This window comes from Strix aluco, chromosome 7 (genome assembly GCF_031877795.1).
Source record: "Strix aluco isolate bStrAlu1 chromosome 7, bStrAlu1.hap1, whole genome shotgun sequence".
In the NCBI taxonomy this organism is placed as follows: Eukaryota; Metazoa; Chordata; class Aves; order Strigiformes; family Strigidae; genus Strix; species Strix aluco.
The window spans coordinates 22,943,784-23,015,358 of NC_133937.1; the positions used below are offsets into that span (position 1 = coordinate 22,943,784).

Consider the following 71,575-nt stretch of genomic DNA (forward strand, 5'->3'; position numbering starts at 1 on the left):
CCCCAGTGGAAAACTCATCACTGAATTGAGGCAAGGCAGGTTGCTGGAGGGAACATAACAGAGGACTCAACCTGCTGTTCTTGCCCTGAGGAGATAAGGGGAAGGGATCAGACCCATCCATGTCTCCTCTCACCTGTAGCTAACAGAAGACAGCCAAGAATTGATTCAGTGAGTCTTTCTAATTCATTTTGGGTCACGTCAAAGACGTTTGCTGAAGCCACAGCAGGACTTCAGATTAACTTCTTTGCCCTGAAGAACAACTAACAGCAGTCGTGTTCTCAGTTAGAGCTGAGAGGCAGCTTAAAAAGTTAGCAGCCTGTCAGCTCCAAAGTGGTGCCTCACTGTAACTGTGCTATTAGACTTACCATATGCTAAGATGTCAGATGCAAAAACAAGGTTTGCATGTCAGTGGGTCTACTGCAAACAAGCTCCAATTCAGCAGCTCAAATGCACAACCATGAACATATCTTTAAAGGGAAAGGCTCTAGATCAAATTCAGAAGCAGTTTAAAAATAGGAGGGTGTCAGTTTCATATAGATAAATATGGGAGAGTGATATAAGGTGGTAAAAGGCACATAGCAAAGGAAAAGATCATACAAATAAATCTCTGCAGGTCACTGTGGCCTTGCTTTGAATTCCTTCTGAATTTAGCCTGGAATGTCAATGCCTATATCAAGTCATTGTTTGAACACACCACAGCACAACCTGCCCAAGCTAAGCTGCAAACACAAAAACCAGTTCCCCTATCTCTATCACATTTTTCCTTGTTAATCCCTTGATGATTTAAAGCCTTTCGACAGCTGATGGAAAAATTACTAGTTAGTAAGCTGTTTAGAGATCCTTGAATTGAAAGGCAGAATGTGAAATGAACACCAGTCGACATACCAAGAAATTATGGAAGGCCTTTCTCTTCTCTGTGATCAGTCCCTGGAAAAGATGTACTGTTTGTCTTTTTACATTCATAGGTTTTCCTATAAGAGAAGCAATGTAATTTTTCCTATTAAGCCGCCACAAAGTGCAGATAATTGTCACACAATGGTGAAAATATTCTTCCCCACCCCAAAATTCTGAGACCTTTTAAAATATTTTCACAGTTTTTTGTTGTTTGGAATTTTTTTAACATTTATGCTAATGTTTCCAACCATTAATTTTAAGTGCTCCAGTGTTTTGCAAAAGGTTAAGGTACAAAATAGCCTGTGTGCAGAATTACAAAGTAATTTCTTAACCATATTTTTAAAGCAGCTGTTACCAAAATGAAAGCACCGTTTTAGCCTGAAAAATCAAGGTCTTTCACTGATTGTAAATTTCTGGCTTGAAACATTTTGATACATAATGCACATCGTGTTTGTGTTGGTTTCTCTTCACTCAACTTTTTAAAGCCCTGAATGGTGGGCAGAAGGCAGGGTTTCCAAATGGCACTGACTGTGTTCCAAGATGTATCAGAGTACTTGGCATCAGAAGTAAAAAAAGCAGCAGAATTTGCCAGTACTCACAATAACCACATATCTAGCTGCTTTACACAACTCCTCCCAATATAGATACAGAGGTGCTATATCAAGCTTTTACACAATATAAGTTTGGAAGCTCTGTCTGGGTAGTATGAAGTCAGCTAAGCCTTCACATTTGTGCTGGGATCAACTGGAGCAAAAGCAGGGGTTTAAAAGAGGACACTGGCAGTTTGCCCAAGAAAAAATAACTGCCAATAAATCCTCTGTCTAAAGTATTTGGACAAGGTATAACTTAGAAATTAAAAAAATCAGTAACTGGGCAATTTCAAAGTACAGGCATAGACAATCTTGGATTCCTTGTTTCTTTGTAAAGAAAAAAATATATTTCTGAGTAGTTCAGTAACTAAAAGTCACATCTGGTTCCTTAGGCTTCTCTTTCCTAAAGGATGATTTTCAGTGTCGTCCCCAGATGACTTCTGTCCATACACACAGATCTCTAGCTTGAGTAACAGTATGAGCTTGGCCTGTGTAGGAGCATAGCTTGGAGTTCATGCATTTCTGATGCTCAGAGCAGTAATAATAGCAAGGTTATGACTACTCCATTCTGCCAATAGAACTATTTGGGTGGTTCTAATATCACTTTGCAGCACGTCTGCTTTTACTTAACTCCTTTTTCATTCTTGAGTTAGTTCTTTTACCATATCTACAGTGACCTCTTCTACCATCTCTACAGGTGAATTCCCTCCATAAAAAAGACAAAACAGCTCTACAAAACAGCTTTGAAAGAGTCCACGCAGCAGTGCCGTACTCTCTGTTCATGTTCCATCCATCCTGCTGCCTCAAAAGCTGCTTGCAGCCTGCAGCCTTGGTGGCCTCAGGTGCTGGAGTCTCAGCACTGTGAGGGACCAGCTCACACCATCTCCTAGCCTGCACTTCTAAGTCCGCATCTGACTGACAAGATTGTTGCTTCAGAGAGTGGTCTCAGGGCAGCCATTAATGCATACTTTAGGTTTAGCCAGTATGGTTTCCCATAGCTTTTTTTAGCAATGTTAAGTAGTATGAATACTTGTTTAATTACTTACTATACTGAAGCATAATGTCTCCAATCTCATATAAGAACTGGTTCTTCTCTTCAGGGGCTTATTAAATATTCCTTTTCAGAATGTTATGAGCTCAGCATCAAAGTATTATAAATCTGTCCATAGATAAATAAAACAGTACTGAGGAATGGTAGCTAAGAGACTCTATAGTAAGATTTATTTATTTCTCTATCCCTTCTGCCAGTGCAGAACTTCAGGCCTCCCCCAGCAGAAATGCGTGGCCCAGAAGCAAAGCCTTCCATTTCCTTTTCTATCCTAAAGGGACTGGTAGTTGACCAGCTTATTTAGCAAAGCATTTAGGTATGTTACGGAACTTCCCATATGCAGGTGTCTCTATGTAAGTCAACATGACTACTCAAAACATTATAATACTTTGCTAGCCAGAGCTAGGCTACCTGGGGGAAAAAAAAATCTCTTAGTCAAGATGGGATACATCTACAGGACTCCATGAGATCTGAACTAAAAGCAAAGCAATTCTCCCCCAGAAGCTGGTCTTGCTGTGCTGTTAGATGCAATGGACAGTTTCTGCTTCATACTCTCTGTAAGGTGAATCCAACTTTCCAGAGCTGTCCTCTCTGTGTTACCTGAGCAGATGCCAAATAAGAATAGCTCAGAAAAAGTATGATTTTATTTGGTTCCAAGTTCATTTTGCTAAAAGCTATTTTGGCTAAATTGGAAGATTCCTAAGACCTCCTGATGTTTCCTTACTATAATTGTTCTGTCTCAGAAAAAATGCTAGTAGCACGAGGGCAGGCATGTATCATTTGTTCTGATAAGAAAAGTCTGCACTTTGGTCAGCAAGATATTTGTTACAGCAAATGGGCTGCTTTTGGATCACTCGATCTAGATACAGAATGGGAAACTGATATTCCTAATGAAATTATTAGATACTGTTAAAGTGCCTGAATAGAGAAGTCCCTGAGCCATTTGTGTGCTTGCCTGCATATGCTGTCATAAGATCTACAGTGCTCTGCACCAATCTGAATACATACTAGGGACTTTGCTGGTTGCATCAAACTAACTCAAATGATAAAAATGATTTGTTTGCCTACAATTAAATGTCCCTAGTAACTAGCATGCATTCCAGATATTTTTTTCAAGGAATATAATTTATTTTGGAGCAAATACAAATGAGGCCAACTTCTGTCCAGTGCTTATCTGTTCCATAGGATTTCTGTTTACAAGCTAAGAGGGCCACAAAGTCGGCTGGGTGCTATGTCCTCATCTATACTGCAGGGGTTATTCTGGTCCACACTTAAGAGTTCCCCATTGTCCTGGTTTCAACTGGGATAGAGTTAATTTTCTTCCTAGTAGCTGGTACAGTGCTGTGTTTTGGATTTAGTATGAGAATAATGTTGATAGCAACAACTAAAACATCAGTGTGTTAAGTAGTGCTTATCCTAAGTCAAGGATTTTTTTCACTTCCCCATGCTCTGCCAGCAAGCAGGTGCACAAGATGCTGGGAGGGACCATAGCCAGGACAGCAGACCCAAACTAGCTGACAGGATATTCCATACTGTAGGATGTCATGCTCAATATATAAACTGTGGGGGAGTTGGCTGGGAGGGGCTGATTGCAGCTCAGGGACTGGCTGGGCATCGGTCAGCAGGTGGTGAGCAATTGCACTGTGCATCACTTGTCTTTCTTGGGTTTTATTTCTCTCTTTGTTATCTTCCTTTTCATTACTTTTTTTTTTTTGCCTAATTCTTAAACTGTTCTTATCTCAACCGGCAAGTTTTACCTTTTTTTATTTTCCTCCCAATCCCACCAGGGCAGGGAGGAGTGAGCAACCAGCTGCGTGGTGCTTAGTTGCCGGCTGGGGTTAAACCACGACACCATACATGGACATATCAAGAAAGACAGTAGTATCTCTGCTGCATGAGTTGTCCAGACAATAAAGAAAGGATTGTCAGTGAAATGATTTCTGAAGAACAGATACTGACCTATTGGGAGAAAGGTATTCCACTGTTACATGCCCATGGGGCATTTATTTTGTGTGCAGTGATAGCATTTCAGATGTCTTTAGGGTTTTAAGATCTTAATCGTGCCCCCTACCTCCCCACCAATCTAACCTTTGATTCAGCTTTTCTGTTTCCAGTTTGGAAATTGTTCAGGTTATGAGGTAGGTCTGCAAAGTGAAATGGGCTCCCACTGGGCATGTACCGTTGAAGGGAGCTAGGAGAGTCCTTCAGCTAAGTACTTTGAGATCCCAGCTTGAAGACCAAAGGGCCTGACCAGATGAGGCAAAAAAGTGAAAAGGAGAGGGAGAAGGATGACCGCTCACTCTCCTGGAGGGACTCCAGAGTGATAGAACCCAAGATATATTTAGTTTTAACCCCAAGTAACCTTGCTGTTGAAATGACATCCTGTGTAACTTCATCTTAACAGCAATTGTTAGTGTTTATGTAACTCTATAAAGTAAAAATGGCCTATTTTTTAATTTTATAGAAATGTATTCAGTCACCTCTAAAATACAAAAAGGATAACTTTTACAAATATTTCCCAGATAGGTAAAAGAAACCCCATGACATAGGATTATCCTATACACTCAAAAATGTTGCCATCTAAAAAGGAATTTATCAGGTGTTAGGCACTGGCTGTACTGGCCAAGTACACAGCGGGTACATGCTATGCAAAATAATCACAGTCACAGGTGAAATACAAGCACTCCTATTTACTATTTTTAGGCAGCTGGATTATATCACTGTGTAACCATGATCTTCAGAGTGACCATAAGGCAACATTTCAACAATCAACATATGTTCAATACAAAAAGAAAACCAGTAATTTCCTGGAATGAATGGGAAAATGATTTTCCATGGATCCATAAAGACATAACTTACTGTTAAAAGGCTTTCCATAACATATGCAGAAGAAACATCTCAGTTGCTTATAAAGAATTACAAGAAGAAGTGGATCACAGAAATAATCCTAAACTGCTTGGATAAAGCACTGAAAAATTTTCCCTCTCTCACTAGAAAATGCAAGAAAATGCAGAAAAAGGTTTTGTATATACATAAATGAAGGGTACATTGCTATTTGTTTACATCACTCAGCTGTGATAGAAAGCAACAATACTCGATTTGCTAATATTTTCCCATCCTTTAAATAGTATCGGCAACAAACAAAGCCTACCAATATACTAACTCTTCTTTCAATTAAGAAATCAATTCAAAAATTGCTTTACACATGGTTTTTGTGTGTGTGGCACTGATGCCCAAGACATTTTACTTTTAAAATTGTCTTTAATGGATCACAAAACTTTTTTTCTCCAAGAATATCCCTCATAAAATGTGCTCTACCCTTCTTGAGACATTATTACTCGTTACAGTGAATTATAAGATGTTTGAGAAATCATCCCAAAGAAGTTTTTATTTGTCATGTGCTGGTTTAGCTCCATGGTAAGTTATGCTTAGCAGGACATATAACTGTGTTCACTTCTCAAAATCCTCCAAAATCCTCCTTTTTTAAAAAAAATATTATTTATTTTCATTGATTTTTTACCAACAATTTGTGACCATTAGAGTGTGATTCCAATAACCTTGTTTCTTACTTTCTGTCACTCAGTTAAAAATCTGCATAAATATATACTTCACAGTAAGTCTTAGGATTTTAATGGTTTCATATCTGATTTTAATACCACTGTAAGGACATTCCTTCTTTTCGTCACAATTCCTCTTCCGAATCAGTGCCATGGACTCCTTTTCAGTAGGAGCCTTCCGTTAGAAATATTGAAAGTAATTGGATTTGATCATTATTACTTCACGGTGAAACTATAATTACTTCTTGAACCAAGTAACTGTGTTGCTTAGGGTTAAGTCAAGAATAGCCTCTTCTCTTTTTTTTTTTTTTTTCCCCTCCCAGACTGTGGAACTGCCAGTTCCAAGAAGTCATCACTGGAATTGTTGAGAAATTGCCTCTCAACGATCTGTCCTGAAATAACATCTTCCCAATCTATGTGTAAGTAGTTGGAGTAGTACACTACCACTTGTTAAAAAAACATTACATTAAGCTGCTTCTATGCCTTCCATCACACTGCATACTCTGTATGGTACTTACATTACATACTATAGGCAACCAATGTAGGTATCCAAATTAAAAGTATATGCTTTTTATGCCATCAATGGAAAGAGGTAAAGTTCTTCAGAGGACAATTAAGATTGTATCAGAGAAACCTGCCTGCTTTGTTAATTACTCAGTGGACCTGGATGCTTCTATTAAATATGCCCAGGATAGATTGTGAAGATGCCTGAACCTCCCCAAAGCCTTTTTTTTTTTTTTTTTAAATTGGGACAGGAAACTAGTATTGAAATTTATTAAAATAATGTCACTTGAACTGCAATTTAAATGCATGGAGAGTCTCTCACTAGTTCTTGCTCCTCTGAAATTTTCTCCAAGAGAATTACTATTTCCTATCTCCGTCAGTTCTAGACCGATTATAACCTAAGTAGGCCACTATTTTTTTCTTTCAGTCAGCTTCAGAAAAGTTGAATATGTCATGGTTAGACAGGCATTCTAGCTTGCCTTTTCTTTCTTTTAGCTTTTTCATATTATTGTACCTATTTGAGATACAAATGAATCTGTTTTGCTGGTATCCCTAGTCAATGCCAATCTTTGGCCCTACTGCTCCTCTGCTGCTTGTGGCTTTCTTCCTGATGAGAAATAACAATTTCCCAGGTCTCTGCCATGTTCCCATCCTGGCAGCCCATGTAATTCTGCTTTGCATGTGTGGAGTCTATGCTTTTAAAAAAGCTCCCTGTCCTCCAGAGGTGTTCCAGGCACTACAGAAAAACAAAAAAAAAAGCTCCTTTTAAGCCCTCTAGACTTGTTTCTGTCTAGCAGTCACTTACAGCGGAAATGGAACAATTTTAAAGAAATCACAAGGGTCCTGGACTAAAGGCTTTTTTTCTGTGTAATCTCGTTTCCATGAACTCTCATACACTTATCTGTGCTTCTGGTGTCAGGATCACAAGCTTGTCCCTACCACTAAAAAGAATCTTCTCTGAATGTATCATGTGAACTGTCATCTCCACAGCTGGTCACCAAGCTGCTGAACAGTTATCTTGGTTGCTGCATACAAGGATACAGTATTTTGATAAATAAATCGTCTACCATTACAGCTTGTCAACAACTCACAGTGTATCCCCATCTCCTAGAGGGACCACTTGGCTTTGTGTTTGCTCCTCTCTGCAATGCTCAGTCTCTCAGTGTTTCACTATCTCCAAGTCTCCTTTCATTTATTTATTTTTTTTTAAATCCCTTTATTATTCCAGAACAACATTTTATATTTACTCCACTTTACCCCCATCTGCTGGTAAAACAAAGCTGGCACATATAATATGGCACTAACTACAGATTAGTGACTGGCAGGGAAAAGGAACTAGCTCCTGCTTGTTTACGTTAAGTACCCAAAGTATTTGAAAGATGGGATGAGAAGGGGAAGGGGAAAGGAGAAATTAAGTTCTTTTAAAGATCCAGTTGTACACATATTCACTGTTGTACAACCTGTACTGCTTTGATTTTGCAGTGAGCTCTTATTTCTTAAATTGATCAGCCTCTCTTTTCATTTAGAAAAAGTAGCTTGCACTGAGAAAGTTTCTGTTTATGTTTTTAAAAATTTAGTAACTAAACAATGGACCATTTTGGTTTCTCTCCAACATTAACTCTTTTCTTTATAGGCATGTTTTATTATTTCCTGATGTACAGCATTAATTATTGTTGGTTGGGGTTTTTTTCCCAAGTCTTATCTGGAAATACTTCAAAGGGGATAAATTTTAAATCATTCTCCTTCTGGAATAAGCTACATTTCTGAACACTTGAAATGTCCTATTAATTCTAGCATTTTACTTTGCTTCCAAGAGCAAGACCAACCACTGCAGGGACCAACTAGAAAGAGCTGAGAAATCTTCACAAAATGAACAACTAACAGCTGAAAATCCTAAATCTGATGGACTGCCTTGTAGATTGGCATGGACGATGTCTCTGCCCATAAGCAAACTTTAATCTCCTAAGCAGAAAGGAAAAGGGCTTATTTTTAAGGTTGCCTTAGTCTGTCCATACCCAACAGTCCCTCTTTTTATCTTTTTTTTTTCTTCTTTTTTCTTCTTTTCTGCCCTCTAGCGACCAACCAAGTATGTTTCTAAATAAACTGTTTAAACACACTTCAAATACACTTTCATGTATCTATCTCATGCCACTAACATAAATGTGCTTCCAAGGTAGAGGCTATTGATATATTACAAATTACACTAAAAAAAAATATCAGTCAAATGTTTCCAAGCTGTTTATGGCTGAGCCTCTTGGGTGATGCTAATAACAGGTGGCTTATAACCCCTCTGCTAACTCTAGAAAAATCCCTACCACATATTGGGTAGGATTTGGCATCTATTTCAACTGTGGTTTTCTAACCATACTATTGTACAGAAGACTGAAGGAAAACACTGGATTTTACAGATTATTTTCTCATGAAAGAAATAAATGTATAAATAAAATTAAAAGTACATTTATTTTATGTGATGTGAATCTCAGAAGTCAGTGTGAAGGCTATTTATACACCAGTCCTAAAATATGCTGAGAGTCTTTGACTCACTGAATTCAAGGCTAGTTGAATCCTGCTCTTACAGTACAGTATTTTTTAAAATTGTTTTCCATTCACAGAGACCTGCCATAATTTTAGACTCAAGCTACAAGGAAGCCATACTGGAAAAGGAAGTCAGGCTATAGGTAATTTAGAATAATAGTATGTTTTTGGTATAATGATGTGGAAAGAATGAGGAGGTTTTTTATATTAGATCATGCTCTTTATAATCCTGTTCTTTTTCTAACTCAGTTAATTTTTTTCCCATTAGCATTTGATAATTGCTTTTTCCAAGGAAAGAAACATAGACAGAGTTTACAGTGAACTAGTGAGAAATTGTTCTAGTTTTAAACTTCTTTAGAAGACCTGGGGAGCAGGATGTGTTTGTACTTACACAGGTATTTATTCGACAGACTTTTAGATACCCAGTCCCTTCTTCAGTTTTGAAATGGAAACAGCTTAAGTTAATGCATTTGCTACTTCTCCTGGTAGGCCTGAAGAAGGGTTTATGAACTCAAAAGCTTGTGTATTTTTTCCAGCTATGCTAATGGGATTAATAAAAGATACAAATGGCAGCACTGCAGGTTTTCTTTTCAGTCTGTAGAACCAGCACGTAGAAAGGGCGGTTTTCATTATGCACGCTTTGGAGAAGTTGGGAAGGTCTGAGATGGCTGCAGGCCTATGGGACACATTTGATGACAGTTTATCCTGGAACATTATGGTCACCTGCAAAGAAGGGGATGAACTACATATCTGTCACAAAGCTGAGGGAGGGACTCCAGTCATAGCCTGACTTTTCCCTGCCTGCCAAGCACAGCTTGTAATTTAAGCTGTGATGGGGAGAAAAGCTAGTGGGAGTGTTGTGACAGGATGAGGGGCAATGGTTTTAAACTGAAAGAGGGAAGATTTAGATTAAATGTAAGGAAGAAATTCTTTACTGTGAGTGTGGTGACACTGGAACAGATTACCCAGAGAGGTTGTGGATGTCCCCTCCCTGGCAGTGTTCAAGGCCAGGTTGGACGGTGCTTGGAGCAACCTGGTCTAGTGGAAGGTGTCCCTGCCCAGGGCAGGGGTGTTGGAACTGGATGATATTTAAGGTCCCTTCCAACCCAAACCATTCTCTGATTCTATGATTACAGAAAATACACCACCAAGGCATCACCTGTTTGTCAAAGCACATGGCTTCTGTCCCTGTGCTGGCTGCATTCTTCTGTCACACTTCTACTGTGTCTATGTATTAATTAGTAAATTAAACCGTGTGAGGACATAGACACAGGCATTGGATCTTGACCTGTTACTGTAGCATAGTTTTGGCCTGGTACAGCTAGTAGTCTCCTCTAAAAAACTCCTGGGCACAGTTTAGGTATTAGTATGGACCAAGGGCAGCGAACTTGGATGTAACTGCATTGCAGAGACAAGGATGTTTAACAGAATGGGAGTGAGTAAACTGTACAAATTAGCAGCCGGATCTCTTTCCTGGTTCTCAGGCCATTTAATTTACTAGTATAACAACAGTCTGCAAGTTCAATTGAGCTTGGAGGCACCTTTCCAGCCTTTGGAACAGGAAGCTACTGACCCTATTCAACTACCTTTTCCAAAGTGTTTTATTATGGCATGACTGGAAAAATAAATTTCAAAATTGCTCTTCTAGAATGCTCTTCTAGTTAAGTCCATCTAGGCTCAAGCTTCCCCATCAAGCTTGTTAGGCTTAGAAGAGGGAAGGAGATGCTCTCTGTTCTCTTCCAAAGCCTTGAACTGGCAAAGTCAACTAATGGTATTTTCTAATACCCGTTTTCTGAAATTAAAACTGTGTAACTTGTATTAAGTTCCATTTCATAGTTATTATGCAACCACTTAACTTCCTTTTGAGTAACATATTTTATGTAACTGTGTAAGGATAATAAAGTTATTAGCACCAAAATGCAGTCTTACAAATTTTACAGGGAAAAAAAATCCCTCAATAGTTGTCACTTCCTCCTCTATATTTAATTCTGTGATTCTGTAATTACTGTAAGCAGCAAAGGAACACTTCTATTCTTCTGGGACGAACTGCTAGTGCTGTCTTTTAGTTTTTGTGCTACAAATCTTCCCTTAGAAAGAAGTGGACAACAAGTAAAAGACAGACTATGTGATAGATATCTTTTATCTTGCTTCCTCCCCAACTTTTTTTTTAAAACTGTTTCATGTTAACATGAATGCAGTTTCGCATCTTTTCTGCAGCAGTAAGGGCCTCCGGCGGGGGGGGGGGGGGGGGGGGGGGGGGGGGGCGGAGAAAAGAGCACTTTGAGACAAGAGTTTCGCTAAGTAGAAATGTCCGCTAGACCGGGAGCCCCCCTCGGTTCGAGCACCCCCACCCCTGCCGCGGCCCATTCCCACTTCGAGGCCCCAGCGATAAGCGGCCGCCCCGGCAGCGCCTCCCAGAGCGCAAGGGAAACACCGGCTGCTGAGGTAAGGGCCGAGCAGCGGCGTACGACCCTCAGCCCCCCGACTACGCTCGCAGCGGCCCGGAGGCCGCGGCACAGCCACGGGAGCTCGGCAGCGGCGGCCCGAAGCCCGCAGCACCGCCCACAGCACGCCCGAGGCAGCGCGCGCCGCCTCGCCGCACATGCTCGCTGCCACCTCCCACGCGTGCGCGCCTCGCGCGTGCCCAGCCTGGCGGCCCGCGCCTGCGCAGTGCGTCCGGCAACCGCGCTGCTGCCGCGGCCGCTCCGCCCGGATCCCTCCGCCGCGATGCGCCGGGCCCAGCGCCCCGCCCAGCGGCGCGTGTCGAGCGCTGCCGCCGCGGAGGGCCGCGGCCTGTGAGCGGGGCGGCGGGGGCTGCTCGGCCGCCTCCGGTGGGCCCGGCATGGCGGGGCGGCGGTGCGCGGGCGGGGCGGCCGCCTTGGCTGAGGCGCCGGGCTGCGGCGTGGCGGCGGAGCCGGCTCGGGAGCTCTTCGAGGCCTGCAGGAACGGGGACGTGGAGCGGGTCAAGCGGCTGGTGCGGCCCGAGAACGTGAACAGCCGGGACACGGCGGGCAGGAAGTCCAGCCCGCTGCACTTCGCCGCAGGTACCGGCCTGAGGCCGCCGCTACCGCCCCTGTGGGGAACGGGGAGTCCGGGGGGCAGCCCCGCCGGGCGCCAGGCCCGCTGCTGGGCCGCGCACCTCCGCCTCCCGCTGTGCGCGGGGCCTGGGCAGGGCCGGGCCCGGCCGGGCCGCGGAGGAGCACCCGGAACTCTGCTTCCCCGGGGACCTGGGAGCAGCGCGGGGGTCGGAGTGCTTCGCTGCCCCCCCCCCCCGTGCATCCGGCGCCCGGCCCGTGGCTGTGGCCGTCTGTAGGTGCAACGCCCGCTCTCGCGTGGCTGATTAACCACGCGGTGGTGGTTGCCGAGTGGTACAGGTGGCGTCTTGTTTCTTCTCATTTTTAAAAAAGAGTCAGCTGGCGTTGAGGACATCTGGACTGGGGTTTAGGCTGTTCGTGTTGTGGCATGTGAGCTCTGGCAGGTGACATGTCCCCGGTACTGTTTCCATTGATTTCAGCAGGCCTGCTCATTTTTAGAGCTTCACCCGTGAAGGGTATCTGTCAGATAACACCCTTTCTAAGCTTTTCGCATTCTTATCTTTAACAGATAGACTTTGTTAATTCGGGTTTTAGAGACACAAACAACTGACATCACAGAACAACTGCTATTGCTGGCAACAGGCCAGAAGATTGTATCCCACCTTTTCAGACAAAGACCTGACTGTGACTGTTGTTTTCATTTTGCTTGTTTTGATTTGATTACAGTGTTAGATGTAGGACCCTAAGGCTGGCAGGCTGCAAGAGACAGCAGCTTCTTTTCAGCTGAACAATACGGATGGTAATAAAGATGTTTGTTTCTTGACTGAATTGTTCTGGAAGAGGTTTCTACTTAAGGTGTCCTTTCCTCATGTTCTAAGGTCTAAGAATTTCTTGAAAGCCTCTTCAGGACAGCTGCATTTCACGGATTTAAAGATCAACAAGAGAGCTCAGGAGACAACTTAAAATACGCTGTCAGAGGAAAACAATTTTCCAGCTATCTTTTTATATGCAGCAGTCCTGCCTGATCACTAATAAACTCTGCACTTCTAAACAAATTAGTATGTTTTACGGCATTTGGGAGAAGTGAGGTGTTTTCTCTTTTTTGTTGGTTTTTTAGGAGTTCATCATGCAATACAGTGATGTCGTTTATCTCTCTGGACAGAAGTGATCTGTCTTGACTTTAAAAAACAGAATTCCTGATGTATAGAAAACTTTTTCTTTAAAAAATGCATAGCAATAAGTTCATGTAGTTGTTAGACTTCTGATGTTAAACAGGTGAGTGTGTAAATGGGAGAGGCCGTTGCCACGCTTATGTCTGCTTCAGACTTGATACAGAGAAATTAATTGCTCCTCTCACAAGACTGTAGGAGATACCAAGTATTTCTCGTTAACATGTGACATAAAATTCTTCTGTAATTGCTTGCTTTAGCACTCTTCCACTGCTTCAGGTAGAACTCTGCTGTTGTCAGCCTACCTGCAATAGACTCAGTGTGAAAGATGGACATAAGTAACTCCTGTATTTTGGGGTTATTGGTTTTGTTTTGTTTTGCTTTTCCCCCATTAGTCACAGTTGGAGTAATACTAGCTTCTTTTGTCTTCTCTCTAAAGGAATTACATTCCAGGAAGTAAAAGAAAAAGCCTGTTGTATTCTGGCTTTGTTTAGCCTAGGTGGCTCGGTGTTCTTGGAAAATACGTTACAAAACTTCTCTGACTAGTTTCATTCGGTTTCAAGGCTTGTTTTGTGGAAGAGGTGGAGCTGAAATGTGAATATAGGTTTTGTATTTCCATTTCTTTTAATTTTTTTTTTTTTAGTGGCATTCTGGGGTCTGAACTTGGGTTCCATTTTTTAATTTCCCAGATCTTACCTGGCAATTTAAAGAAATAAAACAAATTCCTCTTTTTCCATGTGTCATTTTGTAAAGGTGGATTTTAAAATATATTTTAAAAAACATTGCAAGCTCTCCCTGGGCATGTGTCATTATTAGAAGTAGTACCTACTGGGATCTTGCTGAAGGTTGCACTTTGGATTTTTTAGTACACAGCTGTGTGTGTAGTAGGTAAGTTGTGCTGAAGTTTAAGTCAAGAGCTCACCTTCACGGCGTGTAATAGGTTCAGCCCTCTCTTGCCATAAGCTGCATATAGTTCCTCAAGTCAATCCTTTTCAGTGAAACGTGAAAGTATCACAAAGTTTTAGACACTTGACAGGAACCAATATGCCCTTCCTGCAAACTAAAATTAATCCAAAAAATGAACGCCTGAGGCAGAGAAGAAGAACTGGAGCTCAGTTGTTTCTGTTAGCTTTTCATCCAGTCAAAATTAGGTGAATGTCAATTACGGCACAACAGTGACTGTAAATAATTTTTTTTTAATTACATACAGCTACAAGTTTCTATTGTGATTAATGTTCAGGATTTGTCAGCTAAAAGTTTGTAATTTTTTGGAGAACGAGTGCAGTGAGTTACTTAGCTATCATAGATGGTAGAAGAGTGTCAGCTGAAAGCCCTGAGCATCCCTTCTGCTTTGCAATAGGAAATAAAGATGATGAGGCAGTTATCTTGCACAGTTGCAAGCTGTGATACCATTTAGTTGGTCTTTCAATAGAAGCTCAAGAGCCAAAAAACCCCACCATCCCCTAAAAATGACAGATTTTTTTTTTAAAGTCTTGAAATTGTTTTTGCAGCTGTGTACTAATGGCAAAGAGGAACTGTTACAGTAGGTAGTGGCTCCCTTCCCTGTGTCAGCAAAGGCTGGTCCCCTCTTTCCACTCTGAAAACAAGAGGGACGAGGGAGGGACCGTCGTACAGAGGTTGACCACCTTCTCTGTACACATATATTCTTCAGAAAATGAGAAAATACTTCTCTTTCCATATATGGTGCCCTCTTATACAGATGCTTCCACAGGGAAGTAAGGAATCCCTGCTGTGCACTCAGTGCTGAAGAGAAGTTACAAAAATTTCAGCAGTGAAATAACTACAGGTAGTTTAGGGGTATTGCTATACTTAGAGTATTTTCCGAATGGGTGCAGGCTTTGCGCAGAGAGAAGCTATGGTTTGCTCATGAACTGTATCTGATTGAACCGATGTACTAAATAGGGGGGGCATCCATGTGAATTCTCTATGCCTATAATGAGGTTTACTACAGCTGATTTTCAGTTATGGTATTGATTCCTGCTAAGGTTGGCATTTTACGTTCAGAAACATGGCTACACATCAAAGCTTTGTGCAACAGGAATGCCTTCTGTACAAGAATGAGTGGTTTAACTACCAGATGTGTAACTTCTGGACAGACAATTTGATCAGTGGCTTTTCTAACATAACTAAAGCAGTTCTGGAAAACATTTTTTGGTACTGAAAGATTATACCAAGCAGGCTGTCATCAAATAACAGCTTTGATGATATGTTTGCAGGAGACTGGCACTTGTGAAAAGTCTCATCTGAGTAGATCTTTGAAGAATTTAGCAAATTTTGAGTATACATTCAATCTAGAAACAGAATTTTTTTAAATTCTGAAGACATAAACGATCAGGAGGACACATTTAAGAAAAGTAATATTTGTAATATCTAGTTATGAAAGCTAAATGTATTTAAGAATGAGAAATATGCTGCATATAATTTACTATATAGACAATATGGCTGCATGGGTATATGTTGTATAGGTACTGAACTTTTTTTGGCAGCAGAATTATGCATGCATGTGCAGTGAATGTGGTTTACTGTGCCTGTGCAGATAAATCATTTTTGCATGGACCATATGTCTGATCCAGTTCTCATCTCAAGTGTGCTGAGCTCCTGTTCTCAGGCAAGGTGCCTTCTGTTAGTTATAAAATGGGTAACTGTAATGATGAGACTCAAAAGTGAATTTGCTATACAGTGAGTGATTCTGTTGAAGTCAAGGTGCTACCAAGCTACGATTTGTATTATTAGTAATGTGTTTTGAAGAATTGAAGCACATCACCAATATAGTCTTGTGACTTGCTTGAAAATACCTTGGAGTTCATTTTGGGATTCAAATGTCTCACATAAAATTATTTTTATAACAATCAGAAATTGTGAGGAATGTGGTTCCTTACAGACTTTTGAGGGAAGAGAAGGAAAGTTAGAATTTAACAAAGGCTTTTACTGAATACCTTTCCTGGCCTTTTTATCTTTGGCATATACAGCTTGCATACAAGATCTCCTCTTGGCAAGTAGGATCCAGAAATGGCTTAGTAATAGCAATGTTTGGTTTTTGAGCTCTGAATAGCGAAGGTGAAAGTGCTTCTTGCTCCAGGATTTCAGTTGCTGTCAGTCTGGGAGAAGGATTTACTGAATAGTCAGATTTCACAAAGAACGTGTTATGAAAAACTTCAGTTGCAACTAAACTAAAACATTCAGTTGTAACTAAAATCTGACACTTCTCATACACTTCTGTGACTTTGTCACTGAAATGCGCTGTAGTTACCAGGAATAAACATCATTTCTAGGTTATGGTTGCAGGGACTTATACCTACCTACTGACTTTCCAGGAATGATTTGTAACAAAGTTTAAATTTGCTACAATCTGAGTATCACTGCTGTTGGCAACTGTGTGATGGTTCAGTCTGAGGCAAAAACTCAAGCCACCCAGGAAAATGGTTTGCAACTCAAGTTATTTAAACTAAGGAAGGGCAAGTCCTGCACACGAGTTGTTCCCAGAAGTTAATTGGCACGAGTCTGATATATACCAAAATATGGCTCTTGCCTACCTTAATAATCCCTGAGACCCAAAGAGACCTTTGTGAAATCTTTGAGGGATTTCTGTGGGCTGTAGCCTTTGGAACGTAACTGATGGACATAATGGCTACAAGCAGAAGTCTTAAGTCATTCTGGCCTCTTGGGAAGATACTAGAGAAAATAGAGATACAGTTTGATGTCCTGGTTTATTTGCTGTGATATAAATGTGAATAACAGTTGAAATTAAACAATAGTAGCTATAGAATGGGCTTATAAGAGCAATTACCTTAATTATGATACGTTTCTAGCCCCAAATGTACAAGTGGGCGTATTTTTTTTGCTGTCTATAAACTTGAATAACAGGTTTGTAAAGAAGCGCCTCAGAATGTATAAGAGCATTTTTGTGCTTCATTCATGATCAAATGTTTATAATTGTTTTAGACATCACTGAAAATAGACGTTATTAATATCTTTAAATTATGGTTGTGCATACTCTCACAATAAATTTCTTCAATAGAGAATGGTCTCAGGTAAACTTCTTACATCCCTAACAGTTTTCTTAAGTGATTATTTCAAATATGGAAACTGTGCACATCATGTTAATTATTCCTTAGAAAGCAAATAGGCATGCTTCTAGTTTTAACCTGAGAGCAGTGCTGCTTGCTTGCTTTTTTTAAAAAACAAGTAATGTGTTTCTGTAAAATACTTTTCATGTTATATGAGTCTTTGTTTAAAAAGCTTAGAATGTGAATTGTACATGCATTGGCTTGTAGCCAGTGTCATCCTTACTGCTCCCAGGGCTCATCTCTTGGTCCATCCACAGACTGGCTCTGGGTTGGCAGAGTCATACAAAATATTGTTCAGTTTAATAGCCATATAAAATGACTAAAGAAAGAGGTTTTGTTGTCAGTGTTTTGTTCTTTTTTTTTTATGTTTTCAAGAAGCTGTTGACTCATGGGAGCCCTATCAAGGTAGTAATTGTTCCAGTAATCTTGAATATTATCTACTGATTTTAATCTAATTTTTATGGGTTTCAAAAATGGCCTTAGTGTGTAAATGCTCCTTTAGTAAAGAATGCCACTTGTGATTGCTATTTAGAGTGGTTATTGTTATTTTAAGTTTGTTGTTTTAATCTGTGTATGTGGGACAGGGAATTCTCTTACCCCACCCTGACACCTTTCCTCCCTTTATCTCTTCCAGGTTTTGGTCGGAAGGATGTAGTTGAATATTTACTTCAAAGTGGTGCCAATGTTCACGCGCGAGATGATGGAGGCCTTATTCCTCTTCACAACGCTTGCTCCTTTGGTCATGCTGAAGTTGTCAATCTTCTCTTGCGGCATGGTGCAGATCCTAATGCTCGGGATAATTGGAATTACACTCCCCTTCATGAAGCTGCCATTAAGGGCAAAACAGATGTCTGCATTGGTAATTTTCTCCCACTCTTCCTGCGACTGACTAATTTCTTTTCACTGTAAAAAATCAAGAACCTTTAAAGACCATTTTTACTCTATGAAGCTATGGCTGGTGTAAGGATTAAAACTAAAAATCTTTGATAAACTGAAATTCATATGCCAGTTTTGTAAGAAATAAGTTTTTAGATGTATTTTCGACAATTGTCCAAGTATGAAGGTTCACATGGACATCATGGGGGATGAGCTTTAGAGTGACATGATGAAGCTAGATTCTCTTCTACTTCAGCCTAGGCTCTTACACTGCCTTCTGCTGCTACTCGCAGTACAGTGAAAAGAACAAAACTGGTTTTAATAATGGATTCATTCTGTCTCTGTATATCAGCCATGTTAACTTAGTTAAGGATAGGAGCTAAACTTCAATTATATTCACCACTTGTTTTGTCTACACAGTTCTTCAGAGTTAGGAAGAGGTAGGAAGTTAGATACATGGTCAAGAAACTAATTTTTTGATTGTATGGTTTGTTCTCATTTACTTTAAGGAGCACATCTGGATAGCTGTGTACATAATGTTGCCTGTTTGGCCCCAATATGAGTGCAAGGTGTATGGCCTGCTACTGCTGTGTACAGTTTAGGGCATAGCCACTTGTGGATTTGAGGCAGCATGCTCTGGATCTGATGGGAGGTAGCTACTGGTTTTGATGGTGTGTCAGTCACACAGTCTTTCAACTGAGACTGCCTCCTGCTAGTCTGTGATTGTTCCATTTCTGCTCTGCTTTTTTCTCATAAAATGTGTCTAGACATGTTTCAGTAGTTAAACTGCTCACAGATGACATCAAGGAATTCTGACATTAAAAATTTGAGAGGGGAAGTTAGGATCAGTAACTGGATGTTTATTTTGTTGCTTGCGGCTTACGGTAATGATACATCTCATAAGCCTTGTCTTACAGAATTGTTTACTCATGGAAAACTTTGGCATTTTGTAGTACTGCTGCAGCATGGTGCTGAACCAACCATCCGGAACACAGATGGAAGAACAGCTTTGGATTTAGCAGACCCGTCTGCAAAAGCAGTGCTGACTGGTAAGTGATAATCTTTAGATTACGTTATGACTAATAACAGTCAAATTAATGTAATACAGTATTTTGGTGTTTGTCTTTCTGATATTACTTTAACTTCTCTCTGTTTTATCATTCTAAGTAGAAATTCCCATATGGCCTTCATCATCTCAGTCGTGGGATGTGTTCTGGATAAATAGTTTATTGTGCTAGTTCAGTAATTGGACTGTCAAATTTTTAGCACTTATGTTCTCCAAAATTATGGAAGAGGAGGATAAGCAGTGGACTTCACATATATAGATATTTATTTAACAACTAAAGAAACTCCCTTTTGTCTTCCAGGTGAATACAAGAAAGATGAACTCTTAGAAAGTGCCAGGTATGCATGTTGGGAAGATATCTGGAATTTAGTTATATTTTCAGAATTGTATGTAATGAATATGTATATATTGGGTTTTGAGCTGACATTCCACCTAGATGCTAAGCTTTGGCTGTTGCGTGTGAATAAAGCTACAAAAATAGTTATATAAATGCATTTTTGGTTTTTCTTTAATGTTGACAATACAGAAGTGAATGTATAGCAAGGAAAAATATAAAAACATAGTAAGCTGCTGAAAACTGGCATAAAAATATTTCTGCCCATTTCACATCTTGTTTTTCAGGAGTGGAAATGAAGAAAAGATGATGTCTCTTCTTACACCGTTAAATGTTAACTGTCATGCAAGTGACGGCAGGAAGGTATTTTTGTTTAAAACCTGATTAACATTAGTTTGCTCTTACGTGTTTCACAGTTATTGTTGGACCAGTTTTAAGAATGTTAAACATAGAATCTATCTATTTTCTTTAATATATGTGGGAGAGTAAGATTGTACCTCTTTAGCAGCTAGCTGATTTTTTTTGTTTGTTTTTTTAACCTTAAAAGGACTATATAGGTATTTCCATCTAGGAGCAATAAACAAACACCTTTTCATTGGGAACTTCTGCTTGATCTTCATAGCTGCAGTGATACAGAAGGGATGCCTTTTCATAGATTCTTGTTGCTATCACAAACAGAAGCACACAGGCCCCTTATTTGCCATACACCCTAGACAGGTTACCACTGCTGTTTTGGGAACAAGCTATTTATCGCTATAAGTACTGGTAAGGGACTATGTGAAAAATGTTCAAAATCTCCTTTCTAAAAAGTCCTGAAGGTTCAGATTATTGAGTATCAATTTTTGGCATCCTCGTTCTCATTAAGTGTGTGTACTCATTCACTTAAGTTTTGTTCGAGTGAGTTTCCCTGTTTAAGGCTTTGTGGTAAGATACTGAGATATCCAAAACACCTATGCATCTCTATTTTCTCATCTTCTAATTATGAGACTCATCCTCTAGGAACTGTACAAACCCAGTTCAGTTGATGGGTTTGTAAATGAAGAGGATAAGATTTCTCTTCACTAATTTGTAGCTGTGCCCTTGCTGCTGCTGATGGGTATGCTTGAGTGCATTTTCTAGAAGAGGTCGTAGAGCAGTTATCCAGCTGCACTGTGGAGGGTGAGAATTTAGAAGAGAACATTGTTTCCCTCATACCCCACTAACAGCACTCACAGATGTGGATAACAATATCTGTTGTTAATTTCTAAATGTAATCTGTTGATTAGCAGGGAGATCTCTTTATAAATTAGCAATCATTGTTTGTAATGGCCACCTTACTTCCCCTTCCACAAGGGACATAGTTTATCCTAGCGAAGTATTTATGGTTATGGTAGGCTAAAAGATAAAAATGGACTGCAGAACTCAAAAATCCTTTAAGAAGGCCTTCGTTGCCAGAATGTGTTAGTGATGGAGTAAATTCGGGATTTGTGTTTATGATGACTATCATAAATACTGACTAATGAGAGTAGTCAGTAAACAATGAACATAGTTATCAAATGTCTGATCAATCACCCTGCTTTTTTTTAAATGTTGCAAGTACTTTATGGACTTCAGTGATTAGTACTGTTAACAGGTTTTGAAAAAAAAAAAAAAAAATCAACTCTTGATTTTGTGTTACTGATTACTTCTACATTCTCTCATTTCAGTCTACTCCTTTACATTTAGCAGCTGGGTACAACCGTGTAAAAATAGTACAGCTCTTACTGCAACATGGTGCTGACGTACATGCTAAGGATAAAGGGTATGTTCATTTTCCCTTTGTTCAGAATATACAGAATTTGTTAAAAATTTAGATGAAGTACAGAATAATAATACTATTTTAACTGTGAAGGATTTCTAACTTGAGACCATTATGCCATCTTTAACCTTTCTGTTATGACAAAAATGCAATGTGTACAGGCTTAAGACTTGTGAATCAGTAGAATCCAAATTGAGGTGACCATAGAACATGCTGCCTTTTAGGTATCACTAGTCAAATTATTATCTGTTGTTTAATAAAATACATTCATACACCACTGTGAAGTCAGTAAGTATTTCGATGATTTAATCAATCTTAATTTTCTTTCTACTTCTAAGTTTCTGTGCTTCTTTTTGCAAAGAATGTGATAAAAATTGAAGATCTGTTTCCCAAAGGTTTTATTTGGACTATGTTTTTAAGCATTTGGTTGTTATGTCAGGAAATGTAGTGAAATATAGACATGCTAAGTTTATTTAGTTACATAAAATATAATGAAAACCCTGTTTTTAAAATGTATATTTATGTACATTAAAGATTATGGAAAGCAATCTCTTACTCCTCCTTTTTCCTAGGATCACTTCACAGCTACATAAATAGCTGCCTGGTCAGACAGCTTTAATTGTCCCCTTGGGGTTGGCATTCACTTTTGTCATTTCTCCCTTACTAGCCCCCAGTGAAAGAATGCACTTTGAGCAGTTTCTCACTTGCTGCTAAGATCACTGAGTTTGAGAGAGTATGAAGCTGGCTTTCAAACCTCTGTAGCTCTACTGTTACTGTAGATTATTGTACAGTTACTTAAACACTAGCCAAAGACTACGTTAGTTCCAAAGGAGAAGATAATCTTACGGCAATGTTCTTGTGAAAAAGGAAGTAATTACTGTCACTCCTGAAAATCCCCTGCAGATAGTTCTTCCTGCTTAGGGTTGAGTCTGAGCAGAACCATTTCATTTGCAGTAAGATGGTGCAATTAATTTCTCATCTTCCAGTTATTTTAAATGTTTATTTTTCTGAAAAATGCTGATAGGGTTTTCTGGGTTCTTCAACTTATTTCCCCTCAACTTCATCTGAACGTCTCTGATACTATTTTTGTAAAATGTTCAAGGTGCAACATAGTACCATTTACAATGTTACAGATGGATTTGGAATTGAATTATGCATATTAAGATACTCATCCTCCCCCTTTCTCTCCTGTATAGAGATTTGGTGCCACTTCACAATGCCTGTTCCTATGGTCATTATGAAGTAACAGAGCTTCTAGTAAAGGTTGGTCTTTGAAGAGATTAAGTTGCATATTATTAAATAAGAACCATATATAATAGACTAATGCAAGTTGCATATTTCTTTAATTTTGTACTTAGATTTACAAAACTTAAAGAATTATAGATTGCTTTTGCTCTCCATGTTAGTGATTATAAAGTTGGAGCTACAGAATCTTCTGCTTGCAAGGAAGCTTTTTCCTTATAAATGTGCTTTCTGTTTTTAACTCTCTCTGCTCCAGAGTTGAATGTTTTTGTACCACCAAGTAAATACTTTTTTATCTCAACCTTCCCAATCTCACCCAAAAAACCCCACAGAAAAAAACCCACAAAAAGTGAGCAATATTTTGAGTTTGACAGTAGAAAAATATTTGAGAAGACAGTAATAAGAGGTTTTTGAGAAGAATACTAGTAAAGATGATTAAAGAGTAATCGGTCTCTCGAGGGAATGAACTTTATGACATCAATTCTGACCCTGAATTGTAGCCTTCACCCCAAAGAAAGAAAAATGTGTCAGTGTTCCTAACGTAAGTGAACTGTCAGAACTGAGGTGTCTTATCTGGATTATGTTAACCTTGAAGATAAAGTATGATATGTATTAAATTAGTGGCTTGAAGATGTGGCCTGCAAAAATCTGTGAATGTTGTCCACCAAGGGACCTCTGAACTGTGCTCACTCTCAGCTGCTACAGCAAATCATGATCGTTATAAGAGCTGGGGGTATTCTGTTAGATAACTCTAGATGTTCGGATGCACAGCGAATAGCTGTTGTTATTCTATCCTGTGTGTCTGTCCCCACTAACTCCATGTGTCCTTCTATTTAGCAAAAATTAAGTAAAAAATTACTGCAATTAGCATATATTGTAGTAAGTATAGTTAAGATATTTTTTTATACTTCAGAGGCCAGTTGTAAAGTGAATCTTTACAGTTGTGGTACTGGACAAAAAAACCTCCTCTTGCCTAGACACTGCTACATGTCTTAACTGTTAAGCTAGAGTTGTATTCCCTGATGGATTTCTGCTCCAGTCAATCTTGAATTATTTTTCACAAAGCCCTACAGCTTTAATGGGAGCAATGGGAAGGAGCATGTCCTATCAGACTTGCTTACAGACAGAACTCAGGGTGCACACAGAATGTTACTGGAGAAGAACTACACAGACATTAATCATCCAATAGTATTACTTGCAGAAGTGTGTACTTAAATGTTTTGAATTTAAGTCAACTTGGAGTGCCTAGCTCCTTCTAGATACCTTGGCATTCATATCTTGTGGGTTATTCACAGAACATGTATTTATCTTAGTGCAACTGTTCACTCTAGACTTTTTCTAGAGCAACAAGAAACAGGGGCTTGTTCAAAGATGATTTGGAGTATATGAATTAGGCTCTTTTTGTGATTTGACATGTAGCAGAGCTACTCTCCTTTTAGAGATGCTGGAGAAAGTCTGAAGAGATTAGCCTGCCTTTGGCTTCTTTGAATGTACCTGTGAGACACTATGGGATTAAAAACTGCAGCGTGCTGAAATGTTGTGTTTTATTGAAAATGAAAAGTTTGGAGAATGTCTTGGATACAGTTTGCATACAAGCACTGATTTTTGGTTTTTTTTTTTTAACAGTCTACTGTGTTGAAACTAATGACAGAATTCTTTTTCTAATTATCTGGTTTTGATATCGCATCTTTTTTACCCCTTTCCCTTTCAAGCATGGAGCATGTGTGAATGCAATGGATCTGTGGCAATTCACCCCTCTGCATGAAGCAGCTTCTAAGAACAGGGTGGAAGTATGTTCTCTTTTGTTAAGTTATGGTGCTGACCCAACACTGTTGAACTGTCACAACAAAAGCACCATTGATTTGGCTCCAACACCCCAATTAAAAGAACGATTAGCATGTGAGTATAAAGTGAGGTCAGTTCTACAGTTATAGATTGTAATGTGTACTTAGGTTCCCTAGACAGTGACCTGCCAGAAATGAGATTTGGAAAATGCTTACACTTTCCAAGCAATTGTGCAAGGTTGGACAGTACATTTCACTACTTGTAATTTGAGATTGCCAGATTTTCTGAATGTAGGTATTTAAAATAATTTTATTGTCAATTTTATAGTCATGTGGTTGTGATGGGTTTTGTAGCTTTTCTTTCCTGAATACACGCTTTCCCTCATGACCTTTCATTTTGCATACTTTCTCCTGTCATTGCATCAAGACTGCTGAAATACTCATTTTTATTCCACTGTACTTTGTTTGAAGAAAAGACATGACTGTTTGGAATGCTGAATACGTTGAGTATGCCACAATCACTGAAAGTACAAAGAAATTGATGAAGCATTGATTTTTGTCCAGCAAACTTAAGGAGTTGAAAAGAATGCCTTCAAATTCTGTTCTTGAGTGGTCAAACAATAACTAACAGTAAATAATGTTAGCATCTAGAAATGGTTTTCTAAAGGCAGGTCAGAAGTAGAGATTTAAATATGCTTGAATTAGTACATATGCAAAGAGTGGAACCTAGAACAGTGGTGAGTGAAATAAATCTTGTTCAGCCAGTTTGGATGTCTCTGGTTTTGGTTTAGAAACAAAGCACATTCCTGTAGTGTTTTGACTTAGCTAACAAGTTCTGTCAAGTGATGTAAAAGCTTAAGCCTGAGTTGGAAATGTCTGCACCATGGTTTGCTGAATAAAATGAATATTTTTATCTAACTGAAAGAAACAATCCTCTTGATCCTTCTCAGTTTAAGAAGCGTAACCTTCTGGTATGTATTTATTTCTTTTTAAAGATGAATTCAAAGGTCACTCGCTGCTACAGGCTGCAAGAGAATCAGATGTTGCTCGTATAAAGAAACATCTTTCTTTGGAGACAGTGAACTTCAAGCATCCTCAAACACATGAGACAGCATTGGTAATATCTCAGGATTTATTAATTATTTTGCATATATTGTGGCTGACCTAAACATACTAGGTGATAGTTTAGAACTAAAAATTTCAATGTAATTCAGACCAGCCTGGAATACCCAGTGTTTAGTTAAACAAATAACATTGGTTAATATTTTGTCCTTAAGGTTAATGTTAAGACTAATCTAAATTGCCTGTTTAATTTAGGTTGTCTAAATACCTGTTTTTCTGTAGAATAGTCTAGTTTTAAGCAACAGCAAGCTACATATGTTAACTTTGTGTATAAAACTTGAAGGTTTCCAGCAGTTATTGGAGAGGGACCTCTGAAAAATACCAGAGTAAATCCAAAAGCCCAAGTAGAATCTTCTGAATTAATAAGCTTCTACATGTTCTGGGTTTTTTTCTGTTGACTTTGCACACAACCAGCTCTTAACTGCCAGGTGATCGGCAAGCAGTAAAACCTGTATATTGCTAGCTAGTTGTTAATGCCACAATTTTTAATGTTCTCAGCACTGTGCTGCTGCATCTCCATATCCTAAGAGAAAACAAGTATGTGAATTGCTGCTGAGGAAAGGAGCCAACATCAATGAAAAAACAAAAGAGTGAGTGATTACACATGAATACTCTTTAAGTGTTCATTTACAAGATGTTGCAAAATACGTTTTGAATTATTCTTTTTTTTTTTTTTAAAAAAGCTTCTTGACTCCTCTGCATGTGGCATCAGAAAAGGCTCATAATGATGTTGTTGAAGTAGTTGTGAAACATGAAGCTAAGGTATGAGTTACTATTCATACTTCTTTTTGTTGAGGTTTGCCTGCTATATAGACTTTCATACCATGAGAATGGACAGCTGAGTAGACAGACTTTTCTAAAATAATTCGTTTTGGAAGGTTGTAGATTTATACACTTAAGACATAGGCCATCAGTCAATCAGTACATTGAGGCGTGGTTGTTTTGGTCCTGTTTTCTAGGAAGTGCAGCTGTAGTTCTCGCTGTTAACTGAAAGCTTGTAGAGTGTCTTATTTGGTGCTTCATTGTCCAGCAGCAGTAATGAAATGCTTAAGGAAAAAAAAGTAGGGGGTATGTATGAACAACAAGAAGCTAGACTGAACTATATAACAGGCATACTTTATGTGGTGTTGTGTGCAGTAAACATTACAGTGAAGGCAAAATGTTAATTCATAACATAGTGTTTAGTTCAAATTCCCACAAAAAGTGGAGAGGAGATACTCTGTAATGCTTGAAGCTTCCAAAACTAGGAGTTGAATCTCTCTCTCATGGAAATTTGATTACAGCCTGACTCTGTGACGTTTCCAAAGCAATGATCAAAACCAGAGGAACAGTAGGGAATACAAGGAACCTTTGGGTGCAGAGTTTTAAATTGTTAAGTACACCTTGACTGAAACACATAGAGAGTCTTCAATCTGAAAAACCACAATAAGCCAATGCAGGTAAAAGCTGTTCTGCATGTTGGCACTGAGGATTTGTGCTGCCGTGAGCAAAATACTGGCCTACTTCTGTATGTGGTAAAATTGCTGTAACTGTTTTACACGGGATTATTCACATGCCTCTAAAAGGGGACTATTCTTCCTCAGTAAATGTAGTTATAACTTTATGAACTGCTTTTGTTTAAATTTTATCTTTTGAAATGTCATGACCTTTGGAAATATGCCATGTTCTTTAATTAAAGTAAGAATGATGCTTGTGAAACTCTCCCAGTCAGCAACAAAACCAGCTTTAATATTAAGTTTTGATGGTGATATTTCTTGTCTGTGCTATTTTTAGGTTAATGCATTAGATAATCTTGGCCAGACCTCTCTTCATAGAGCGGCACATTGTGGTCATCTTCAGACATGCAGGTTGCTGTTGAGTTCTGGGTGTGATCCTTCCATTGTGTCTCTGCAGGGCTTTACAGCCTTACAAATGGGGACTGAAAGTGTGCAACAGCTACTACAAGGTACAACTGATTTATTCAAGATCCACTTCTGAAGTAATGTGGTGCATCATTTTACTTGTTATTTCAAGTTCTGCTGAGAAATAATAGTGAACAGAAGTAAAAAAAAAAAAAACACCAAAAAACTTTCTACAAAAGACAGTACTGTGTTGTGCAGTTCTTATTCCATAACCACATCCACAGAGAGTGCCTGCTCTAGGTGTAGTTAACAATATCATTTACTCTGTAGTATTCAGCTACACAGATTGTCAGAGAAGGTCAGAATGTTTCATGGTCTAACCACCTGGAATAATTTTGGAAAAATGATTATGTAGGGGGGGGGGGTTGCTTTGCATGTGTGAGCAGAGGCAACAGGGTACGTGGATTTTCAAGAGTAAGGTTTGGACATTACACACACAGGTGAGCTGTTTGATATAGTCTTATTCCGAAACTAATAAGAATATTTGGTTCCACAGTATTTCAAGATGGACAGGAAACGTGTTGCTAAAGGCAACTTTGCAAGCACTGTTAGAGCTAATAGCTACAGTTGTAGATAGCAAGAAAAGACAAAACTTGTCTGTAATTGGTTAACTTTTTTTTAAGGGAAATACTTGAAATACTCAAATGATTTCCTGTCTTAACAAATTCCTTCAACTACATACACTTACCTGTCATGCAACCTCATTTATTTTGCAGAAGGTATCCCATTAGGTAATTCCGATGCAGATCGACAGTTGCTGGAGGCTGCAAAGGCTGGAGATGTGGATACTGTAAAAGTAAGCTTAAACCTGTCCAAAAAATAAGAGGGAATTATATCCCAAACTATAATTTCTCTAAACAAGCAAACAGCCCTTCACAGAGTTGTGATCCCTGTTCTAGAACCTCTGTATTGCACAAATATTACAGATGACAAAATGTAATGTTCACCACCTCCAGAAGTTTTGACTTACATAAAAGCGTAAATGAGAAGTCACAGGTGTGGATTTGGAAGGAGGGATTATTTAATTATCTTTTTCTTGGGACACAATCTGTGAAAAGTAGAGATTTTCTGTAAAAATAAATGAAGAAATTAACTTTCTTTTTAATTAAAACATTTTTTCAAATTAAAACTGTGCCAACACTATATATAGTGATGTATGTTTTGTTTTGGGAATTCCACAGAAACTATGTACAGTTCAAAGTGTGAACTGCAGAGATATTGAAGGACGTCAGTCTACACCACTTCATTTTGCAGCTGGATATAATAGGGTATCCGTTGTTGAATATCTTCTTCAGCATGGAGCTGATGTGCATGCAAAAGATAAGGGGTAAATATTCAAATGTATATTTTCTTGGCAATTGTAATTGCTGGTATCTGTCAGCTCTTGAATATTGCTAGTTGATATACATGCCATCTTTCTTCAGGCACTCCCATTTTTTTGTTTTCGTGGAAAGTTCTGTTAGAATGAAGATGTTCAGAATATCCACAAAAGCGTTTTGCAGTACTTGAGACTAGACTGTCAAGAATTTCTCTGGCCCTGTGTTTTTACTTCTCTTCAGTGCCACTGCTGATTGCATTTCTACCTCTTTGGCAGTAGATATTTGTACTGTATTAGACTATTGTGGGAAAATTTTTAAAAATTTTTTTGTTATGGTTTGATTGTTGAAGGTGCATTGCGTTTTAAGTTTATATCACTTTGTGAAAAAAGACTCAGTTTTTAAAGGTGATTTTTCTCTTTTTTTAATTGTTTCCAGAGGACTTGTCCCTTTACATAATGCTTGCTCATATGGTCACTATGAAGTTGCAGAACTGCTGGTTAAGCATGGTGCAGTTGTCAATGTAGCTGACTTGTGGAAATTTACTCCCTTGCACGAAGCTGCAGCAAAAGGAAAATACGAGATTTGCAAACTCCTGTTACAGGTATTACATATGCTGGTGAGAGGTTACTTTCTTTTCTTTCTTGTTCAGTCTGAAATGTGATTTGACTTCTTTAAGAAATTGATTTGTGTTTTGTGGTTTCTGAATGACTGTAGTTTATGTTTTCAGTAAAACAGATACTATTAGCAACTATGTTGTACTTTCTCACAGTGTAAATGGAAGGTGCTCTCTAAAGTATTCAAGTATGTGTCAGCATGCTTGCTCAATAAGGCATAAGATGCCTAAGATGCAGTGTGTTTATTCTACTTACGTACTTACCACCTGTTTTTGATGTGCACAGCATGGAGCTGACCCTACAAAGAAGAACAGAGATGGAAATACTCCTCTAGACCTTGTTAAAGATGGTGATACTGATATACAAGACCTACTTAGAGGAGACGCAGCTCTATTAGATGCTGCAAAGAAAGGTTGTTTGGCCCGAGTAAAAAAGCTGTGTTCACCTGACAATGTCAACTGTCGGGACACGCAAGGACGGCATTCAACACCGCTACATTTAGCAGGTCAGTGTTCTATTTAACTGGTTTGATCAGAGTTACTGCTTACTGTGGCTGAACTTTCTATGTCTAAGCAAGTTTAAAGTGTAGCCTCAAGCTAGAGGATTCCATATGTTCTCTTTAAAAAAATAAACTAGTATTTTATGTATATTAATCTTATGTTCCTCTTCTAAACTGTTTAATGACTTCAGTTTCCTATTCTCTCTAGCCAAAGAGGATCTTTCATTGTTTATTGACAGAGGTTTTAAAACCAAATGCTCTTAAATAGGGTGAAGCTGTCCTCACTAATAGGTAATACACTGTCTTCACTGGGATTGACATCTTAACTTTCAAGTAATTTAAGTGAATTACTACTTCTCTACAACCTGTTGAGGATTTTTCTTTTAATATGTTCTATTTATTGTGTGCTTTTGCAACCTTCCAGCTGGTTACAACAATTTGGAGGTTGCAGAGTACCTGCTACAGCATGGAGCAGATGTGAATGCACAGGATAAAGGAGGTTTGATTCCTCTGCATAATGCAGCATCTTATGGGGTAAACATCTCAAACTTTGAGGCTTTGTTTTTTAAAAAAATAAAGTGATACATGTCATTGACAGCATTGTGAGCCAATACTCTCTAGAAAGCTTTTGCCATTGAGTTGTAATGCAATCTTATTTGTAAAATGCAAAAAAAAAAAAATTGATCATAGTCAGCTCATTGTGTAGGTGAAGGCTTGATTTTGTAAAGTCATGGTTGGAATTTACAGAATTAAGTTTTCTGAGCATGAATGAAAACGAGCAGCCTGAAAGGTGTTCCGTTAAATGCATTTCCTTACCTGTGTCAGTTGATATCAGCAAGATCTCATTTTCACTTACTTGGAGTTGAGACACTAATTGTTATTCTGAACTTCATGGATATTTGTGCTTGGATCAAGTCTTTAATCAAAACAATTGGAGTACTTACCAAACTGGAAGTTCAAATTCAGGCTTTTTTCCTTCAGATTCCCCTGGATTTGGGATTCTATTGTAGTCTGCCCTCTTTCCCAAGAGAATAAATCTTAACTTTTTAATGGTATGTTATAGGTGAGGAAGAAAACACCTTGTTTTAATACTCTTTTTTTTAATCAGAATTAAAAAGTAAATGTGTTCTAAGAAAATTCAGAATTAGGATTACAGAGAAGTATCAGTAATAGTTCTGAGTTAATTTAATACACTCTGGTACCTTGGATTAACAGGTGGTTTTATTTTCCAGCATGTTGATGTAGCAGCTTTACTTATAAAGTATAATGCATGTGTGAATGCTACAGACAAATGGGCTTTCACACCTCTGCATGAAGCAGCCCAGAAAGGAAGGACACAGCTTTGTGCCTTGTTACTGGCACATGGGGCTGATCCAACTCTGAAAAACCAAGAAGGACAAACACCATTGGACCTGGTCACTGTAAGTGATGGGGCTCTTCTTGGGAAATCTGTACTTACCTGCCATTTGTGGCAGCTCATCTAAAAACTATCTTTTAAAAAACCAAAAAGTAGTATGTTAACTTCTGCAAAATTTAAAATACTGTGGTTTCTCTGCTGTTTATATGTGCCTGGTAAGGAAAGTCAGTAGAGCCTTTATAAACCTTCTTTAAATATTTGTTGCTCAAGACTTCTTATTTCAAGATGGAGGGGGGGTGGGAGGAAGAAAAAACAACAGAAGGAATTCATGCTTATAATTTCATGCTTTTAATTTGGCACTAATACAAAAATTGTGTCAATAAAACATAAGCAAACTTTGTAGTGACATAAATTTGGGAAACTATCTGGCTGTTAAGTTTCAAGGTGTTTTTTTCCTAAGTATTGTAATACAATTCAAAGCTATACTCAGAGTAACTGTTTTGTTTCATAAATTGTAGTTGCCAGTAGAAGCTTTTGTTCACTTTTCCTAGAAAATTAATTCTGTTAACTGTCCCTAAAGTTTTTTAGAAATAGCCAAGTATTTACTTTTTATCTTATTACAGCTTCTATTTATGAACATTTTACAGTTTCATGTATGCTGTTGCCACAAAAGGCCATTTGTAAACTGCATTATAAAATGCATATTTTTCCAATATAGATTTATTTATTTTGTGGTATACTTAAGAAGTCTGGAGTAATGGTGATGCATTCTGGGAAGAAAAGTTGTGTAAAAGTGTTCCTCTGTTTTGATAAACTGTTTTCTGCTATTTAGGCAGATGACGTCAGCGCATTATTGACAGCAGCAATGCCTCCTTCTGCCTTACCGACTTGCTACAAACCTCAGGTTATAAGTGTGTCTCAGACTACAGGTTCTACAGCTGATTCCCTGTCTTCTGTTCCATCCAGTCCATCAAGTCTATCTGCTGCAAGTAGTCTTGACAACTTGTCTGGTAGTTTTTCTGAACTTCCTTCTGTTGTTGGTACAAACAGCACAGAGGGAGCTACTGTTCTGGAGAAAAAAGAAGGTGAGGCTTTTGCAGTTAGGAATGAGTAATGTTTTCTACCCTATGGTAAAAAGAATACACAAAATTTTAGTACTTTCCCCTTACAGAATCTTTAAAATGTTGGGGTTTTGCTGCACAGAACCAAAATGGGGAATTGTGCTTTAAAAGAGAAGTCAAATGAAATTTGGCTCCATACCAAGCAGTATTTTACTACAAACTTTATCTCATTTCTAAGAGGCTATTCTTAGGTCGGATATCTTGAAAAGGTTACTTTTGTAACATTTTAGTTCTCAAAATATTTCCAGTTTGAACATGCATTTCTAGTAGCTAGTTAGTTGCGTATCTCGTGGAAGCACAAAAACTGCTCTTGGGAGGGCTAGATAGAAATCTTAGAGTACTAGGGTAGATTAAGTAATAGTTGCCACTGGCTGGTGATACAGATATTTATTCCTTATTTTCAGAAACCGTGAGTTTCTGTCTTGTTACTTCCACAGACAGTATGAGATGTGTATACTTCATTCTGAAATATATGTATGAATGTTCATTGTGAGTTGTTCTTCTTACCCAGTTTCAGGTGTAGATTTTAGCATAAATCAGTTTGTGCGGAACCTTGGCCTTGAACATCTAATTGACATATTTGAGAGAGAACAGGTAAGTAGCTATATTTATTACTAGATACTCAGCTAGAAAGCAAGTGAGAGTAAATACTGACATTAGAATAATATAAGGAGACAGGTTTAATAAAATGAGTGAATATCAAAATGAGTGGAATAAAGGAAGGAAGTGTAACTGCCTTTTTAAATTTATATATAATACAAATATCAAAGTATATGTGTATATATAAAAAACTGGGGGGAATAATGTGTATATCAGTTGGAGTGTGTAGGCATGTTTCCTTTCAGTGATATAAATGGTGGAGTAAATAAGTAGTCAGTGTTGATTAGTAATTTCTGGTTTTGTTTCTGTTGGCTTGAATACATCTAGAAAACTGTATTTCTCATCAGAAGCATGATCCTTGCAAGCAATAAGAGTTAAACGATTGTAGTTTGTAGCATTATTTAAAGACAAAAGTTTAGAAAGAACAGTTGAGTAAAAGTAAAGTACAAGAGTAATACACTGAAGTCTCCAGTGTTTGTGTTCTTTTCACACTTGCTTTTTATCTCAACTCTTGTGAAGTATATTTTCACTGTCATTGGCAGCTGTTTAGTCTGTTTATGCTGTTGTACCAAAAAAATGGTGTTTCTTTCATTTTATAGATAACACTGGATGTATTGGTTGAAATGGGACACAAAGAATTGAAGGAAATTGGAATTAATGCTTATGGCCATAGGCATAAAATCATTAAAGGAGTTGAAAGACTCATTTCTGGACAGCAAGGTATATACTTGTTTCAAATTACTATGTGACACTGCCTTTATAGAACCTGTTTTTATAAATGCTTTAGATTATTCCAAACTGTATCTCATTAAAAAGAATTGATAATAACACTTTGCCTAGAAAATGGCTCTTCAAATGATAAGAATGTCTTCTGAGTTGAAACATAAGCACTTCTATTTGTGCTGGGAATTGTTGTGATTCTTGCCTTTCAGTTCTCCAATTTATTTTTTACTTTGTGATTATTGTTTTGTGTTTACTTAAGTGAAGTGTAGCTCTAGTGCAAAAGGGTTGTAAGCTTTTTGAGGTAGGCAGTATTTATCTTCATCGGAGCACTCTGGAGAGCAGAGCACATTCTCTATTGATGGGTTCAGGCCTGTTATGTGCTGTTCCACTGGGTTCTGCAGAAGAATACTGTGTTTGTTCTCTCAGAAAGCCAGCTGAAATTCTTATATATACTTTAAAAATAGAGTTGGTGTTCTTCCAGTGAATGAAAATTAACATAATTGCTTTGTTTAACAGCTTCAGCTTCTATTGAAGTTTATGCTAAAGCCTCTTTATTTGTGCAGCACTGTTGATACCAGCACAGTCCTGGGAACAGTATGCTTCATTTAACTATGGCTGCATAAGAGACAAAAAAACAAACCTTTTTTTCCTCCTTGTCTCACTGAAACATCACTTACTCTTGTTTTGCTGTGTTCCATAGAAATTGAATAAATTAGTTAGAATTGGTAGGATTTTTTCCCTCTTGAGACACGATCTGTGAATTCTCATTCTAAAATCTGCACTCCATAGTAATGAGTCACTCTCCAAAGCTCTAAATTATTTTTTGCTCCTTGGAACAGTATTAATCAACCCTTAAGATAATCCTTTTACTAGTGATGAAGTATCTAAGTGAATTTTCATAATTTTCTCTTAATTGTCAGATGGTTTTTGACAGAGCCATTGAGTATTTTGGATAGAAGTTACTTTTAAGGAGTCATTTCAGCCTCATGTCCCGTTTGAGTCCTAAGTTTACACAACCAGTGATCATATACTGATTTTGCCTTTCAAGTAGGACTGATGTGTTTTTGAACGTGTCTATTTGTACATATTTTAATATGTCTGTATAGAGACAGAATGTCAAACATCTAAATCCTTCACCACTCCCACTCTCATTCTTTCTAGACTCTTGCTGTCTTGCCATAAAAGATCTGACATTTTTATTTATAACATTAGCTACAGACATAAGTACTTAAACTGAATATTTCAGCAGCTCTTGATTATTTTTTTTTTTTTGGTTATTCTGGGGTGTGTTTTGGGGGCAGGCAGGATTGTTGTTGTTCAGTTGTCAGTTTTCTATATTTTGCCATTGTGCTCTTGCACTAGAGTATGTTTGCATTGGTATTTTGGCATCTCTTCTGAGCATGGTATAGCCATTATTTTGAGGTCAGTAGGGCTTTTGTGGAAGAGCTTTATTTTGGTGCTTTCTTGCCAGTGTTTCTTGCTCCTGAACACTACTCCAGTTGCACACTCCTAACATGAGGCTCCTGACTGTGGATGAATCTGTAATTTCCCTTTCCCCACATTATTCCTTTTAGAGAGATTATGACAGACCCAGCATCTAACTCTGGTCACCTGCTAGATGTCTGGGAAGGCTATGCGCAAAAAGACACCTAATACACACTGTCTTTGTATTCTTATGTTCACTAATTACATTCCCGTTACTTGCCAGTTCTGATTGAAGTCTGTATGTAAATTGACAGTGGATTCTGCATAAAATTCCAATATTTTTTTTGGCATATTTGGAATGATAGAGAAGTTTCCTTTAGGCATTCAGTATCCTTCAAGTATTCGGTATCAGGCTTACAGACTACCTTAGTTCTTTTATTAACTCTTTATATGCTTTTATATTAGCTCTTGTTCATGATGCCATTGCCATCAGTAGTCATGGACTCTCTACAGGTACAGGTTGCTCACTGTTTCACTGCCTAGAGTTGAAATGAACTCTTAAGTAAGCAACTGCTTACATATAGTTTCCCTGTCATGTACGTTAACAAACAGACAAATGGGTTAGTGTGTATGAAATGTGTATTCTTGGTGAGAGAATGATTGATCAGTATCCACAGATCATTTAAAATGATTGCCATTGATCTGCATCCAGACCCAGCTGCTGTGTTTCTCATGGCATTTACAGGGTATGCATGGTAATGTATGGGTAGAAGTTTTAAACAGAAATGCTGAAAAAGTTTGTTTGAAACTAAGGAAATTATTTGGGGGATCGCACTTTGACATCTGCAAAAATGTATGTGGCTGATGGAAGGCAATTAAAGTCATTAGTAATCTCTGCCTTCCTTAGCAGGTAACCTCTTCGTCTTGTAAACTGAGTTTTAAGAAAATGGTCCCTTTAAAAATTAAAATCTTTTACCGGTTATCATTCCAAATTAGCAGTTTCTGAAACTGTTCTTGTGTTTTGTTACATTCACAGGACTTAACCCGTACCTGACTCTAAATACTTCTGGTAGTGGAACTATTCTCATAGATCTTTCCACTGAAGATAAGGAATTTCAATCAGTAGAAGAAGAGGTATGCCTTTCTTTGTAGTCTCTCAGTATTTTTGTTATTTCTACAAAAGAATTAGATAAAGAAGTATTACTAGACAGTTTAACAGTGCAATAAACATCTCTAAGCTTAAGAAAAACTTGCATAAGGATACTTCATATTCCAGACTGACTGCACCACTTATAATCTGTGCTCATTACATCCATAATTTTTTTCTTGCTTATGTTATTACTGCTTGTAGTATTTTTAAAATATGTACTATGTCAAAAAGCTCTTTGATATAACGCATAAATTCTATGCTACCAATTGTCTGTCTGTTATACAAGAGTTTTAAGTCACTTCCTTCCAAAGTGTCATAATCACACAGGACAAAATTCCAAAGAAAAAATATTCTAAATAGATTAGTGACAGTCTTTTTCAAATTGAAAATAGACAGTGAACTATTCAAGATATGTTTTTTTTAAAAAATCATGAAACCTGTTCATGTGCATCCACAAAATCTGTCATTACTTAACATACAGTCATTGCCTAAAAAATTCTTGTATGATTTTTTTAAGACAGAATTTGTTCTTTTGATCAATTGACTGTTTGAAGGATATGTGTTTTGAATGTGTTCCAAAACAAAGTGATCCTCCTTAAAATTCTCAATCTTCAGATGCAGAGTACTGTCCGAGAGCACAGAGATGGAGGACATGCTGGCGGAGTCTTCAATAGATACAACATCTTAAAGGTAGCTGTGGCATTTTTATGGTCAATGGCTACACCTTTAGAGTTTTGACTGAAAATAAAATGTCCATCAAAGGTTCTACGTTTGTTTGATAAGCTTCATAATGTGATGAGATGTGCCATTCTGAGACATGCACAGGAAAAAAATAATCTTCCTGGGAAATTCAAAGAATAAGATTATATGGAAAAACTGCTTATGGGTTAATAGTCATTAAAAAACTTTATAAGGAGTTGACATAGAAGGACCTCACAGAAAACTTTGGAATGTTTGAAGAAAAAGACAGAAGGTGTTACAGGAAGCAAAGGAAGAGGGAAAAACAGCAAGAAGTGAAAGCAAAATTATTGAAGCATGGAAGTAAGAGTACCTATTTTGGGTTGATTTAATGCCAAAGAAGCTTAAAACACCAGGTAGTAGACAACCGTGCTTTAAATAATTTAGTGGAATTTTGGTTTGCATTTTTTTTTTCGCCTGAAGAAATGGTCATTTTCATTAAAATATGGAGATTTTGATTTTTTTGTGAACTGATGATACAGTTTCCCCAGTAGAACTGGTATGCTGTATGTGTACACATAAGGCTTTGACAATGTCCAGCATACCTCTGCAGAGAGTACATAACTTGGTCTCTTTTAAAATGTTCTAGAAGTCTTCATGTAAGACACTTCTTAATTTACTAGATGATCTTTTTACTAGTGGTTTGGCATCACGCTATGTTTGGAGTGATACTCAAGTAGGATTGTGACTAAGCCTGCTAAATTTAAATTAAGAAGTATTGCTCAACAGGTGTTTGAAATTGATTCTTAATTAAGCATATAATTATGATTTACTTAAGTTATGCTACAACAATGAACTTCTGCAGCATAAGTTAGAGAATTTGTGTTTCATTGAGTTCTAAGGAAAGTATTCTTGTTTAAGTGGCAGTGTAAGTGTACTGTGGTATAGCTGCTGTAAATTAAACATCTGTGAAGTAAAGCAAACAAGTTTTCAGTTTCAGGGCAGAACTTACATTTTGACTCTTTCAGATTCAGAAAGTGTGCAACAAAAAACTATGGGAAAGATATACTCACAGGAGGAAAGAGGTCTCTGAAGAGAATCATAACCATGCTAATGAAAGGATGCTGTTTCATGGTGAGATACTGAAATGCACCTTATGGATTTGTTTCACTATCAACACTCTTTATTGGAGGGTTTCTACTGACTCAAAGTAAATTTTCCTCATGGAAATAGGTTCTAGGTTTTGCATGAATTTTATGTGAACAAGTGTTTGTATATGTCACAATGAGAACATATAACACATTGCATCTTTCTTCTGAAATTTGCATCTCCTTATCTCTCCCTAAATGAGACTTCAAATTTCTAAGTGAAAACATTTTAGCAATTATGAATGGAGATTAAGGGGTGTGCCGCCTCCTTGGTTAAGTTACTAATTCAGTTTTATTGGCTGTATGACCAAAATGATTAAGGGGTCAAACTTTATTCTGCAATGGGTTGTTTTGGGGTAGGATTTTCTTGTTTTTATAATTTGAGAAGTTAATTCTTGTTCATCATTCCAGAAAAGATAGCTTATAATTACCAAATTAAAGCTCACTTGTGCACAAATATATAGTTTGTCCTGACGAGCAAATTAAGCAAGCTCACCATACATCCTTACTATGAAAGCTGCATAGTTCCCAACATAATACATTACTGTTGGAAGCAGCAATGACATGGTAATTAACTGCTTGCCCAAACTCATAGGTATCTAAATCCTGTCTTTTGACTGCGGTCTGTACCCCTCCCTGTAAGAGGAAACAGCCCCTTAATGGAATTACCTGTTTTTGAAGGAAAGTCTTTTAAATTAGATAATAACAAAATTATCCCTGGAACAAAACAATTAATGCCTTATGAGTGTTCTTTTTTTTTAAAGTCTTTAGTTTATATAATTTTTTTTAAGTGTTAACATATGTTTTTAACCATGTATATCACTTGCAGAAGATGACCAGCAATTGTCAGAGGTTTTTCTTGTTCTCATCTGGAATGTTCTTCTGCTTCATATACAGTTTAATCATATTTAGGCTGGAGGATAAGGCTTTGGATTATTTTCTCTATAATTCCCAGCATAATTCTGAAATGCTATGTTCTCTTAGAATAGCTTTTCTCTAAAGGTGCTTTCATATTTTTATATACTGTCATAAAAATCCTTACTAAAAAAACCTGCCCTTTTTGTGAAAATTAATGGGTATCGGGTGTCTTGAGATGCAGAATCCAAGCATTTTGAACAGATTATTCTTTAAGGCTAAATTTTAGGACCACTGCAAGTAAATAAATACTGGTTTACATTTACTGCTTTTTAAATGCAATCTACTTAGTTTTAGGAAGAAGATGGGATTTGTGTAGCAATGCTTTCAATGAATCTTGGTTAGAATGAAGGCCTGCCAAAGGGAGTGCAGCAGATTCATAGAGCCTTCTCTTGCAGCAAAAGTTCTCTCAGATATTATCCTTTGTAAATATTTGTTAAAAATACACACTTACCAGCTACTGTCATTTGTATAATACCTCTAGCAAAGTGGCTGTGTAAATCTGAAGTCAGAATTTCTGGAGACTGATTTCCTTGTATATGTAGAAAAAACACACAAAAAATGTTGGAAATGGATGACTGAATTGTGACACATACAAAAATCTGTATACTGTATTTTCAATATTTTACTTCCTTTCTCTTAGGTTCCCCATTTGTGAATGCAATCATTCACAAAGGCTTTGATGAGAGACACGCCTATATAGGTGGCATGTTTGGAGCTGGGATTTATTTTGCTGAAAATTCTTCCAAAAGCAATCAATATGTATATGGAATTGGAGGTGGCACTGGATGTCCAATTCACAAAGATAGATCTTGTTATGTTTGCCACAGGTAAGTCATTCAAAAGAATCTGATTTTGCCTTTGTATATTGTGTTTATAGACCATCAAGTCAGCAGAGTCTCTCTCTGAAGAAAGATTTGCTTGGTAACCAAACCTCAGTACTCTCTGTGTGCTGGACCTAATAGAGACTTTCAGAAAACTTTGATATTTAAGTCTTAACCTTTAACCATCTTCAGTGCCTTTAACCAAACCTTTGCCCTTAACTTACAGTAAAAATCAGACCTAGGTAGCCAGAGAGTGAAGAGTATCTGCTAGATGCTTGTGTGAAAGATGCAGCAATATGAGGGTTTAGTCCATGGCCTGTTACAGAGAAAGGAGAAATTCAGTGGTGTTCAGATGCTGTATTTCTTGAGGAGGATGTACTTTGTAACAGTTAGCCCCCACATCACTGCTGCTTCACATACTAAAATACAGATGTGGATTTGTGGATGCTCTACCGCTAATTGAGTTCTTAAATCCACTTGTCTGCAGAACACCTGTTATGTCTTATTGACACCATCAGTTCAGAATAAAGTTGTTACTTCATGGACTTAATTGTGGTAGTGGCCATGATTTCAGCCAGGAGAACATTTTGTGTGTTTGTGTGCATACTGTTTTACATTGGTATCACAGGGATAAGGTCAATCTTCTAGTTTCCTTCCTCAAGTCTCTGCCCCTTTTTATATTGCTTACTCTTTTCTGGCACTCTGAAATAGAATAATCTTCTAGAGTTACAGAGGATGTCAGTCTTTTCATGCTTTCCAAAGTTTTGAATAAGAAGATTTTTAATTTGTCTTGGGTGAAGAGTTAGAAAAGCAAAGGTTTTGGCTGAGCAAAATGGTACATAACATTGGTCTACAAAAATGCTGAGATTCCATTGCCATTGCAGTAGAACATATGTAAAGAAGTAAGTACCCTTGTTCCGTCTTTTTATAATGAAAACAACATAACAATACTGACAGATGCTAGTATGAGGTATTTCGTGTTGACCTAGAGTTTGCAGTTGGCCTTGATGTTGATTTGGCTGTTAGGTACAAATCTGATGTGAGAACACAAGTGAATTATGTTTTTAGTATGAGTAGTGATAGGGGGGCACCCTCAGAAAACTTTTAAAAACAAACAATTCTTAAAAAGACACGAAAAGGTAGTGACAATCTTTGAGTACATTGTTAAGTGTGCTGTTTCCAGTAATTAAGATAAACATTTTTTGATGTTATTACCACATCTTTCCTCAGGTTAAAGAGCTTTTCCAAAGGGAACTTAACTATTGTCTTTCAAAACAGAACTTCAGAATTTTGTGAATTACAAAGTGACTAAAGTGGCTTTAAAATTCCATTGTTCTCCTCCAGCAAAAGTTTCAAATTACAAAGATAGTCTTTCTGGAGCTTCACAAGCATTTTGTATTCATGGTCCTTTACCCCTTTTAACCCAGGCAATTGCTGTTTTGTCGTGTAACGCTGGGGAAGTCTTTCCTGCAGTTCAGTGCTATGAAAATGGCTCATTCTCCCCCAGGACACCACTCAGTTACTGGGCGACCCAGTGTAAATGGATTGGCATTGGCAGAATATGTCATTTACCGAGGGGAGCAGGTAAAGAGCTTTTTTGTTTGGTTCTTCAGACTTTCTTTTTAAAGAGATGTAATATGTTGGAGTGTACTTCCTAATTTCGAGGCGCTAGGACTTGCTTTTGTCTTAAAACAAACTTCAGGTGTGGTTGCAAGATGAAAGGATTCGTGTTTCCTGAATGCTCCAGGCATTTTACTTTTGACATTTTGCCTTTTTTTCTTTGTCATAAATACTTTTTTCCCCTTTCTAGCAAACATTCTGAATTTATCCAGAAAATGAAATCATAGTAAAGAATGTGTGTGTCATTCTTTCAGGCTTATCCAGAATACTTGATTACTTATCAGATTATGAAACCTGAAGCCACCACTGAAGCTTAAGACAAATTACTTCTGGGAAACCATAAGACTTTGGATGCGAAGATACCAGTGGCTGCCATCCTGTTAATTACAAGTTGTTGAACAACTTTCATCCACAGGTGGTGTGGTAGCAAATGTGAACAAAATATACCATTTTTGACTTGATAAAGCTTTAATAATGTACAGTATGTTTTTCTAAAATTTCAGAAATGTCCTCTTTTTCAGCACTTTAACAGATACCATTCCAGGCATAAACTGGGGTTTGGCTGTACTAAATTATAAACAACAATTAACTTGAAACAATTGTTTTATACAATATTGCATTGAAATTTAACAGAAATTATAATGCTCTATACAGGAACTCATTTTACTAATATTGTGTTCTTTAAAACACTGCATTTACACTGAAAATGTTTTCATTTGTAAAACTGTAAATAAGAGCTTTTGTACTAGCCTGGTATTTATTTACATTGCTTTGTAATATAAGTGTTTTAGAACTGCAACCTTGTACAAAATGTTTTTTCCAGATGTTGATTTCTTCATCTGTGTTTTCTCATGCACGATAGATTTGAAAAGCCAATTTTTTTTTTTCAGGATTTATCACTTATTTGTGAGGGAGACAGCAAATTTTATCTGAAGAGGTTTAGAAATATCCAACTTTAGACTGAATATGCAAATCTTTCTTCTGTGTTTTTATTTATGCAATATACATTCCTGAAAATGATGGGCTATGAAAATAGAATGTTCCAGCTGAATACTAAAGTGTTTTTCCACCTACTTCCTAGAGTTGCATATTTTATTTCTGTAAAATGTCTTTTGAAGTTTTATTTAACTATAGTTAACCTGCATCATCGCTTCAAGGCTAGTAGACCTTGCAAGTTACAGTTTTAGTAAATTATTTTCTTTGAATGTAGTTGGAAAATTAACCTCAAGGAGGTCTTTCTTGAGTTCCTCTTGCTTACATTTAAGCCAGGAAGTTAAATAGTTTATTCCTAATATGAGGGCAAACAACTTGGCCTTTTTTGTATGCTTATTTTGGTAAATTACCTACCTGTGGTGCCCTTGGGATATGAGTATTACTAGGTGGAAATGTTAAAAACCATCCTGTCATCTCCTGTGTTTCTTCCATGTTAACGTTCGAGCTGTAGTGGAAGCAGATGTGTAGAAGTGTGTTTATCTGCAGTGGTTTTGGCTGAGTGGATCTGGTCGGGGTGCAAGGTTCCTCTCCCTGTGCTCGGCTGGCTGGGCAAGGAGGGTGTAAGCAGGATGAGTAGCTCTTCCACAGCAGCAGCTGCCTTCGGTAGCCCTGGTAAAACTGCTTGGGTGGAAGAAGAGTACAAAAGGTACAACCCCCAGTTCAAGTCTTGTTCGTGGTTACTGAAGGCACCGATCAGTCAGCCCTATCGTAGCTCTCTTGTGTATTCTGTTTATCTTCCACCTGCAGTTTTTACCTACATATTTCAAAAATATGTAAATACAAATCATAGTTCATTTGGGGTTAAAGTGGTTAGGAGTATATTTTAGTTGTTTTATATTTCTAGATACCGGACACTGTCCCAGAAGACAATTTGTTTGCAGGGCATGTTATCATACCATGGTTTTAAATGTAGTAACTGCTCAAGATAATGAACGTCTTGCTGATGTGGTGGTTATGTGATTATGCTCTGTGTAAAAATGTATTGAACCTTACCCAGTTATTTGGGGAATCTGAATAATAAGATTGCATAACTCTTGCAGAAAGTAATATTGGCAATGAATAAAAAAGGCTTTGATTTTTAGGTACTTTCTCCCAGCATGTTGCCTGTTCCTTAGGTATAGTAATGCTGGAATTGGTGTTCATGCAAAATCTGTTAAGTATGTTTAAAACTTTTTGTTATTGCTGAAATGCTTCATTCTCTATGAATGATCACTTAATGTCTTGTAAAATATTGTGGTATGATAGCATTTTAAGTGGTACCACAATGTTGGTTTTGTCTGCTTGGGGATTTTTTGAGCTGTTTTTTTGCATGACATACCTTGCACTCTGAAGATGGAAGCTGTAATGATTTGATAATACTGACTATTGAGGTGAACCTTTAATCTCTTGTGCAATTAGTTCTGCTTTACTCATCTTGAAGTGTCTTTACATGTACTGTATAACATTTCATATCCATTTAACACTAAATAAATTTAATTCACTGGTTTTCTGGTAGCATGGGAGTAATTACAGACATAGTGTGTCAACCTATTGTTTTAAATGTAAGCATGCACAATACTATAACAAACTACATCATTGGAGGAGAAATTAATTGCATTGAATAGAAAAGCTTTTAATGTGGATGAAAAACTGTAAATACTGTGGAAGCTTGTAGTTTGGTATATAGCTAACAGCTTTAGCTACCAGTGAAAATGTTTTAATAATAAATCTAAAGTAAGCTTCAATTTATGCATTTAAAACTGCATTATATGGTCCCAAACTGAAAAAGCAAACTGCCTTACATTGGTTTTGTAAAATGAAAAGTAACCTGAAAATTCTTACCTTTCAGGTAACCACATAGATAGCAGTGTGATACATACATGACCAACAACACAAGTACTGCTTAGATTACTTGTAGTATCGCAGTAAGTAAATAATCCTGTTTCAGTAGGACCACTTACATGGTAGGAGGTTTCAAAAACCAGACTTGTATAGAAGATTTAAATAGATACGAGCACTAGAGGGCAGGAAAGCAAATGTTTAGTAAGATGAGTGTGATGAAACTTGAAAGTATCTTAGTACATCTTAGAAAATTGTTTCTGAAAATTCTACCAATCTAAGTTGTTAAAAAATTTAAATTTAACTTTCCATTCCACGTTAGTGTTTTTTAAAAACTAAGTAATTAGTATAAAAACAGCTGCAACTAAGCAAATTGAAAATGCTAGGGTATTTTCTTAAAAACTTTACTTAATACTTAGACCTTAGTCCTTAGAAATTAAAAAATAATTTGGCCAGACTCTTCTGTCATATATAACTGAAAAACTTAAGCATATCCGTACAATGCATGTTCAAGAGATCTTGGCACTAGTTTTGAATGGAAGTAACTATGTATAAAAGGAGTTGTCCCTGTCTTTTCTACCCTGAACTTGCTCATTAAACACCATTCTGTGTGTGTATATACGAGTGCGCACACTTGCTCACTCTCACTTTATTCACCAAGAAGCTGAGAAAAAAGTTAAAAAGTGACTTTTCCATTGTCGGTGAGGGTGCTGCAGCCTAGGAGCCATTTCACCTTTTTCTGCCCATCTCCTGAACTTAATGTAGTAAAACAGTTTTTCTGTTTTGCTGGAAACAACAACAGAATCCCATGGGTGGCTTACCTTCTGCCTTCCAGTAAAAAAATGTAAAGGCTTGATTTGTACTCATCTAATGCAACAGTGCAGCAAAGACTCCTTTCTCACCCTCATGGAACTGGAAAATCAGACTGACTGAGGTCTGCCCCTCTGTGGTTCTTGGAGCTGTGCTTTTCCTGCACCCGCTGAAGTTGCAGTAGGAGGTGGAGATAGTGTCAGCAAGGGAGCTGCTATAGTCGGGGGTGTGGAGGGAGGCGTGTGCCTCTTCTTGCCCCTCTCCAGCAAGCATAAGCAGTGGTACTTCTGAGAGTATCAGGGGGTTTCTTTCCTCTGCCTGTGGCTCACTAGATCAGAAAAAGCTTCAGGCAGCCAGAACAGAATGCAAGATAAAAAGAAAAAGCATGTAGATGACTGGTTTGAAGTTAACATGTTCTGCCCTAAAAAGGGACAAGGTTGGTAACTGAGAGAAGACAGACAGGAGGGGAGAGATACTAATAACAACCTGTCAAGAAAGGCAGACAAGTTCTACAGGCACTGAAAAGTTACAGTAGGAATGACTAATATAATTCATTAGGAATGGCCAAGTTTGAGTTAACAGCAAACAAGCGTTGATGTGTAGACATTACAGGGATTTCAAAATAACTTCTTGAGAAGAACACACATGTTTAGGAGAAAGTTGCAGCCAATTCAAAACATTAACATTAGACCTGGGAAATAATGTGTGCAAGAAAAAGAAATAGAATTTTAAAATTGAAAGCAAATGTTCTATACAGTAAGTCTTAAAAACATTGGTTTTGAAGAATTGAGTAGCAGAGGCAAGCTGAAAAAACATAATAGATGGCATACCAGTAAATTAAAGTATGTCATATTAAATTATCTACCAGGGTTCTGTCTAATGATGGGATGTATATGGGGAGGTGGGGGTGTGGATTTTAATGCAGCCAGAAAATTCAAAGGAGGAAGTGGAGCTCACATCCATCTATCCATCTGTAATCTTGATAAAACTGCTAGATTTATTCAGCCACAACTTGAGTATGTTTCAGCTGGGATCTTAATGGGTGGCAGCGAAGGGGATTGCGGTGGTTTCTTACGTGGTACAATTGCAGTGTATGTGAGGCTATTGCACATCGCATGTGCAGTGACACTGCTAGGGGAACACTTACTTGCAGTTTTTAAGTTGGGACCATTAAGAGTTTTCAAAAGATCTTAGCAGCATTTGCAAATCTTAATAGTTAAAATAGATGTGAATTGTTTTAAGAAGCAAAGAAAATGCCCTAGTGCCTAAGAATGTATGATTGAGACTTTTTTGAGCAAGTAAATAGGATTGACATGTAAGTAGAACTGAAATTACATGAACAAAGGAAAAAACAGATTTTGTTGCAAAAATGAGTATCAGTAAATCAATTAGTGTATATAATATTTATAACCCAACTGAGGAGAATATTGTATCCAATAGTTTTAATTATTGAAGTAGTCAAAATGGAAGCTGACAGCAGTTAGATTAAGTATTGTTTTAATTAATGATAGAAAGAACTACTAAGCAGTCCAAAAGCGTCATCTTTAAACAAATAAATCTGTATGTGATGACCAATGCCAGATATATAGTTGTTCCCTATTTGGGAGTATATTTTTACTGAAGCATTGCAAACATGTAGTAGAATAAATTAGGTTTGAGTTGGTATTAAAGGGCTTCATTTTTAATAATAAATATTCATTAGAGCACCTGTTTTCGTAAAACAAAGTCTAGTTCAGGATTTAGGGAAAGAACTAGGAGAACTTAGCAGTAGGCTACTAAAACCCAGAGATTTATGAATAATCAGAAAAACTATATAAATAAAGGCAGTTTCACAGATAGCGTAGTCCTAGTAATAACATGAGGCCCCTGAAGCATGTAGTGTAGAAGGTGTTATTTAATGCAAGAATTCTAAAACCAGGAATTGGACAAATAAATAAATCTGACTTCAAAATAAAGGAACCAATGGTAAAGCTTATTTCAAAATATGAGGAATGTGAAAATGCACTAGAAGCTGCAAAACACAGGTTTTAAGAGAAGAGAAAGTTCTCCTATAGGGACTAGAGTCTTGAGTGGAGAACAGGTTAGCGCATTGCTAGTAAGATGGATTTGTAAAGGTGCAGAACAGACAGACCTTGAAGCAAAATGGGATTAAAAAAAAAGGTGGCAGGGATGGGGGGTGTTGACTGAGCATCTGAGAGTGGTGGCAGATGTTAACGGAGAAAATCTGGTCAGTGGTGTACCAGAAGATCTGAAATGGCCTACTCAAAATTAGAATGAAAGGCACTAAGTGTCTTGATAAGGAGACAAAAATAAAGTGCTGCTTTTAACTGTGGTGAAGAGTAAGTCAGATTACTGAATTACTGAAAGAAGAAACTTTAAAGTGAACCTTCTATCCAACGTTCTATTTATATATGCCATGTAAGCGTTTTCAATATCTTTAAAAGACTCTGAGCGTTTGTATTATCAGACTCAAAATGAGATGGAGTGGCAGAACGATGAGCTGGTGCTAGCACATTTCAAGCAGTCCTCAGTAGCAGCATGGTGCAGACTAGTCCCTGGGGGGAATTCTAGTAGAAATAACCTATTACGGATAGGATTGGACAAATAATATGGGAACATGTTCTCTTCAAGTAATTGTGTATTAGACCATATTCCAAGGCACTACTTCTGAAATATTACCTACTATTAAAAGTGCACTTAATTATAATCTAGGAAACACCTAATAAAAAGAACAGTTGCTTGTAAAATACAAGAAAGAAATAGTGATTTCAGACCTGGAGCAATTAATATTTCACACTTACTGTAAATGGAAAGGTTTATTCAGGGACATGCTTTAAAACCAGTTTTGGATTGATTTATGTGGATAAGTATTGTGTGTCTGCTGTAGGGAAGTAGTCCAGCAGAACTACTGAAATCATGACAACAATTTGCAAGAAATAAGACAACCTTCTACATGTGGCAACTTTTAATAGCCAAGGACTTGTACAAATTAAGTCCATAAGCAAATAGTTACGGATTTAGATATGCCTGCTTTGTGTCTTCTGAGACTCCCTCCCCATTCCCAGAAAATGCCAGCTTTTCAGTAAAGGAATTTAATGAAATGTATGAGTTAAGTATTTCATATATCAAGTTTTGGTTGTGTTTATTTTTTTGAAAAGAAGAAAGAGTAATGATGCGATGTTGTACAATTAATAGCTTAAATATTATTAATTGTGTAATAGGGTGCATTGTTATGTATTACAGATGTTTTATTGCAATATCAATAAATAACATATTTTCCTTTAAAAAAAAGAAAAAACTTTTAAAAATAATGCTTAATATGTCTCCTTCACTGGACTGATTTTACAGTACAGATTTTGGGGAGTTTATGGTTCAGCATCTTTAACCTACTTGAAATACTGTTAAAATAGTGGGTTTAGGCTCACTGACCTACTAGTTTTAGCATAATGAATTTTCTCATACCTGTAAACACTATGAAATTGCATGTATTTGCTTCAGAATTCTGTTATTTTCAGAAAAAATAATCATAACTATTTATACATACCCTGATGGAGCAATACAGATATTTTAAGGTTATTAATAGGAACAATTGGCTTCTCAAACTCAGACACAATTCATTCTCCCCTGTTGTATCTAATTCTGGAGGTAAAACATACCCAGGATTTCCCAGGCAAATTAATGAAGTGTGTATGTCCTTTAGTTTTAAAACTTTATTCTGGTTTCTTCTTTTTCATAGCATTTTGTCTCTTTTGACCCAGTGAAATTACTTTATTTTACTGTGGCTACCTCAAAAAAGCCTTGCTTCATTATCACTAGTTCTCCCTTATACTGAGATCAGAATAGGGTTTGGCATGTAATACTGTAGGGAAAAGGCTGTACTTGCATTCTGTCTCTAAAACTTACTTCCTGAACTAAGCTTGCGCTTGTTCATATCAGGAAGACTTGCGGGTAGTTCAGAAAGGTTCAGGTGGCCAGACGATCTGCCTCTCTTCCCTGAGCGATCCTGAGGGGTCCCTGTTGCGTTTTCCGTCATCACTGCTATAGATGGCTCCAGAGTCAGAGATGTCTCTAAACAAATATCATTGTAGCCTGCATTCACCTGAAAGACTCAGGGCTCCCATGGGTGGCCTTTTGCACCTTCTCCCTTGTTACGGGCTGCAGGGACTCGCTGGCGTTAAGGACCTCCGCTTCTTGGTTCAGAGTCTGCCCTGCTGTAGAGGAAGCACTAGAAGTCTGTTCTCTGTGGCTGGAGCTTCATGATCTAAAATGTTTGAGTGCTGTGGATGGCATGTGGCAGGAATATACACATCCTAAGCAGCAGTTTTCATGGGGATCTCTGTACCTGTAGATTGTAGGCAGCTCTCTATCATTTTTACTGACGGAAATTCTCTTCAGCATTCTCTATAATTTTGCCTGGTTTTTTTCTTCAGCCCAACTCTGTAATAAAGTGATTCAACCCAGAGTTCTGTGGTAGTCACAATACCCACTGAGAAGCTGAAAGGCACTTCTGTTTAGATAAAGGTGAGCTTTATCCAGCTTGCTCCCAGGTAACTTCACACAAAAATACCTGCTGTGGCACTTTAATATACACCCTGTAAAAGCAGGTTATAGTGGAATGGTTTGGGTTGAAAGGCACTTTTAAAGGTCATCCAGTCCAACTGCCCTGCGGTGAGCAGGGGGCAACTTCAACTAGGTCAGGTTGCTCAGAGCCCCGACCAACCTGGCCTTGAATGTTTCCAGGGAGGACGCATCTACCACCTCTCTGGGCAAGCTGTTCCAGTGTCTCGCCACCCTCATCATAAAAATTTGATTAATTCTGGTTGATACTAAAGAACCTAAATTGCAACTGGTAATTTTAAACCTTGTATTTGAGAAGGATAAAATGAGTATATATTTCTAGGTGTCTTTCATTTAGAGAACTTTGCTTGCTGTGAAATAAGCTATTTCTGTTCTGTGTTAAATTATAAGAGTAAGATCGCATCATCATAAAAGCTGTTTGCCACTTTAAGTAGTTTCAAGTAAATGAGTATCTGCCTGAGAGAAAAGGAACTATGTCCAGCTTGTACTTACAGTTTAGGATTCCAGAAATGAAGTTGAGGAAACATATACTAATAATTAAGAACAAGATAGATTAATCTGCATGCTAACGATGTAAAATGCATGTGAAATCTATAGCTCCCTATGAGCACCAGTTCTGCCAATCAGTCATTTGCATTTCCCACTGTTTTCCTCTATTGTAGCAAAATGTGAGAAGCTGCTCTCAGGCCACACAAACAATGCCCTTTATTGGTCTTTACTGAGGCATGATCAGGCGTCTATGCTGAGACTGCCAGTCTCAAAGAAGTGCTGCTGGATGACATCTGGCAGCCTGGCTTTGCTACAGATAGATTTATGAGCTGTGAAAGATGGTCAAATTAACATCTTCTGCATTCTTGATAGGATTAGGGTTTCTGGGACATGCATCCATTTGCATATTGCCCTGACTTACCACATTAGTATCGTGTTCGTTGCTCATTTGGGGGGGGGGGGGGGGGGGGCTTTCTCCCTTTACGTCCTACCCTTTTTCACTGTTGGCAGTGACACAGCTGTGTAAGTTTAACAGACCTAGCAGAAATCATACTTCTTGCTCTGACTTCATCCAGTTGCAATCTTAATGTAAATCAGGAGCAGCAGCAGTTGTAATACGCTCTTTCACTCAGGGAAAGATGCTCTTCACTAGGGATGAGCTCTCTCACACACACACACGAAATTGAATGACTAATGCACTTCTGTAAGAGTCCACAAAAGCTGTCCCTCAGAGTTAAAGAGAGATCTGACCCCAGCTACCTTTTACAGCCTGAAGCGTTGAAGTTCTTGGAAAGCTTAATTTCATCAATAAAACTTAACTAAAACCCCTGTTACATAAAATGCCTGTTCCTTTCCCTTTACCCTTCCTCCCAAATACACACAAGACTCAGAGCACATTGGTGGTTTTCAATGCTGGTCATTCAGTGTTGCTAAAATATAGCCCGTGCTTGTCACTAGACTGGAGACGGCTTCAGGTTGCTGTGTGTGCACTGAGTGACAATGGCCAGGCACCCCTCAGCAGCTCCCCAGTGGTCTGCCTGGGTGGTGGCACAGGACAAAGCCTCTTCCTGGGGGACAGGGAAGGGTCTGGGCTGAAGACATTGAGCCCTGGTCAGCACAGGGCAAGGCTGACAGCAGGGGTGGGAGAGGGGGCTTGTGGGGCTGTCGTGGGACAACAAAATGTGAGGGCTGGTGGGCAAGAGCACGGCCAGTGCTGGAAGATGCTGTATGAGAGCACAGGCCATCGTCCTTTCAAGACCCTAGTGTGGCTCTTAGACTTCAGCGATAGTGGTGGATGTAAAATGCAGTTCAGATGCACTGTTACAGTCCCATTAAATGCAGGGCCAAGGACTGTGTTTAATTCAGCTTCTGATCAAGATACTAGCAGGGAAACTGTTAGCTTGTGACAGTGAGGCCGTGATTATTGTCATCACAGAAAAAAAAAATCCCATTCTTTTCAATAGTCTAACTGGTTGCACCACTTCTCTGAGTAACCAACCCCTTTAAATAGCTAATTTTTTTCTGCCCATCAGCTTTGTTTTCCAGATAGAAATCAGCGGTGTAAGTGAGACACACTGTGGCAGGGTGCTGGAAGGGTGGTTTCAGCTGCGCAGGCAGCTCACTGCCTGTGGGGCTTGGAAACAACAGCAGGCTGCTGGCCCAAGCCCAGAAAATACAGCTCAGAGCATTTAGAGACAGAAGGCAAACAGAACTGCAGTTAATACTGTGTAACCACACAGATTTCAAGTTTTTGGTGATTTTTAGAGCCAGAGTTCCATGGCCTTTCCATGCTGCTGCTGGGACAGCCTCCAGATGCTCTGGAAAATGTGCGTGGAGAGTTTGGTAGGTACGCTGGGTCATCTGAACTCTTCTGTGTAATTCACTGTACATGATGTTAAGTGAAACTTACCACTGCTGGTAGCTAGTTTGAAATCACCCTTTCTTCAGACCACGTGTAGGAAAACATAAATAAATGAATCTTTGTGGACCCCTAATTGCATTCGGTTGCAAGAAATGAACAATTTACGCTGTAGACTTACAGGTATTTCAAATGAGATTTCAGCAGTCCTGTCACTGAAAGAGCCAGGCTCGCCTGCCTTTCAACACTCACTTCAGCTCCTGTGCCAGCCCTTCCCTTGATGCTCGTATGACCATCTAGGGGATCTGACCCAGCTGAAACCTCTCCTGCCCCAGAATGCTTCAACCCAGACTGGTTCCCTGATCTTGTTTGCGATATGGCTGCATAAACACTTGCACTGACATAAAAACATGGGCAGTAGCAAAAAAGGAGAAGGACAAGGCTGCCTATTCCAGCTGCAAGGCCAGCTTCTGCTGACTGAAGTTGATGGCGTAAGCAACGTTCCCCAGCCTTGGGTGCCGGTGCGAGATAACAGGGTTAACTGCACAAGTATGCAGTGAATTAAAGTATGGTGTTTTCCAAGGTGCATAGAAAGAGATGGTATCCAGCAAATCACTATTTTAAATTTACAAATAGCACTTATATGTACTTAGTCCTTACCTAGACTATGTAATAATAAAAAATAAATGAGCTATACTTCTTCAGGAAATGATGACTTTTCCAGCCTTCTGATTTCCCTACTGCAATTTTTTACACTCACTTCCACTCTGATTTAAAGTTAGCTGGTGCCTTCTCTCTAGAGACAATTGCTTTTTCTGCAAGTGATGCATGATGGAAATATTTTCATTAACCTCATTTAGGAGTTAGCTCCAAATTTCCAACAAGAAGTCTGCTCTGGCATTTTAGTTTAAATAACTTGAAAGGATTTGGCATCTCTGAGAGTCTCACCATGCTGTCAAGTTGTGGACAGAGGAACTAAGAGGCGAAAACATACGTGATCATCTGAGTCTAATTTCCTTGGGCAGCAAAGAGCATGAAGAAGACAGTGAAACATCTGCACAATAAAAGGCAGAGCAAACTGTGACAGATTATATTCTGGTGGCATTGAGTGCTTACTCCTAATTTTGTGATGTTATTCTGTTCCTAAACCACTTTTGCCATGTGAGCACATTGACAGGAAGAAGGCAGCCAGCAACAGGCTCTCCCCACCATCTGCCCACTGGCAGAAAGGTTCAGCCGGAGCCTCTTGGGGCCCAGTGATGTGTTGTCCCCACAGGTGCCCCCTCCACACAGCTGGCCCTGGCCCCAGGGCTGCCTCATCTCCCAGAAATGAAAATAGGAGCCTTTATCTCCCTTAGATCTGTAATAACTTCTTAAAACAAACCATTTTTTGTTTCCTGGTACTGTTTTCCCATACGAGTACGGCACTGTAAAGTTCCTGGCTCAGAGACGTCCATTGAAACAAACCATCACGTTACTGCTGCTGTTTACCATGGACTAATAAAGCTTTAAAAAGCCCCCAAAAGCTATTAAGATGCCATTGATTGTACATGTGTGGCGGAGCTGGGTGCCGGAGGACGTTCATTGGCCCCACACTGGGTGGGATGACATCAGGCCCTGCTTTCCATAGGGCCTCCAGCTTGCCCTGGCGTCTGCTGAGGGCTGCAAAAGAATAGAGCTGAGGGGAGAAAACCTTCACGCTACACCCTCCCAGCTCCAATGAGAACACAGGCAGCTTCAGCCAGGGATAAAAGAACTTTAAAAAAAAAAAAAAAAAAAAAAAGAAAAAACAAAAAGAGGGAGACTGTAGTCTTGGAGCTGCTATTAATGGGAGATGAATCGCAAGAGACCATTTCATGCCGAGGGACTTTAGAGAGCAGCATCCCCAAATGCCATTAGCTCTTGGTGAGAGTCGTGCCGAAGTCCTTTGCTGTCAGGACAGAAGCATGCATATAAATTTTATACCATTTGTCTTTGAGCAGAGACAAAAGATCCGCTCTAAATCCTCAACATCTTGCCCTGACTAACACGAAATAATACTCTCTTGTATGGCTGTCTTGTAACTCTTTTCCCATCAAGAGAATACTAGTGATAAATTTATTCATAATTTTGAAAAGTTTTGCTCTTAAAGTTAAAAAAGAAGCAGCAAACACATGGGGTTGACGCTATATTTATTCCCATTAGTGCAAATCGTGCTGCTGCTAAGGATGGCGACTTGGGGAAGCACACGATACTTTTTTTAACTGAAAAGAAACACAGCTTTAAAAAGTTGGCTACTAGGTTTTCTGCTGCTTTTCCCTAAACTAAGGATGATACATCTCGTATTTTCTAGGTACAAGTGCAGTCTGAAAAAAAAAAAAAAGAAATTACTGTAGGATTTTTTGCTCTTTTTCAACCGAAAATTCAAACCCTATAGACATTTTGGGACCTAAGACCTTCACTTACTCATGCAAGAAAATCTGCTGAATCCAGCAGTCAGACTAAATAGGGCGTCTGGATATAATCTGCAGAATAAAATGCTTTAAGATCTTTTTAATTAAATTAACAATGTGTGGTAAAGTAGATATTACATACAATTTTACATTTTAGGATTTGGGTCTTTTATTGGACCAGATTTTGTTCTAAGTATTTCCTTTGTTAAACAGATATTTTAACGTCAGTAGTTTGTGAACATGTAATAAGAAATTATTTAATTGTGTTCACCATGACACTTTCATCAAACATTTTCTCATTTTATGACAGTTTAAATAGAAAATAATATCATGTTAGAGTCTGAAATTAATTATAACGTAATCCTAAGAAGCTTTATTTTACAAGGAGCAATTATTCCTAGATTTCCTCTGAGAGATGAACATAAAACTTCTCCAGCTGATCCAACAGCTACCCTACAGTGGGTGTAAAATGAGTGACTGAATTGCACGATGCAGGTGCTAGCATGATGATGGTGCTGCGTGTCTCAGGCACTACTACAGCAGAGCCCTCTGCCCAGGGCATGTGTCGACAGCAAGCCACTATGAAATCCAAGTACCCATCCAGCGTGCAAGGGCCAGCAGCAAGGACAGAGCTCTGAAATATAGATCTATAAAATATAATGTATATATATATAAATATACATTTTTTTGTTTGCTGTCAGTGAAGCATCTGTGTGTTTCCCTGATGCGCTGAGACCCCACAGGCCAACCCTCAGCATTGGTGCCTGCAGGCCAGGGCTCCGTGGGAGCCTGGGGGAGGCTGGGGCTGCTCGGGGTGCAGGGGGAGTCTCTCCCGTGGGAAGGCTGGACCCGACAGTAAAATCAGAGCCCAGTGGTCAGGCCATGCCACCTGCTATTCAGCCAGCGAGAATGTGGGCTGAGCTCAGGCTGCGCCTTGTCGACCCTCTCACGCCCTCTCCCCCCTCAGAGAAGCATGCATCATTAACCTTCTGAGTGCTTGAAATAAATCGGACACGATATTTGACTTCTGAGAGGCCAGCGTAGACTGTACACACTTTACAAAGCACAGCACATACTGAACAAGGTTAAGCCCTAAAACGCTGAATTATTTCTAAAGCTGTAGATACTTCATACATGCTTGTACTTAACAGATCCCTTCTGCTGTAAGGAAGCAGTGTGAGGGCTGGGAGAGTTAATCTAAACTCTAATACTGTATGGTTAAAAGCTTCTTTCATGTAACTGCGTTCATGAACTGAGCTTGGAATTCTTAAAAATCCAAATTATGGCAAAGGAAGGGGTTTGGTGTTTGGCAAAATGACAAAGCCTGCCATTCATTTGCCTCTTGTGTTCCTTGGCTTTACAGTGATCTCAGACAGGGCTCATAGCACAAGGGAGAGTCTAGAATATGTCAGAGTCATTTAAAGAGAAATTCCCAAAGATTTCAGGTTTCTTTATCCAACCAGCTCCCACTTGAATAGTTGCTTTTTTTTTCTTTTTGTGTGTCTCTGCCTTATTATTATTTGTCAACAGCCTGATGGCTTTTAAGTTGCACCACAAATCTCCAAAAACATAGCATTCCTTTCTAGTCTCCCTCAGAACAGGTTGGTTGTAAACTCAGGTAGAAAACAGCAATGTCTGATGATCAGATGTGGAAATATTGAATGTGCAAACACAGGCATGTATAGCTGGTAGAGCTGATAGTTGAACTGAGACTGCCTGACCAGATTTCACTTGTTGAAACTGTGAGTTGTTCAGAGGAACTGTGAAGGCATGAATGACATGGAAATTCAGCTCTCCTCTTGCTACGGCAGTGCAGGAAAGCAGGTTAAACCCCAGTTTGTGTCAAACACCTGACAATTGAGCTCAGTTTGTGCTGGACTCTCTTTAGCTCTCATTATTTCATGGGAAATTGAACTTTCTCATTCAGCCTGTGTGACATTCAGCCTCAAGGAGGGTGGGGACCCAGGCTAAGCGTAAATCCTCGTAGCCTAAAACACTAGCCGCATCCTCTTTTCCAAAAAACAATTTCTCACATGTATCTGTAATAATTAAAGGACTTCTCCAGCCTAGCTGAGGCCACAGTTTAATCAGCTTTTGGAATAAGCAAGATTTACACAAGTGTCCTTGCTAGTAGTGCAGGGCCTCAAGTGCTGGTGCTCGGAGGCAGCGCTAAGGGCTCCAGAGAGATGGGGGGGGACATGAAGGTGCCGAAGCCCAGGCCTGGGAACCCCACAGCACCCACCTCTCGACCAGGGCATTGGGGTGCTGGGGGCAGTCTGCAGGCTGGCTGGGACCAAATATGTCACAATATATAGTACTAAGTACATTTTTGCACTGCTGCACGTGTAAATAATGACATCTTGCTCAAGTATATCTCTTCCTATGCCATCCTCCTGCTTTTTTCCTAATATCAGGCCTTTTCCACATGGAAGTCCCTGGTGCAGAACCCGGGAAAGGGTAATTCCTGCTGTGCACTGGGACAAAAGACCAAACTGTTCAAAGTCTGGGGTCTGCAACCCCAGAGCCGTCCTGGGAGCAGCCACCTCAGGGCTGGCAGCTGTGCCGGGGATGTGCGTGCCACCGGTCCCCACACCCTGTCTCCTGGCAGCCTCCTCCAGCAGTCCCCCACTTTGTTCTAGGTTTCATGGTCACTGACATTTCTGGGTGAAGCTCTCTGCAGCTTAGCCATTTCAAGGGTGTTTTTTTTTTAAATTGTCCTCCATAGACTGCTTCCTGGCAGTGACCCAGTGCTGCTTGTGGGAGCATCGTCCTTAACTTGTCTACACTGAGATAACACAACATGCTGCCTTTCGAAACTCTGCATCTAACTTTGCATGTCCTGAAATGGGTTGGGAAGAGGTGATTGGGAACAGGAGCAAAGCTCGGTGCTGTTTCTGCAGGTCCTGAGTATATAACAAAACAGAGAAAGTAATTTGCAGAGTCAATATTAGTAATGTAGATGTGTGCAAGAGTACTTGTGTGCTGTGCTGCAGTAACTAATCCACTGAGGATGTACAACAGCTAGTGTCCTCTAAGCCAAAACTCTTAAGTATTTAAAATATGCTTATGACAACTCAGTAACACTATGGCACTTTAAACTGCAAGAGGTATACTATATGTGACGGTATATTGTCATGCATTGGCTTATTTTAGTTTCAGTTTCCCTTTAAAAACCAAGAATAAATGGATGGATGGTCCTTCAGAGGACAACAGCTAGTCCTGTTGTTCAGACAGGACTGAGAACATCAGCCTTTTGTGGATACTGGACTTTTCTCCCACCTCAGTCCAACATAACTCACAGGCATTAAGCTGATTTACAGAAATGGAAATGCTTTCGAGTGAGACACAGCCACATCCATCTAAAGCTGCCATCACTGCATCACCCCCTATGCTGAACCTTTGGAGATTTCTGGTTTTAGTTCAGCTCTGCTCAGATAGTGAAGAAAGATCTATTTCATGTATTAGTTTTGTGATGTCACTTTCTAGGAAGGGATTGTTGCAAACAGCGAGACAGCTTACTGCCTACTTTAACCTTGCAAATTAGAGTAACATCTTGTAATTGTCCCTTCAAAATCAGAAAGTAGTGAGAGATTATTAGTTTTCTATTTCATAAGATCAAGGATTTTCTATGTATAAAAAGAGTAATTAAAGCCAGCTGCACTAAAAACATACCAGATTCAGCATCACTGATTTCTCTCCAAAGGAAAATCTAGAAATGGTATTGTCAGCTCTTGAGATTCTGTCAGAACCTCCAGACACTGAGATATGTGTTTGTGTGGTCTCATGAATTCATAATGAACTGTGAATTCAAACTGGCTACCATCTCTATTAAGCAGCCAAAGGAAAGAAAACAATGCTGTATGTGCAATATGGCACAAAGCTGATTTGTTGGTTTGTTTTTTTTTTTTTTTATCTCTGAAAACTTCCAAAGAGTTATTGCTCCCAGAACTCAAAATCTAGAATGTTAACTGAGTCTCTTGTGTTCTTAAGGTAGCTCATACTTTTCCTTGAAAGACAGACCTGGTATCCTGATACATTTAGCTAGCAGCACCCTTGTAATAACAACCCAACCTGCAGCTGCATGTAGGGAAGGTGCCTTCTCATTATTTATGCTCAGGACCACCTGTCTCTGGGATGGGGGAGCTTATCAGGCCTGTGGGACAGGCAGCTTGGCTTTGCTCCTGTCAGGTTGGCTATGCTGGCTCTTCTTCTTGAGGATATTGTGTGGCTAGGAGGCACTGAGGAAGGAAAGATGACAGGAGCCAGCCAAGCCAGGAGTCAGAAAAGTGGTGAAGGACCACCACAGTTGCAGTGGGAGAGCAGAGGTAAGGCTGGCTGTAGAGTGGGTGTGTGGGCAGATTTGGGTGGCTGAACTGGGGGGGGTGACAAGTATGTGTTGTGCAGAGCTGTTATTGAGCTGGAAGGGAACAGATCCTGTTGGAGGTGAAGATCTTGGCTACAAAGTCTCCCTGTGTTTGGTTGGCTTAGCTGGTGGTGTCAGCTGTCACCTAACCATAGGTGAGGACAAAAATGTTAAGAAGCAATAAGCTACAGTCTTCCCCCTTGATAACAAAGAAGATAATATGACTGTGTTTTTTGGGCTGTTGTGATCTGCAATACCCAAAGTACAAAAACTAAATATTTGTTGCCATTCAGCTCTAGGTGTTGGTGTTATTAGCCACAGTAAATGCAATGAATACAATCTCTTGGGTTGTTGTGTTTTATTACTTGGTGGTTCTATAGAAAAGACTCTGAGCTCTTTTGGAGATTCAGGGGAATAATGTTGTGAAACATGGAGCAAGGGATCCTCTTCCTTCTCCCTCTCAGGTAAAACAATGAATTTGTTCAGAGTTCCTAGCTGTTTTTCTAAACGCAGGGTGATGTGAGTAATCAGATCAGTTACCATGGCATTGCACCTTTGCATCTAATGGTGTGAAATGCAAGTTCTGACGGCACTGCACAAAGCTGTTGTGGCTGGGCCATGGAAGTAAAACACAGCTGTGTATTAGTGCAAGGTATTGTGAAAAGTATGGCCGGCAGCCTGCTGTATGGCTGTTTGTATGACATACATATAAAGGAAAAGTGAGCTGTCACTAAAAATTGTTTAAGTCGCATTCATTGATAATCAAGCTTTTGCATAGCACTGCTGAGGATTATCCAAGCTACTTGCTGTAACAGAAAATCCCTTGGCACTAAGAGCTATATGCAACTGTCCAGATACTCTTGAGAGCCACTGGGCAGATCATTATTGCCTCTTGGTGGCTTCCTCCCCACAGCTATCCATACAGAAAGAGTCTGCAAGTGCTCCCAGTCATGGGCAGGCACCTGGGGCTGTGTAGGACCACAAGCACCTCAATGTGCTGGGGGACAGTCTGGGGGCAGCGGAGCAGGGCAGGTTTGCAGAGCAGGGCATGCTCATGGCTGCCCTCCTACCAGCCCTCGCCTGCACCATGACGGTACTCGGGTGTACCTGTGGCACCTGGTATATGAACCAGGTCCAGGGACTGCAAGCAAGGGGTTCAACTCGAATACTCCTTCACTGTTAAACATAGAGATTAATGATGCAAAAGAAGGGCTAAAGGACAGATTGTGAAGGTACACATGCGCTTACAGAGCTACATAAGCAATAGTTCTGGTTTGGTGTTTTTGTTGGCTTTTTCCCTTTTCATGTGTCTTTCTTTAAGCATGTTAAGTTGTAGGTTGGGTGTATTTAGAGGTTGTCCGAAGGGGCCACGTTTAGGACTAGGAATAAGGAGCTTGCATTGCATAACCTTTTTGAACAACCTGTAGTTCAGCTTTTAAAATAATTTCAACTCTAACACTGAATTTGTCTCTGGGCAGTATTTAATCAGTTTCAAATTCTCCGATTGAACAATTACGAACTTACATTAAGGAAAGTGAACATCACTTGTTATCTTGCCACATCTTGAGCATCCAAGTTGCAAGGGCTGTAAGTCAGTAACTGTTTCTCTCTTGTCTGGGTCAAGTTCAATTTCAAAGAGTTAATATTCTGGTTTAGCTCAGTCACACCATGTCTGTAGGCTGCTGTGCTTACCTGTGAGGCTGGATAACATTTTGTCCTAATAAGCTTGCCAACGGCTTAGCCATGAAATTCAAGCTTTTGCAACACAATATTACCATTTCCCTTGTATGAAAAGGTGAAATTCTGTAATTCAGCAAGGTAAATAATGCTACCATAAATACATATATTACATGGTGAAACACTCATCTATCAGTGATGCTAGAGCTTGGACAGAGGTGTATTTTCCTGAGGCAGAGAGCTGGTTACACACTGATCACTAGCCTTGTGAAAATAGTGACTTCCTCTGCTAGCCCAGCTGCTGCCCCAAATGATTCTTCAGGTTAAAAAAGAAAATACCTGGTGCTTCCTGATGTGACTGCTCCTCTGAACCCTCGTTTGAAGGGGACTGGGTTTTATTTTTGACACTGCTCTCTGTGCTTTATTGACCATGTGGTTGTTCTACTGCACCTGTCAGGGATTTGATGTTTAATCACTGGTCCTGTCATGTGCGAGGGGACCACGATGGGCGCTCTGCTGCTGCTGGGACACTGCTGCTCTGTGCTCGTTCTGCTGATGCACTGACGTGTTCTGGTTCAGGAATAATGTATGAGAAGCAGCCCTCTGAGTGACTGCAGGGGTAATTTTGAGAGACCTCTGCAGAACAATTAAATTAATGCAAGCCTTACTCAAACACCTCTCTGCAGACAGGTATTGTTCCAGTTTCTGCACAAGTGACTTCCCAGGAGCTTCTTTTCTACAAATGAAGGGGCTAGGTCCTTCCCACATTTACCTCAAGTGCAGACCTGCTTCCTGCACAGCTGTACTGGGCAGTGGGGCAGAGCAGTTGTGGATGTGCAGTCAGGTATGGGCTGTAGAAATCACAGTCCCTTTTTTAAGAATCTGAATGGCATGTGTGTAAAGGAGAGAAATCAGGGCTGAGGAAAACCTGAGGTTTCCTTACTGAAATGTACCACAGAATTGTGCTTCAGTAAGTGGATTTTTAACATCTCAAGCCCCTCTTCCCCCTTGGTAAAATAACACTATGTCCCTTGTAAACGTGACTGTTGCATTGGCCTTAGCTCATTAGGTAGGTGAAATCTCCCAAATCCAGTCTGTGTACCTAGCTGCTTCTCAATCTTTTCAGAGCTGGCTTCTCACCCTGCTCTGCTCATGTTCCTGTTTGCAGTCAGTCGGTGATCATCTGCTCTGGGGAAACAGGACTGGACTGGCTTGTTTAGCTCGTGAAATCTTTGTTAGCAGGGAAGATTTTCAAGGACTTACTGTTCAGTGAAGTGTCAGCTGTTCCTTATTTTGGTATAAATGTCTGGTTTTCTAGTTGGGCAATTTCAGTGTAACTTTAACCTTGAGGTGTTACAGAAATTTGTTTGGGAGAGGGAAGAGCTGTCTGTTGGTTTGTGTTCTTTGAATAACTTTAATGTACTCAACTACACGAACTGTCCGTAGATGCTCCCACCTCCGTCAGCTGCCAGATGTCCCGGGCACTGTTCGGCAGTGTAACGGTGCAGCAGGTATTACAGAGCTTTGCCAAGAAAAGAGTGACGTGAGCTTCTTGTCATAAAATAGTGACCACTTTATTGGGGAGGAAAAGAGGAGAGCTGACAAAGCCGAGGGCCGCCGGTGGCAGGCGGGTGAGGGCCGGCAAGGCTGGGCGAGCCGCGGCCGGGCAGAGCTGAGCCCTGGCCCGGGGGCCGGGCGGCCGCGCTCCCTCCCGGCGGGCCGGGGCCGGCTCAGCCCTCCCAGAAGCCGACGAAGAAGCTGCACAGCGAGTGCCACCGCTCGGCGCAGTAAGCCTCGGCCTGCTCGCCGGCGGGCTCCGCGCTGGCGGCCGGCGGGGCGGGGCCGGGGCCGGGGCCGGGGCTGGGGCCGGGCAGCAGGCGGAGCTGCGCCTCCGGCGGGGCCCGGCCCGGCCCGCAGAGGCGGGCGCTGAGCGGGCCGCCGCTGGCGCAGGGGTGCCGCCGCCGCCGCAGCCGGCCCAGGATCTGCCGCCAGTACTGGCGGCTGCGGGCGCCGTAGGCGGGGCAGCGCCGCGGCTCCCCGCGGTAGGCGCAGCTCCGCGCCGCCCCGCCGCCCGTCGGCGGCCGGCAGCTCAGCCGCAGCTCGCTGGTCCCCGCCGCCGAGCGCAGCTCCCAGCTGCAGCGGTGCCGCTCCGGCGTGGAGAACCGCCCCGCCTGCGCCGCCGCCTCCCCGCCCGACTCGCTGCCGGCGGCCCCCAGGGCGGCCAGGGCCAGTGTCAGCAGGGCCAGGGGCAGCCTCATCTCCTCGGCGCCGCGGGAGCCTCCTCCGGTGCCTCAGCGACGGCGCGCCCCGGCCCGCCGCATCCTCCGCGCCCTGCGGAGACACGGACACTGGCGGGCGGGTGCCTCCGCTGCTGCCGCCCGCTGCCCGCCCCGGCGGGGAGCGCAGCCCCCGAGGTCGCGCCAGGCTGCGCCGGGCGGGGTTTGTTTCGGCAGAGGAGCGCAGAGCCGGCTTGTCCCTCCAGGGCCGTAACCCCGGGGCTCTTAGCTTGTTTCCCCCCATCCCCCGGCTCCGCTGCCGGACCGCCGATGGCGGCGGGGCCCCGGTACCACCCCAGCGGGAAGCCGTAACCCCGGGGCAGCGTGAGCCGGGAGCCCGCACCCGCCGGCTGCAGCGTCAAAGCAGCGAGCGGCCGCCGCTCGGCAGCCAGACCCGGCGCGGGGCAAACCGCTCCCCTAAAACCCCGTCGTTTCCACCCCGAGCCCGTTTTTCCCCTCCCCAACGCACCCCGGTATCCTCCGCTCTGTCCCGAGGGCCCTCACGACTCGCTCTGGGGTGGGCGGAGGTGCACGACGGTCTCCGGCGGCGGGGCCGGGCACGGGGGTTATCAATGGCCGGGGGCTGCCCCCTCCGACGCCCCTCCCCGGCCCGCCGCCCGCGGGGGGACAGCGCGGGGACACGCGGGGAGCCCTGTGCCCCGACGGCTCCGACTTGCGGGAAGTTCCCCCCCGCTCCCCTTGCGGTCGAGGAAACCGCGCGCCGGTACCGCAACACCGACCCGGGGCTGCGGCGCCCCTGGGAGGTGGCGGGGGGAGAGGGGTGGGGGTGCGGAGCCTCCCTTCAGCGGGGGGCGATGCTGGTGAGCGGGAAGCGATTTCTTTATTTTCCTTTGCATCTGATGGAGTTAGATCACAAAAAGGGATTCTCACTTCGGAAGTAAAATACCGGTGTGGATTATTCTAGGATGGTTGTTAATTTTCGTTAATGTGGAGACAGGCTTCTATATAAGGAGGATGTGTTTAAAAAACAAAAAAAGCCAGAAGTTTCAAGAGAACGTGGACGTGATCTTTATGTTACTGCAGTTTCAGAAACCTCTGGGCGGAATTAGGCTCTCAAAAGCCAGTCTGTTCCGACCTACTTACCGCTCTGACCCTCTTACGAAGATCGAAGCCAAGCCCTCGGGTGCCCAGCAGGTCCCCGCAGCCGCGGAGCCGCAGCCGAGCCTGTCCTTGCTCAGCACGCCGAGCCCAGCACCGCACGGCAGCGATGCTTCTCGCCCAAGGCACTTGCAGGAGAGGTCCAGGCTCTACCCTGAGCCGTCACAAGCTTTTGGAAAGATTATTACTGAGACATATGTATAGATACACCGTGGATATTTATACCCTGTATTTACATTGATGTGGAGATATTATCCAGCCCATCGCACTGTCGGTGCAATGCAATGGTTGAACGGCAGCTACCCAAGAGCAGGCAGGGCTGCGGGTGCCCCTTGGGGTGTCCCCCGTGTCAGCCACCGCCCGGGCTAGAGCGTGGCAACGCAGCTGGTGGCAGAGCAAAGCTAAAATGAGTAGCTGCCTTTGTACAACGAGATAAATGTTGTTGTAATGAGGGCTGGCTGGGACAGTGAGCTAGGTTTTCTAGCTGGGACAGTGAGACAAGGTTTTCTTCTTGTGTCATCCCTCCTTTACAGTGACTTCTTTGAAGATCCCCCGTGCTTATAGTATGGTAAAGCCCGGCAAAGCATCCCAAAAGAGTGCCTCAGTTACACATGGGTATTTGGGGGTACTAGTACCCCTCTAACCTTTCCTCATGGGGCTGTTCTATTTTGGATGAATACTATTCAGTGGCACTCAGTGGAGGAGAGGGAGGCTGATATTGACTCATTTATCTTTCTGTGCAATAAGTCCTAAAAAGGAAAGACTTCTGCAGAGGCTGAGAGAATGACTGCTGGAGAAGAGGTGGGATGCAGAGTCTTTTCTCCAGTTCAGGGGAGAGGGGGAGCGTTTTCAGATAGATATCCCATTTCCTAGCTGCATTTCATACTTGGGGCTCTCCTTAGCTCTCCCTAGTTAATTGATTGGGGTGGGGAGGCAACAGCAGGGGAGAGAGGGTCATGAGAAGGAAGTAAAATGGCTTAGGCAACAAACCATAGAAGAGGGTTTACAAAACAAGAATCTCAAGTGGAAGTTGATATCTCCTTTTCTCCTGGAGTTACATACATAACTATCTCTGAAGGACAAGGCTTAGGTGGCCATTGGCTGTGCGTGGCTCCTTGCTCAGCATGCTGGATTGTGTAAATCCCTTTCATGGGTGCTAAGGACTTCCCATGGGCTGTAGGAGGAATCTTGGCATCTAAGTTAGGGCTGTGGGTACCATGAGGCATCATAAAGAACTGCATTGTGACTTTTAAGACCCTCTGTGACTCCAGTGAGCATAAGGCACATCATGTGCCTTAGCTTATTAGTCCACCAAACCTTGGAGTTGCTTTCAGATTAAGTTCTGACCACCTGTAATTGCTATATATTATTACTCTGAGATCTTTGTCCATTTTGCACATTCTTGCTATCGTTTATGCAATGTAAAATGGAGTTGCCTAATATGTTTGAGATCACTTTTAGTTATCCTAAGTGTATCAGGTTTGGAGGGAAATATTACTGTGTGTTTTAATGAATGTTTTGCTGTTATACTTTTTGGAGAGTTTACTTTAAATCTCATACCAGTTATTACTGTTCAGGAATTAAGGAAAGAAAATGAAACAGAATGAAAGTTTGCCTAGCCTCCCCATATAGTAATTTTATTATCCTTAATCTTCTTTGCTATGTTCTCCTGGTACCTATATTTACACACACATTTTCCTTCATGTTTGTGACTTGTCTTTTGCAGTAAAGCAGATGTTAGTCTTTGATATTCATTACTTCTATATCAATTTTCCTGCACATGCTACAATTTTATCTCTTGGTTTTGATGGGGATGTGGGCTGGGGGGAGAAGATCATTCTTCTATTACTAAAATCACTGTATCCTTTTGTTCTGTGTTTGCAGTTAAAATAATCTAGTTAGTCTGTGTGGCTGCTGTGGCTGGGTTTTGACTCCTCTTTCCCTACCATCTCCCTCACCTTAGAATATAACCTTTGTAATTCTAGAAGTTGGCTGGTTATGGAGTTATCTTTGAAAACATGAACAGGGCGTGCTGTGGCAGAGATACTTGCCTGGTATCTGTAGAGAGCCTGAAAGAAATCTCTCAGGAGTTAATAGGCCTGTCCATCTAAGTAAATGAAATAAAGAGTGCTGCGTGACTCCTGCAAGGAGACTAAACTGGAAGGAATTACAGATGCACCATGTTAGACTCCAATTTGGACTCCAAGATTTTAACCCAAATTCAAAGCTAATGAGAACACTTACAGGAACAGTCTAAACCATAGGATTCAGCTCAATGGAGAGAAGTGTAAGATACAAGTCTGAAACACCTGCACAAATCTAAGATGATGGATGCTGACTAAGTAACATGTCTGTAGAAATGCATGTAAGGCTACAGTGAATCACGAGCTGAATGTGTGACAACATTTGTCATGCAACTGTGAAAAAAGCAGACACATAAATAAGGATATCACCTGTAAGACACAAGAATTAAGGCATGGGCTAAAGCCAGGCTTTGACTGGGGCATTGTATCCAGTTTTAAGCATTACTCTTCAAAAAAGATAAAGATCAACTCAGAATATCACAGACCTAGCGAACTTGATTTATGATGAAACAATGTAAGCAAAGGGCTTGTTAACCAAAAGAAGAAAAGAACTAAGGTGGCAAATATGGCAATAGTAAAAACTCAGTCACTGCTTAAAGCTGTCTCCTTCTTATGCATCTTTGCATTTCAGAAGTTCAGACCATAGCTTTAATCACACTTTTCATTGGCCAATAAATAAATTATCCTGTTAAAATCTAACTCTGAACCAAAAAACCTATATTATAGGCCACTTTGCCCATATTGAAGATATTGTACAGGAAACTGGGTTAGAGCTTTGACTTCAGGGTTTTGAGCTTTGAAAATTCAGATGAGTTAACCATTTGTTTTTTATGAAAGCTCCAGTCACTGTGAAGAATAATACTTATTTCTCTTATTGTAGCCCCTAGGATCACAGCAACAGTTGTTAATAATTGCAAGAATAGCTTTGCTTTACAGGTGGAAAGTAGCCACAGTCTCCAGCCTGTCAATATAAGCTCCTTTTCAGAGAAGTGGGTAGTGTAAAGAACGTTGATGAGTCATAAACCTAAATTGTTTTAGATATACAACATAAGCATATCTGTGTTTAACCTATTTGTCTGAGCTGTCAGTTTTCTGATTTCTTGTTACTGGCTCAAGAGAATAAAATCATATTTAATGTGGTAATAAGCATTGTTTACACAGAGATAGACTGACCTTCTCAATTACGTGGTTTTGCTCAGGGCAAGCGAAGCTCCGCATAGTATAAAAGACAGAAGCTGGTGGCTGAAGAGCCACGCAGAGACAGATTTCTTAATTTGCTCATGCATCAGAATAAAATATTACCTTCACTGTGAAGGTGCCCAACAGCTTCATTTATCTCTGCTGGTCACCTCTGGAGTTCAATCCCTAAAGGGTATCGTGTATTTACTGGCTTTACTGGTAGAGGTGTCTAATGCTTTATGTCCAGTTATACTGGAGGATCTTCTGAATGCAGGCAGTTGTAAGGTTCCTCACTCTGAGCTAGAGCACTGCAGGGCAAAGTTGTGAAGCATTTTTCATCTTCTTTCCTCCTTCCATCACAAGCTGGCAAATAAACATGACTACTGAAAAGTTTTGTAAGATTATTTATAGGTTAATATATTATTAGCACCTTTGATGTGCAGATAGCTGAAATTCTGGGGTTTGTGTCCTATTTCCAAGAGTATAGAAGAAACAAAGTGAAACAAGAATTTTCTTGCTCAAATTTTCCTTTAAGTCTCTTCTAGATCCTATTTAAGCACTTCTGTAGGGTCAGACTGATGCCTTTGTCCAAATTTTTGGCGTGTTTATGTGTTGGTTCTTTCCATCCCTGCCAATAAAGTTCCAGTGAAGTTCAAGTCAACCTTTCCTTCAAAAGATGGCTTTTTGCAAAATGATAGAAGAGTTAAAGAAACTGCATAGTCTTGATCAGAGATGACCAGATTTATAAGTCAATTCCTTATGCTGCAGAATCTGTTTGAAATCATCCATATGTCTATTCTTCAGCCAATAGACCATGCCGCTGCTGAATGCTCTCTTGGAGGCCAGGCCATTGCAGGGCACTTCAGAATCACCCCAGATTAGTTTCTCCTCAATTAATTTGCTTTATTGAAAAATGTTCCACACATGTTTCCACCATCTTTTCCATCTCACATTCCCTGCAGGTTTTTCAGAAGCTGGTCTGAGTCGTTCACCGTGTGTTCTCCAATGCTGCGTTTTTCAAACTGGAGTTCAGGAAATCTTAGTGATTTGAGTTTTTGGTAGTGGTTCCTTTGCTCCATAGGAACTACTTTGTTCCTCACACCATGTGTATATTCCTTTCAGGCTTTGACTTGTATATTCTCAACTCAGATTGTTGTTATTTCCGATAAGAGATACATAACTACATGCTAATTTTTCTAAGCATGTAATTTTTTTGTATTTAAAATGATATCTATTAAATGTTTTCTTCTATAACCTGCCTTCCACTGTGAGGATGCTTCTTTTCCAGTTTTGTAGAGGTTTCCATGCTTATTCTTTACCTTCATAAGCAAACTTATGAAGCTTTTTCATTTCTGTTTCTCAAATGTTTGTCAAAGAGTCATTGTTGTCTCCTTTCGCAGAGAACCCACATGACCTCTATTTCCTACCTTCATTCTTCACTGTATAATTAATGGACTGACCTCAGCATTGACAATGTCCCTTGTTGAGCCTGGTGTGGGAGCTGCTAAAACACCCCTACCACTCCAGGCTTTTCTATCAGCTGATCAAAATTTTAAGTCTTGTGAAAGGCTGAACTTCAGCTTTGCCTTTTCCATTCTGTAAGCTCGTTCAAAATAAATCAGCCTCTGGCCTCTAACAGTGAAGGAAATCACAGAAAGAATTTATTTCAGCTACTAGTAAACAGAGGATTTCATTAGGATACCAAAGAAGACCATTTACTTTTATAGAACTTATGGCTGGTCATCCTACAGTCAATTTAAAGAAGCAGAAAATATATTCCTCATTGTTGTAGCAACACACATACAGACCTATATGTAATCAAAAGTCCATGCAAGTATTGTAGAATGAAAGTGAGTTGCCTTTTAAATCAATCTTGGCCACTTATTTTAGACACAGACAGAAGGGGTGGGGGGAACCCATTTAATCTGAACATTTCTAGAAATGTGAAGTGTTAAAATCAACAAATGCATCTTGAGGCTGTTTCTTTGCTGTCTTTCACAATGTGGTGATCATCACCATGCTATGAAAGGCTTATTTGATCACTTAAGTGAGAAGAGTAGCTAAAGAGTAGAAAGGGGAAGCTAATATGATGCAGGAGATCAGCTATTAAAATGTTACGAGAGAATGCTTGTATCAGATGGTGTGAGAGAGCATTTTTATTCAAGAAGCAGCAGGCATGGTGTGAGGATAGCAGACGGCTGGTAATGTAAAACCTGGTACTGAAGCCTGAACTCCCCATTTGCCACATGTGGGAGGAAACGTGTTCTACAGATCACTGAGAAAACTCAGAGGGGTGGGATAGCTTCTTATTTTTCTTCTTTTTGTGAAAAGCAAGGTAATTTCACATTCTGAAAATGTAAGTTGTGAGGGTTTCATTAACAAAATGTAGTTGCAGAACTTTTCAAAAAGGAAACTAATTATAAATATTTGACAAGTTGTAGGCAGAAGACTGAGTTCTTTAAAATAGATTAAATGTCTTGCGGATTGAGTAAAAAACTTCAAAGCTATATATTAGAGTACAAGTTGGGGTGTTGTTTTTTTTTTTTAAAAAAAAAGATTTCTAGAACAAAAGGTCTGTTCTACCAAGTTTCAGTTAATATTCCAGAAAACCCAAATGGCAAATTTATAAAACATACAATAAACTGACCTGGTATGTTAAATTTTATTTCATAAAAATAATAGAAATAGTCTATTTTTTCTGAAGAAAATGTAACATGGATAATGCTCTCTGTATATCATCACAGTGAAATACCTCACCTGAAACTGGAACAAGTTCAGACATTTAACTTGTCCAGACATTCAGTTTATTCAGAACTTAATTCTCTTACCAACTGCTCACAAACTGAAGGCTGGAGATTGGTTTTCCATGGTGTGAGCTGATATGTAGACTATTGCAAGGAAGAGTAAATGTCAAAAGATATAATTACGAAAGATGTCATGTAGCTAAAAGGTAGATGTTTTTCGAAGGGAAAAAAAACCACCACATTTTTTTGTGGGTTATGTTTATTTTTATATTGTGGTTTTATCTAAAGATCTGAAGTAGTGGGGAGAACGCTGGTGTATTAGACACTAGCAAAAATTAAGTTGTCCCTGCCCTATAAATTAAAGTGATTTTTATGGGGCAGAAATACACAGGCTACACAAGCCTGTGTATACTGTAGCAACATATGATTCATGTCTCTTCTATTACAAAATTAAAACCAGTTTGATATTAAATAGAACTATACTATGCATAAGTATCAAATAAAAAACCACCATAACAAAGAAACATCAAGGAAAGACACCTGATTAAAAGGAGAACTAAGAACCTAGTATTAATAAAAGCAGCTGAGCAGCATATTCTATCTCATGTATGTTTGCCTTGACACTACATAGGACACCAAGTTTCCAAAAGGTTTTTTTCTGGTGTGATACAGATGTGCATCCTGTTTCCAAGCGCTTGCTGCAGGCACAGTTTTTCAAGCCGTTCTGGCGTTTTCTTTTGTGTGTTAGAAATTTTTTTTTTTTTTGTGGTAGAAGATAGGGAATAGTCTGTCCATAAAAGCCAGTGATAGTAAACACTGCACTTGTACATTTTCACCTATCTGTGTTCTTCTTTTAGTTTGCTCTTGCTAGCTCTTTGGTTGGGATCCCTAAAAGCCCAGGTGCACTGTAGCTTCTGTGAGTTCTGCTGCCAGGCTCTTCCTGCACTCGTAGTCCTAACACAGCTGTGAAAGGCTTACTGGTACATGTGGAGAACTTCATGTAGGCCGTTGTGGAAAGTTTGGAAATGATAACAGAATTTATACCCAAAACGTAATTTTTTTCCCTTCATATACCATAGCTGCTGCTCTTCCCAAAGTATATATTTTCCCGGTTGCCTTGCTACTCTCAATATGTATCAAGGGATTAGCAAAGTGGGACAGAATTGGACAACTGATAAACTGAAGTTCCTTCTCTTATTTCTTAGGCATGATAAAAATCACTCTAAGAGGTTTTTTCCCCTTAGTTTAGAAAGAAAAATGACTCGCAAAACCTAGAAACCTTTTTTACACCTGTGCTAGTGCTTCAGAGTTGTGGAGGAACTAGTTAATTCATCCCCTTCACTCTTCAAGGAAGGAAATAGGTATTATTTTTGTGGTACATAGAGCAAAACTGAAATGCAGGTAGAATGTGTTCCCATCCCTAAGTCAGGAACGTCAAAAAAACAGGTATCCTGACAGACAGCCAGACAAGACTCTTCCACTGGAGATGTGGGCTGTCTCTGGCTGTATTTGGTAAGGTCCAACGGAGAAAATCACATAGACAAAGTCCTGCCTCTGTCCCTCTACTGCTGTCCCTGTGCTGCAGTTCACCATCCCCTCTGCTGTGTGGTGGGCTACATTGGTGAGTGACCACCAAGCCT

At 39.9% G+C, this 71,575-nt stretch overlaps 2 protein-coding genes across 4 annotated transcripts; one reads left to right on the plus strand and one right to left on the minus strand.

Annotated features, from left to right (window-relative positions):
- Positions 1 to 11,949: 11,949 nt before the first annotated feature.
- TNKS2 (tankyrase 2) lies at positions 11,950 to 48,454 on the plus strand. Of its 3 annotated transcripts, none has more exons than XM_074830918.1 (27): positions 11,950 to 12,172; positions 18,055 to 18,279; positions 19,250 to 19,345; positions 19,664 to 19,700; positions 19,984 to 20,059; positions 21,382 to 21,476; positions 22,670 to 22,736; positions 24,428 to 24,614; positions 25,495 to 25,616; positions 26,120 to 26,211; positions 26,305 to 26,383; positions 27,395 to 27,566; positions 28,239 to 28,318; positions 28,704 to 28,849; positions 29,277 to 29,442; positions 29,741 to 29,960; positions 30,379 to 30,488; positions 31,187 to 31,375; positions 32,144 to 32,396; positions 32,944 to 33,026; positions 33,632 to 33,752; positions 36,217 to 36,314; positions 36,946 to 37,020; positions 38,037 to 38,142; positions 39,715 to 39,901; positions 41,323 to 41,479; positions 44,337 to 48,454. In XM_074830918.1, exons 1-27 carry the CDS (start codon positions 11,971 to 11,973, stop codon positions 44,346 to 44,348), a joined length of 3,453 nt encoding a protein of 1,150 aa, XP_074687019.1. In that variant the 5' UTR covers positions 11,950 to 11,970; the 3' UTR covers positions 44,349 to 48,454. The 3 variants fall into 3 exon arrangements, with proteins under 3 accessions (XP_074687019.1, XP_074687018.1, XP_074687020.1); XM_074830917.1 differs by lacking the exon at positions 44,337 to 48,454 and adding an exon at positions 41,770 to 43,993 and having other exon boundaries at positions 11,951 to 12,172; XM_074830919.1 differs by lacking the exon at positions 44,337 to 48,454 and adding an exon at positions 41,770 to 43,993 and having other exon boundaries at positions 11,951 to 12,172; positions 27,515 to 27,566.
- A 13,809-nt stretch (positions 48,455 to 62,263) lies between these two features.
- Positions 62,264 to 63,370, minus strand: FGFBP3 (fibroblast growth factor binding protein 3). Its single transcript, XM_074830055.1, has 2 exons — positions 63,279 to 63,370; positions 62,264 to 62,864 (listed from the first exon to the last, which is right to left on the minus strand). The coding sequence occupies exon 2, from the start codon at positions 62,789 to 62,791 to the stop codon at positions 62,264 to 62,266; it is 528 nt and encodes a 175-aa protein (XP_074686156.1). The 5' UTR covers positions 62,792 to 62,864; positions 63,279 to 63,370.
- Between the last annotated feature and the right edge of the window lie 8,205 nt (positions 63,371 to 71,575).

What these genes read in the sequence shown, in the direction of transcription:
- FGFBP3 (XM_074830055.1), bottom strand. Translation starts at nt 62,791, where the DNA reads ATGAGGCTGCCCCTGGCCCTGCTGACACTGGCCCTGGCCGCCCTGGGG.
- TNKS2 (XM_074830917.1), top strand. Translation starts at nt 11,971, where the DNA reads ATGGCGGGGCGGCGGTGCGCGGGCGGGGCGGCCGCCTTGGCTGAGGCG. An exon ending in GAGATGTGGATACTGTAAAA is followed by an intron (nt 28,319 to 28,703) that starts GTAAGCTTAAAC and finishes GGAATTCCACAG; the next exon opens with AAACTATGTACAGTTCAAAG. An exon ending in AACACCGCTACATTTAGCAG is followed by an intron (nt 29,961 to 30,378) that starts GTCAGTGTTCTA and finishes GCAACCTTCCAG; the next exon opens with CTGGTTACAACAATTTGGAG.